The sequence below is a fragment of the Nomascus leucogenys genome, chromosome 18 (assembly GCF_006542625.1).
Source record: "Nomascus leucogenys isolate Asia chromosome 18, Asia_NLE_v1, whole genome shotgun sequence".
NCBI classification, from domain to species: Eukaryota; Metazoa; Chordata; class Mammalia; order Primates; family Hylobatidae; genus Nomascus; species Nomascus leucogenys.
In genome coordinates, this window is record NC_044398.1 from 7018953 (window position 1) to 7091041 (window position 72089).

The window sequence follows — 72089 nt, forward strand, 5'->3', positions numbered from 1 at the left end:
CATGCCATTTATGGTACAAGTGTTTAGTATTGTTCCTGCTGAGGACAGCAATAATGTAGTGAAATATATAACAGGTTTTAGTCAGAAATTTGGGACTTAATCCTGCCTCCATTATTAACCAGTTGGATGATCTTGGAAAATGCATTTGACCTCTTTATATCTCAGCAGAAAGTTAGAATAAATCAGTAGTTGAAACATTTTCACTACTAAGCTCTCCTGTTAATAACTTTTAACCATAAATCTTGTGCTTCAAAATATTATATTTAGAAAAATTCACTTACTGAGCAGTAAATTTTGTTTTGTTAAAAATTCTGACAAATATCTAAGGGGGTTAGGAATGGTGGCAAACAAAAAAGGGGAGCTGTGGGAGGCAGAAGGCAGGGTACATGAATGGGCTGGAAGGAGATGTCAGGGAATTAATGTCCTGTTTTTACAGAACAAAGACCTATATGACTGAGCACGTTAGGGAAACAAACTCCAGCAAGAGTAGGATTTTCTCTAGGTATTTTGAAATATTAAAAATAGCTTACAACACCCATTACTACCTTTGTAATTATACAAAGATCTGGAGCTGAACACTGTAGCACAAGATGATTCCTGAAGTGCCTAGGAAAAGTGTGCTTCAAAGTGAATTTCTATTAAAAGAGTTTTGAGTCACCGACTTCTGAAATCAAATTAGGGAAATTTGCGGGGGCAGGTAAAGGAGAGTTATCTCTTGTAAATATAAGTTACATGTTAAAAAAAAGTCATACAACTCAAAGGAAAATATTTCTGTCCTGCAAATACACATTCAAAATATTAATTGTATAAATATGTCCTATCATTGGTTTAAATTCATTTACATTATGCATTCCCAGTGAGTACACTATTACGGTCAATCGGGCAAAAACTATTTCTTGGGGGATGCTCAAAAAATCTTAATATTGTAATGGTATATGGGCTGCCAAAGCTCAACCCTACCTGGTAAAATCTCATTTCTTAATTCTATTTAATTCCTCTCATTGGGTTTTGGATTTGAGAGAGGTATCACATGAGCAGCATGGACACTGAATTCACCAAAGGTACACAAGATACATGCCAGATCAGTGCTACAAAACTATACACATGGACAGCTGTGAATCAAGGACTTTCTCTTGCTTGATGGCTCAATCTCAGACTCCTGTTTCAAGAAGTGGCCTGCTCATGGCTATGGGTTGCTGTTGGCCTGTGGATGTTGTTTATATTTGTTCCTCATGCTTTTGTGTGTGAGTTGGGCTTTGAGAATTAAACAAGAATAGTTTACATTTTATTACTTATGCTGAAAAAAATCGTGTGATCCATTATTAGTTATGTTGAGTGCTAAAAAAAACAGTATCTGAATAAAATCTAGCAATTACATTAAATTATATTCTCATATCAAGCATAAGCCTAAAGTTAACTTATTAAGAATAGTTTTTAAGAAATCAATTTAATATTTTTATTTTGGCTGGAAAAATAATACTTTGGAGTGATTTTTCAAAAATTTGATTACATTTCTATCATTCTTATGTATTTATATAAATTTCTAGGATTTGACCCCTCTTTTGAATTTAGTTCAAAATTTAGAATTTTTTGTATTTAACAGCTATCATTTTAAAAATTATTCTCTTAGTTTATCCAATTTTTTTCCAGTTAAAAGTGAGAGTGACTGTCATAACTTTCTACATTCTAACTGGAGCAGTATGCTACTTATTTTAATTTTGCCATATTGATAGAGGAGAAAAATTAACAGGATACGGGGATTCCATATATTTGAGAAAGAAGAAGGGGTATATCAGTATCTGAGGTGAAGATTAATTCTCCAGGCTAAAGACACTGACACACTAGGCACTTTATTCTGAAGGGGGTCTCTATATAGGGGAAAGCAGCAAATGGATTTCTTACAAATGGGCCCAAACACTGGGGATGATGCTGATTCTCAAATTGTGGGGCTTAACCTCTTTAAACTCTTCTTATGTAAAGTCAGTTGATCCATGTCTTTGAACTAAAATTTCTCATAGTTTCCTTTCAGAGTCAAAAGCAGATGTGAAACCTCATTCAAGACTTTTCTCTTTGGTCCAGAAAGAGATGTTAGCTAAAATGCTAGATGAGATCAAACATCTAGGAAGAAGCTGTAGTTTCTAATGTCCATGTATAGTCACCCTTTGTGGGGCACAGGTTGTAGAGGCCTGAAGCTAGGCAGAGTTTGTATCTTTCTGAAGTTGCATATTCTGATAAGTAATGGTTTTCCATAGCTAATCATCCCAAAGAGGAAAACCTGTCATCAAGGCTGCTGAATGAGCCAGTCAAGGAACTTTGTGCTAGAGAATGAGTTTTTGGCTGGGCACAGTGGCTCATGCCTCTAATTCCAACATTTTGGGAGACCCAAGCAGAAGGATCACTTGAGCCCGGAAGTTCAAGAACAGCCTGGGCAACATAGCAAGACCCTGTCTGTATCTTAAAAAAATGTTACTGAAAAGAGAATGAATCTTTCTACTTCATTGCACTATATTAGGTATTTGGTGAGCAGATAACTTAGCTATATCCAGACCTCATGGAAAGGACTAATTTCCTGGAGGTGTGTTAGACTTTGAGCTGAACACTGTAACTGGAAGATGTGGATGGGTTTCTCCTTTGGACAGAAGGTGAGTATGTTCTATGTGTCAAAAAAACAGTGTGAATATTTGGGTGGCCAAAGTGGAGGGCACTGTGACTGAAGCTGCTAATGTATTATTTTTCGATTGCTGTCATAACAAATTGCCATAAACTTAGTGACTTAAACCAGTGGTCCCCAACTGTTTAGGCATCAGGGATTGGTTTTGTGGGAGACAATTTCTTCACGGACTCAAGGGTGGGATGGGAGATGAAACTGCTCCACCTCAGATCATCAGGCATTAGATTCTCATAAGGAGCATGCAACCTAGATCTCTCACATATGCAGTTCACAATAGGGCTTATGCTCCTATGAGAATCTAATGTCATCACTCATCTGACAGGAGGTGGAGCTCAGGCAGTAATGCTCACCTGCCACTCAGCTCCTGCTGTACAGCCCAGTTCCTAACAGATAACAGATGAATGAACAGATAACAGGCCATGGATCCGTGCCCTGAGGATTGGGGACTCCTGGCTTAAACAACACAAATTTATTATCTTTCAGTTTTATAGACTAGAAGTTTGATATGGACCTCACTGGGCTAAGATTAGGTGTTAGCTGAGCTGAGTTACTTTCTGGAGATCCTAGGAGAAAATCTATATCGTTGCATTTTCCAGTTTCTAAAGCACAACTACATTCCTTGGCTAATGTTTCCCTTTCTTCATCTTCAAAGTCAGCAATGGTGGGTTGAGTCCTTTCCACATGGAATCTCTGACCCTCATCTTAGCTCCCTTCTTACCATAGCTTGGAAAAATTATCTGCTTTTAAGAATCTATGTGATTAGATTGGGCCTACCGGGATAATCCTGGATAATCTGCCGTCTAAAGGTCCTTGCCTTAATCACATATGCAAAATCCTTTTTCCTATGAAAGGTAATACATTTACAGAAACATTCTAGTATTAGGATGTAGACATCTTTGGGGGTAAATTATTCTACCTACCACAGCTAATTGCACTTCAATACTAATGTTCTTCTTCGTCACAAGTATTTACTAAAAACTGGGAATATCACTATAAATATCCATGTCATTTACTAAAAACTGGGAATATCACTATAAATATCCATGTCATTTACTAAAAACTGGGAATATCACTATAAATATCCATGTCATTTACTAAAAACTGGGAATATCACTATAAATATCCATGTCATTTACTAAAAACTGGGAATATCACTATAAATATCCATGTCATTTACTAAAAACTGGGAATATCACTATAAATATCCATGTCATTTACTAAAAACTGGGAATATCACTATAAATATCCATGTCATTTACTAAAAACCAGGAATATCATTGCCCAGAAGAAAGACCATGTTTCTCCACTTCCTTTGATGTGACTAAATTCTATGATGGGATGTAAATGGAAGTGATATGTGCAGCTTCTGGAAGTTGCCTTAAAGAGGGAAGGCATTTATCATTTATCCTTCCTGCTGGCCAAAATGAACACATGAGGAATGAAGGTGGATTAGACATCTTCAGCCAAGATATAGAAGGTGCGTAATGAAGGTGAAAGAGTAATGAGACAGAAAAGTGTGTCTCAGTTAGTTGTGGAACTACTGTATCAACCCTGTGTTTTTAATGTGAGGGAAAATATTAACTCTGTTTTCCTACCCACTGTTACTTGGCAGTTTTCATACTCACAGCCAAAGCTAATCCTATCAAATACAGCATGCAATAAAGTTGCCAATCCAGTGTACAGAAAATGAGATAAATGGATGAGGAATGAGAAAATGGGATTTGAGATTTCTCCAGACTTTGGCCAGTTAAAGAAGGAGAAGCTATGGGTATGGCCATCCTCCCTACCCTCCCACCCCCACAAGCTCAAGAAGAAGGTGTAACTGCAGGACACAAGAGATCTATAGTGCTCAAATACATCAGCCTTCTCCATTATGGGAGTCTCTCATCAAAGTTCTCTGCAAACTTTGGAAGAGTCAAATTTAATTTTAAACCTTATCAGTTTTCACTAGGAAAAGAAAAAGGATCCCCAAATCTCTGTGGCTTCAAAACAGCAAAGGCTTATTTCTCATTCACTCTACATGTCCATCTTTGGTCAGCTGGGACCTCTGCTCATTTTAATAATTCAAAAGCCCAGGTGGAGAGAAGCCCATCTTTGCATGTGCTTCCTTGCTCATGGCAGCAAAAAAGGGGGGCAGTATGGTGAATTGTGCACTGGCTCTTAATGATGGTGCTCAGCATAGCAACACTATTCACAATAGCCAAGAGGTAGAAGCAATCCAAGTGTCCACCGATGGATGAACAGATAAATAAAATATGGTATATTCATACAATGGAATATTACCCAGCCTCAAAAAACGGAGGAAATTCTGTCACATACTACCACATGAATGGACTTTAAGGACATTATGCTAAGTGAAAGAAGCCAGTCAATAAAAAGACAAATACTGTATGATTTAACTTATGTGAGAGACATAGAGTAGTAAAATGCATAGACACAGAAAGTAGAATGGTGGTTACCAGGGGCTGGAGGAGGTGGAAAAGGGAAGTTGTTTGGTGGGTATAGAGTTTTAAGTTTTGCAAGATGAAAAGGTTTTGGAGATTGGCTTCACAACAGTGGGAATTTACTTAACACTACTGAACTATACTAAAAATGGCTAAGATGGTCAATTTTATGTTATGTGTTTTTTTGCTGCAATAAAAAAAATGATACTCAGAAAAGACACACATCACTTCTGTTCACATTTAATTAGCCAAAGCAAGTTACATAGTTATGCCTACCTTTAAAAGATGGGGAGGGGAAGTGCAATCCTGTCATGAGGGAGTAAAGCAGAAATATTTGGTGAATAGTACTAATGATAATTGCAGTCTTCACTTCAGGGTATGAAATATTTCCTTCATCTTTCTTCCCATATACAAAATGCATTGATTCACTTTCCTCTGAGGGAAGAAAACTCAAAAGTCTCAGTGATGGCATCAACTTCAAAACCCAGGATCCCTGGATGATGCATGGTAGTCTTTACGTCAGGGGATAATGTGAAGGAGCCCGTAAAATAGGTCTGTGTAGATCTCCTTTTGATCTAGAGACCTGGCCCTCCCACCTCCCACTCACACGTTATCCAGTGGTAGAACAGAGTCAAGCTACCTTCAATAAATACTCACATTAAAAAGCAGAAGAATGGGAAACATATGGCAGTCACTGGCCTGTCATTAGCAGTCATTGGCCTTTCAATATTAGACTGGGCAGATGTTTTAAACCTCCTACCCAGAGGATTGGAAATGTTCCTTGAATAGGCTGGATTTCCTGAAAGGAGCTCCCCTTTCCACTGATCTCTGTGATTCTTGGATTCTCCCTTTGGGAAAGTCCTCTTTCAGCCTTCTCTGAATAGGCACCCCGCTTCCTGCCTATAAATGGTGGAGAGTCCAAGAGCCATGTTAAGTCTCAAATTGCAACAATCACATTTAATCCAGGTTAGAGCCTTTGTTTAGCAGTAAAACTGTCTTACAAAATTAACCTTGGTTGTCTTCTGACTTACTCCCATGTTTCTTTCTAGATATATTTCTTTGCCATATTTCTGTGTCTTCTTGCCCCAGCAGTTCTGTTTTCCCTCCCTCTCCCTTTTCTCCCTCTGTCCCCTCTCCCCTAATTATAGGTTCCTTGAGCCTAGCAGTGACAGCTACGCCTTTTCCCATGAGCCAATTTAAGTCATTCTGGGCCATTTGGTCTAATTGAAGGAATTACTGGGCACCATACCCTAATTCATGATCAGTGATCTGATCCTTGCCACAAAGCTGAGTTTTAATGTGCTTTCGTTGCTCAAGGGATCAATTTTACCTTTCATTTTTTTTTTATAATTATACTTTAGGTTTTAGGGTACATGTGCACAATGTGCAGGTTTGTTACATATGTATCCATGTGCCATGTTGGTTTGCTGCACCCATTAACTCGTCATTTAGAATTAGGTATATCTCCTAATGCTGTCCCTCCCCCCTTCCCCCACCCCACAACAGTCCCTGGAGTGTGATGTTCCCCTTCCTGTGTCCATGAGTTCTCATTGTTCAATTCCCACCTATGAGTGAAAACATGCGGTGTTTGGTTTTTTGTCCTTGCGATAGTTTACTGAGAATGATGTTTTCCAGCTTCATCCATGTCCCTACAAAGGACATGAACTCATCATTTTTAATGGCTGCATAGTATTCCATGGTGTATATGTGCCACATTTTCTTAATCCAGTCTATTGTTGTTGGACATTTGGGTTGGTTCCAACTCTTTGCTATTGTGAGTAGTGCCGCAATGAACATACGTGTGCATGTGTCTTTATAGCAGCATGATTTATAATCCTTTGGGTATATACCCAGTAATGGGATGGCTAGGTCAAATGGTATTTCTAGTTCTAGATCCCTGAGGAATCGCCACACCGACTTCCACAATGGTTGAACTAGTTTACCATCCCACCAACAGTGTAAACGTGTTCCTATTTTTCCACATCCTCTCCAGCACCTGTTGTTTCCTGACTTTTTAATGATGGCCATTCTAACTGGTGTGAGATGGTATCTCACTGTGGTTTTGATTTGCATTTCTCTGATGGCCAGTGACGATGAGCATTTTTTCATGTTTTTTTTGGCTGCATAAATGTCTTCTTTTGAGAAGTGTCCGTTCCTGTCCTTTGCCCACTTTTTGATGGGGTTGTTTGTTTTTTTCTTGTAAATTTGTTTGAGTTCATTGTAGATTCTGGATATTAGCCCTTTGTCAGATGAGTAGGTTGCAAAAATTTTCTCCCATTCTGTAGGTTGCCTGTTCACTGTGATGGTAGTTTCTTTTGCTGTGCAGAAGCTCTTTAGTTTAATTAGATCCCATTTGTCAATTTTGGCTTTTGTTGCCATTGCTTTTGGTGTTTTAGACATGAAGTCCTTACCCACGCCTATGTCCTGAATGGTATTGCCTAGGTTTTCTTGTAGGGTCCTTTCATTTTTTAGACTGAGAAGCAGTTGTCTTTTCCAACCTTATAAGTTCTTGACTTTGTCGACTCTCTAAATCTCTTTCATGTATCCTTACAAACTGACCAAGTCTTCTCTGAACATATCTTTTTCTTATAATGTCTTATTAAATACAACTAATAATAGGCAATAAACAGTAATGATAATCTGTTTTCAACCTCTTCCCCAAAGTTAGATATGCCTTTTGCCTTCAAATTACTATAGGCAATAGTCTTACCAAACTTTTCCCCACTAGAAAAATAATTTCCATTCCTCCAGGCTTCAGTAATAGTTTGCTTGATTCCCTCTGACCAGCTCTTAAGCCAATGCCACTTATTTTAGGGTTTGTTTCATTATTAAAGCAGCACCTTTCTCTTAGGATCTAAGTTCTATATCATTTCAGGATAAGATAGATAATCCTGTGGAAACAAATTTCCCTCAAATCTCAGCAGCTTAAATAAAAGGTTCATTTTTAGCTTTGACAGCTCTATGTCCATTGGAAGGGGGGATCTTCAAAGGGTTCCGTTCACTGTGATCACTGAAAGAAACACATGGGCAATCTCTTTATCAATATCTGTTTCCATAATCAGCTCCAGTGAGAGTGTGTCTCTTTTTTTGTTTTTGTTGTTGTTGTTCTTTGTTTTTTGTTTTGTTTTGTTTTTTGAGACAGGGTCAGGCTCTGTCACCCAAGCTGGAGTGCAATGGCACAATCTCATCTCGCTGCAACCTCCACAACCTCTCTGGCTCAAGCAATTCTCCCACCTCAGCCTCCTGAGTAGCTGGGACTATAGGCACATGCCACTATGCCAGGCTAATATTTGTGGGGTTTTTATTTTTGGTAGAGATAGGGTTTCACCATGTTGCCCAGGTTGGTGTTGAATTCCTGGGATCAAGCAATCCACCCGCCTTGGCCTCCCAAAGTGCTGGGATTACAAGCATGAGCCATTGAGCCCAGCCAAGTATGTCTCTGAAAGCTGGAAATATTTGGCAAGCAACACTAAAGGAAGCTCCGTAGTTCTGGATTCAGTTGTAGAGAACAGAACCCACTCTACCTAATTTAAGGAGAAAAGGTTTCAAAGATTCAATAGCCTATGGGATAGCTCAGAAGACTAAAGAGATAGACTGTAGGTTGAACTTTCAGAAAAGTCTCCCAAAGTCACACTCAGAACAAGGTCGTCAAAGGAGCTGTGTCTCTTCTGCAAGCAGGAATGCACTAGTATCAGGACTCTGTAAGAATAAAAATACTTTCTCAATCATAAAGCCCCTGTCTCTGCCAGTTTCAGACCACACCTCACCTGCTACAGTCTATGCCTGCAGAGTGAATGCAGAGAGACGTGCCTCTCCGAATCCACAATGCTGGTGCCTGGGATCTTTGCTGATGTTGTTTTAGGAAAACAAGAAGCAGCAGACATAGCAGATGTAGCAAAAGTGTGGCCTCTTCCTAACCACTGTCTATACCTCATGCTAGTGCATCTAATTAGGCAAATGCAAATTACATCCAGAACCCCAGCTGTAGTGCGGACTCCAGCATCTAGAGTGTAGGGAGTCATACTAAAACTGAGATGGAGTTGAGCAACAATCCAGCATTTGCATTGGTAAAACATAGCAGTAGGCCATATTATGGAGCACCCCGTTCTATAGCAACAATAAAATACTTCTTTTAATCATGTTTATTCCTGCCTACTTCAAAGTAATTTTAAGAGGTTTATGCTAACTGTTCATAATCAGGCCCTTAGGGATTCAGGAAAAGTTAAAAATTTTCTGTGTTCTCTTTTATCATTTTAGGGGGAGTATAATATACTTGCTTCAAATGAAATATGTTAAGCATCATCCTTCAGGGATAGGCACATTCCCATAGTTTGGTGGTTTATGATCTTCAATTTTCACACCAATTCCATGAAGCAGTGTATCAGTTAGGGATAGTATTCAGCTGCACATCACAGACATCCACCTAAAGTGCCTTGATCAAACACCGTGTTTATTTTCCAAACTTTAAAGGTAGACTAAAGCTGGACAATCTGGGGCCACTGCAGAGATCTCATGTCCTGCCTTTCTGCTCTTTCATCCTGAACTGTGGCCCTTCTCTCTTTGGACATAGATGGCTGTTCTACTTCCAGACATTGTTAGCAACTTCCAGGATGGAAGGACAGGAAGAACAAAGGCACAGGGCAGCTAGCTACCCGGCTAGGTTTGCCCTGTTATTTGGTGTTGCTTACACAATCACCTTGTGACTTCTGCATATATTTCATTAGCCCCAGAGGTGTCCCATAGCAACCTCTAACTGCCAGGGAGCCGGAGGAACTAAAGATTGCTTTGTTATGTTTTGTTTTGTTTTGACCAGGCCTATTGCCGAAATCAGAATTCTGTTAGTAGGAAGAAAGCTAGTGTGAATATTGGGCAGGTAACTAGTGGTATCTGCCTCGAATAGACGTTCTTTTTTTCATTTTACAATAAGGAAACCAGGGTTCAAAGAGGTTAGGTAATGTGATGGTAGCTCAATAGCTTGAGATTTGAATTCATGCCTATGACTGCAAATTCCAAACTTTTTGATAAACATTTATTTTTAAAATGGTTAAAACTTAACTTTTTTGACATGTTAAGAGGTAAATTGCATTATTTAGGAGGAAAAAAAAAAGAAAAAAAAAACCCCATTTGCTTAAGATTCCAGACAGCAGAAGCGGGAGTGGGAATGAGAAGGTAGAAAAGGACAAGAGATTTTTTTGTGGGAGTGGCACAATTCTGTGTTTTAAAAACAACAAAAACCCTATGCAGATAAGCAGCCTTGAAGATTATGGCACATTTGCAGGCTAGTTTTCCACTGCCGGGCAAAAATGTATTGCCTTGTGGCTAGAATTCATTCTGACCTGGTGGCTAGAATTCATTCTGACCTGGCCAAACTCATTTTATTAGCTAACTCTTTCTTAGTGCTTGAGAATTACAAGAGTTATTAACCAAGCTAACCTGAAAATCATCTCCAGTTGCTTTATGGTATTTTTCAGAATGATTTATTCGACTCTCATTTCCCCAAACCAGCATTTTCTTGCTTTCATTGAGAAAAGGAAAATGGTGTGATATCTCTGAAAGGCAGGACCATTGGGAATAGCGACAGGGATGGTGTTACTGGATGTTCCTTACAAGCTCCCAGGGATTCTGAGATTTGAAGGAAATGCAGAAGACACCAAAAAGAGGTAGTCAAAATCACTAGCTTAAAGAAAAGGGTGTGGTCCCATTTGAGAGTGTACTGGCACTGACAGTACTGGCACTCTCAGTCGGAGAGCTCTACAACAACCACTAATTGGTCTTTGGCACCTTGCAGCTTGTGGCTTTTTACCTAAGGGGATGGGACGGAGTCCTTATTTTGCTGTGTCCTCACCATGAACTTTGGAGATTTCCTTCCCTTAACTTTCTCACCTCCTTGAGCCTGGATGGCTCTTGGCACCAGCCATGCTAACAATCTGACAAAAAGGAATGGCTAAACCAATGTAGCCCAATCCCTGGTTCTAGCTACGGAGCATATCTAATTCATTCCCAAATAGTCATTTGGGTGCTACAAAGAGCAAATTAATCACACTCCTGTGAGTTTAAGCAGCAGGAGCAAGAAGGAGAGGTAAATATCACAGAGATTGAACCTCAAAAGTACCAGGGGTGGGAAAACTGTGTAAAACATACCTGGAGTAAAGAATCTGCACAAATATTAAATTTGATTGAAGGTTGGGAAAACAAAGAGTGGGTTCCTTGGAAGGTCACAGAATGTCCTGGTTCCTCTTGCTGTTAATGCAGTTGTGAACTATGCTTATGCAATCACTGACATTTAGCCTTGAAAGGGTGTGGCTTATGGGGCTTTGGCCAAGGTAAGTTCCCTTTGAGGATTTGGGATCAGGGATTTTCATCTCCCAGGGGCCCAAGGAGCTGCCTAGAGGGCTGCCTGGGAAGAAGAAGACACTTTTCTAGGTATCTGGATGTGTGCAGTTTTTAATCACTCTTCAGGTTCCTTGCAACTAGAGAAGAGAAAGAATGTGAAATAAACAGGTTGTGCCCAGCAAAACTGAGATGGAGCAAAAGCACGAGGTGAGGACTGTGGGGCGAGTTTCACCCACAGAATTAGGCTCCTGCTCTGGAAGTACGTTGAGAACTCCACAGGCTTTTATAGATATCTGTCATCAGGATCCAAGTACCGGCAGTCAGCAAATATTTGTTGAGAGCAAGGGCCTGGTCTATTAAATACTCTAGTCCCCAAATTATAGTGTAGGCAACACGTGAAAAGCTTGTTTGAAAATGCAGATTTACAAACCTAGCCATTCAATACCTTGGGGTTGGGGCCTGGAGATCTGCAATATTATCAGGCAGCTCATTTGATTTGGGACCGTTGGTTCTTGGACTCTTACTGTTGCTTTGTAAAAACTAACCTTGGTCTCTTCAAAAGTTAGCACCCAATCAAAGCAGAGACCTGGCTGGAAAATACAAACAAAATATTCTTTTGCCACCTCTTATTTGTTGTTTTTGATGTTGTTTTGTTACACACCTGAATTCTTCACTGTGTATTTTTTTGGCCTATTTATGGAAGATTAGTAACTTAATCTGGAATTACAAACTATCAGAAGCAACACACTATCATTTTCACTTTTCCCCTTTCTTCCTTTCTCCCTCTGTCTGTCTGTCTCTCTCTCTGTCTGTGTGTGTGTGTGTGTGTGTGTGTGTGTGTCTGTCTGTCTGTCTGTCAATGTCTCTGTCTCTTTCTTTGCCTTAATGATGGTCATGACTATCATTTGTTTTGCCCTGCTGTCTGTCTGTCTGTCAATGTCTCTGTCTCTTTCTTTGCCTTAATGATGGTCATGACTATCATTTGTTTTGCCCTGCTGTCTGTCTGTCTGTCAATGTCTCTGTCTCTTTCTTTGCCTTAATGATGGTCATGACTATCATTTGTTTTGCCCTGCTGTCTGAAAAATGCAAAGTAGGTGTACAGTTGCAACTATCAGAAGCAACAATATGTACATTCTGGATCTGACTTCTCCAGTAATTTGTCATTACTTACAGCAAAAACCTAAGGGACGCTGCCTGTGTCTGCCTGAAGGAGGAAAAGAGGGACAGTTCAAGAGGGAGGTGATCTGCAAGTCATTCTTTCCTTTGAAAACTTCCTCTCAAGCCTGGTGTGGTGGCTTGCACCTATATAACTACTCAGGAGGCTGAGGCAGGAGGATCTCTTTAGCCCAGCAGTCTGAGGTGCAGTGAGCTATGATTGTGCCACTGCATGCCAGCCTGGTCAACAGAATGAGATCTTACCTCTAAAAAAAAATTTTAATATTAAGCATTTTTTTGGAACGTCAAATATCCACAACATTCATTAGCAGTGGCATTCAATTTTTTTGACCAAGTCCATACTAAAAATATATTTCATGTCACAATCCAACATACACACATACATATGTGGGTTGTGTATGTGTTTATATGAGCACATATGGAAAATAGAGACAATTATCTTATGAAACATTACTTACCTTTACCATGTATGCTCCGCTGTTTTCTATGCTTGGCCCTTTCTTTGCTTTTCTTATCCTTCCCTTCTCCCTTCTCTCTCTCTCTCTCTCTCTGTGTGTGTGTGTGTGTGCATGTGTGTGTCTGTCAATGTCTCTGTCTCTTTCTTTGCCTTAATGATAGTCATGACACTATAAATGGTTTTGCCCTGCTGTTTGAAAAATGTGAAGTAGGTGTACAGTTCCAACAGTTTTGAGTAGGAAAAAAGAGGAGAGGAGCTGGAATTGGAAAACAAGTTTGTTCACTATTTTTTCTTTCTTTCTTTCTCAGTCAGTAACTCTGTTAATTTATCCAGGTCTACCTTAGCTAAGATAGTATATACATCCTACTTTTACTGTCTTAGAGGCTGATATTCCAAAGTAGTAGAAATGCTCAGTGCAATATATTGATAAACAAATGAGTCTGTACTTGTTACCAGCTTGACCTCTTCACTGTCTTGTATGTGACACGCTCATTTCTGCCCAGATGTCTTTATCTCTTTACCTAGAATTCTAGCTACCTGCTAAATCATTCTCTTTGCCTACTCCTCTTACCTCCAGGGCCACCAGTAGAGGTTTGCGCCGACTTTCCCAGATCTTGAAGGCTACTAAAGGTACAAGGGAGAACTCTTCATTTCCCAGAGTACTGCTCAGTCAGGTGCAATCTACATCAAAGGAAAGATAAGCAATGCTGTTGTTTTTCAACCAAAGCTGTTGTTTTCATAACTTGTAAATGAACTAAAGATTCCAAGAACTCAAGGTCCTCACAATCAGCTTTCTTCATCCAACAAGCAAGCTTCAATTTCATTGTAGCATTTTTATTGTGTGCAGTAAAAACATTCACAATTTTGCTTGCTGTTGATGATCTGTTTGGTTTTGAAAAAAAATTAACAAAGAAGCCAACTTTGTGAGTTATTTTTCATCACAGAGGAGAAATATTCACCTTAGCACTACCTTTGTTGTGGCACCTTTCCATATCCATGAAGAAAAATAGCCATCCAGTCCAGATTGCAAGTGCTACTCAGTATCCTTCTCACACATATCTTACTAAAAATGTTTTCACTGACTTTTTCTTTATTTAACTATCAAGTATTTGGCAAATTAATCTCTTGCAAGACATCTTCATTATAAATATTATTTTAATGATAAAATTATTAACCTGTAAATTTTTATCTAGCTCTAAGCAATTGGTTTTTATCTTAATTCGTTTCAGTATACTATTGTCATTCACTGAATGCCCAAGAACAGGGAATCTATCAAAAATGATCAAGATCATGTCAAAAGGACACAAGCACTAATTTGAAAGGGCATGCATTGGCTAAAGATGTGGTAATAGGAGCATTAAAAAGGTAATAATAATGATAGCAATACATTGATGCACACCAAATACATAAAAATCCATGAGTTCATAAAGATGTTCCAAAAAAGAAAGTAATCAACCACCTCTGGAGTTTGCTAGATCAATTAATGTATTCTGAAAATTACTAAAGAAAAAGTGAAATATTAAACTTCATTGTTTGATGATATTTTTAATACATATTTGCAGCCTTTGTGTTACCAAAGTGGATTTGGCCATATTTGTAATGTAAGGCTTCAACACATTTTCCTGTGATGTGAGCTTTGCCTGCTAAGATGATTCTGAAACTAACTTTGCCCAATTTTGCTTTTCCTATAATTTCATATGAATGAAATCATTCATTGTGGTCTTTTGTATTTGACTTCTTTCATACAACACTTTGTTTTTGATATTCATCCATGTAGGAAAATTTTTTATTGTTTTTTATTGCTGAATAGTATTCCACTGCATGTGCTCATCACAATTTGCTTACCCATTCACTAGCACTTTTCCTGCATCTGCTGAAAGGATTGTTTTCCCCCCTTTATTCTATTAATTCTGCCAATTACATTGATTGATTCTCAGATATTAAAAAAGCAGCTTTGCATTCCCAAGATAAGCCCCACAGGTCATGATGTATTGTCCCTTTAAATGTTGTTGAGTTTCATTTACTAAAATTTTGTTCACGACTTTTGTGTCTATGTTTATGAGTGATATTGGTCTGTAACTCTCTTTTCTTTTGAAGTCTTTCACTGGTTTTGGTATCAGAGTAAATCTGGTCTCATAAAATGAATTCAGAAATATTTTTGCAATGCTCATTTTATGCCTTGCAGAACTTTGAGAAACATTATGCATAAAGTGTAACATGACAGGTGTCATTCAAATATATGTCTCAAATATAAAATAATCAGTTTTTGCCTTGTTCTTTCTTTTCCTAATTTCCATAACAAATATGTCCTATTCATCTTCACATCTAGTTTGAAGTTGGCTGAATTAGTGAGTGATTTATAATCACAGATTTTAGAAAATTAGAGCTAAGCGATTTTAGGGACTGTTGTCACTATATATCTAGAGGGGGAAACTGAGGCCTTTAGAGGTTGCCACGCTCTTCCAGTACAGAGTACCTTCCCACGCTTTACAGGTTCCCATCATGTAACATTCATTAAAAGCCTTTATGGGTAGGAAATGTATAAAGTACCTGCTGTGTATATATTTACATTATAAAGTTTACGTATTCATTCTTACTCTTTTTCCTTCCCATGAAGGCACACACTGTTCTTATTCTTACAATCTCAAAGAGAGAGCAGCGAAACAATGAAACTTCAGGATTATGTGGCCTGGAGGCTACCAGTTGAACTGGGCATGCTCAGTCGCCAGGCAGATTTTTCGGTGAAGTGGAAACTACAACAGCGCGTACCGCGCGCGGAGGTGGGCGTGCCCTCGTGAAATTTAGAACGTTGCCTCAGCCAATGGGGCCTCGCGGCCGGCTGGCGGGGCTCCTCATTGGAGCAGCAGGGAGGCGAGCAGAGGGCCCCCGGAGGGAGCCGCGGAGGTGCGGGTCGAAGAGGCCGGGCTACGTCGTGCCCTGCGCGTGAGCAGCTGCAGCGGCAGAGGCAGCATCCAGCGGCGGCGCCAGCAGTTCCAGCCCGTTGCTTTACTTTTTGCTTCACCGACATAGTCATTATGCCGAAGAGAAAGGTAAGTCTTACCAAAAAAAGATTTCAAAAGCCTTCAAATTGTGCTTACAGTAAATCCTGGCATTGCAATGGCTCATGCAGAACGCGCGCGGTAGTAACCCGGGGTTTGGGAATCTTTGCTCCTCCACGCTTGTTTTTAGATGCCTGTTGCAGACGTTCCTCTCTCCCTCTCCCCTCCACCCACTCCGTCCTCATCGATCTCTTAATGTTACTTTCTCTCCAGTGACGCGGTTCCCCCTCTTTTTGAACTCATTCTCGCTGGAATGTTTTCCACCCCCAACAACAAGAAGCAAAAGCGGCTTTCCATTCCGAAAGGGAGTTTCCTCTTTGCAAACTGCCAGGTTGCGAATTAGTGTGAAGGGAAAACAGCGAGAGGAGAAAAACAAGTACAAGCGTAAGGATAGGGAAGAAAATAAATCAGGCAAATGTTGGGATTATTCCCATGCGGCTGTACCCGCGGGCTGGGTGCGCTGCGGTGGCTCCGAGGCTTAGGGAGAGAGAAAGCCATGTTTAAAATAGCGCTCACCCTCCTGCTCGCCTCCGCTGCAGACCCGTATGTACCAACTCCAGTGTCAATCAGGGCTGGAGCCGGCGAGGCGGGGCCTGGCGGCCTGGACCTACCCGCAGTTCGGGGCGGGAGCGGCGGAGTTGGCAGCGTGGAAGACGGGACGGCGCCGGGGCGTCCAATATGGCTCGTCCAAGGTCAGGGGGCCACCAGGTCCTCCCCAGCGACTGGAACTCACACTCGGTTGGGGAAGGCGGGGTCCGCGCGCTATCCGCCCCTCTGCGCGTATAGCGAACTGGAGTCATTTTTGTCTTGTCTTCCGCCCCTTGCGGACTGTCCCCTTCTGCGCAGGCCCGGGACACCAACTACCACATTCGGGGACACAAATCTCCCTCGGGGTGGGGCTTCGACTTGTCCCGGGGAGGGGAGGGAAAGCTTTCCTCCTCCCTGAGAAACCAGTGTGTGATGGCTGGTTCCTAAGCAAGTGCTTTGCACCCTCCCACCGCCAGCCTCAGTGTTTCCAACAGTGTCAACGAGTGTGGGTATTAAATTTGAAGCAAACTTACACCTAATATCTTGCTTTATCAAAGACCATGGACTAATTTGTGTGTGAGAGTGACTGCATTATTTTAAAATATTGAAGTTTTAAAAATTCAAAAGCTTTCCCCTTCTTACATGTTATTACTAAGAATTGGGTGGAAACTTGTCTCCTCCCCACTTTTTAAAAATAATAATAATTGAAAGTGTTTAAAAGTCTTAGAGTTTGTTGTGCACATACTGTGTCCCTCACGCTGTGCAGAATTTGACTTGCATTATCTCATTTAATCCTGAAAACAGCTTGAGCGGTGTTACCCCCATTCAGCTGGGACTTAAAGACATAAATTGCCCTGCATCTCACCAACCAATAACTACTAGTAAAGATTTAATCAGATGCTATAGATGCCAAAGTCTTATTCTCACCCATTTCGTACTCATTTACGAAAGGGTGGGTCAAGAGGAATTAAGGAAATCCAAAGGTACTCCCAGTTTAAGAAGACAGATGGCGTATTAAGAGCACTAATACTTGAGATTTATTATTTAAACTTAATTTTATGAAGATATTTTCTAGCCGTGTTTTACTAGAATTAGGATATTAAGTGATGTCACTTTTCAGCATTTTGACTGAGGGTTAATGATGGGTTGGAAATTCTAGTAGAGACAAAGGAACTAATTATCAAGATACGGGTTACAGAGTAAGTGAGCTGGAGGCCATCTTTTTTTCCTGGGAATTATAACAATTGTTTACATAAACAGTAGGTTAGGTGTGCACACTTTATGCACAAGGAACCCTTCCTTGTTTATTCAAGGGCCAGAGTTGCTGAAGCCATTATTCTCACTTCCCTGTCTACCTCTCTCAAGGAGACAGAGGGAAGGGAAAAAAAAAACCAAAAAACCCCAAAAAAACAATAAAATAACAACTACGGTTTTATTTCCCTGGAAGGCAGGGAACCGCCCATGCATAAGCTAGCCAATGGTCCCGAGACTAGGGGCAAAACTGTGTACAGGCACCTGTGTGTCATTCCTGAGGACATCAGAATGTTCTCCGGTGATGGAAAACCACTCCTTGATTAGTAGGAAGGCTTTCATTTATACCTGAAGCCTAACGACCTCAGTTGGTACCTGGGCAGGAACAACCTCAGATTAAACACGGCTATCATGGCCATCCCATCTATCAGTCAAATCTTAGAGCAGCTTCATGGAATCCTGAAGTTCACTGGAACTTATGTGAGGAACCACTGTCATTAGGTAAAGCCTGCTTAGATACAAAAAAGAACTGGAGACAATCCATGCATATCTCTTCAAGATCTTCAAAGCTGGGGTAACTGCCAAAGCATTTACATACTACACAATATTTTTCTTGACTAAAGAACTGTCTGCTGTACAATATAATAAGCTTTTAAAATGTCCCATAGTACTTTTTTGCCTTCTTAGCCCCCTGTATCAACCTTTCCTAGAAATCAAGAAATGTTATTTAATGAACATCTGAGTAAGTTGTTCTGCAGAGCAAGAAGTGGTACAGATAAAGTCAATGAAAACATCTGGAATCCTAGCCCTGTTGTAATGCTGTAGGGACATACAGTTTTTGCCCTCTTGGAACTTGTGTTTAATTCAATGAGGTAATAAGACTAGCAGCATAAAACAGTTGAATAACACTAAAACTGTGTATATGTTCCAGAATGTGTAGTTATAGATCCCATAAGCAGTAGGACAGATAAGGAAAGTTAACTTTAGGCTGGTCTTAAAAGTATGGGTAGGACTCAAATATACAAAGAAGAAGTCAGAGTCATTTTTTGTTACCAGGTATTCAAATGTGTCTCCTGATTGTATCTTAACATGACCAGGCCTCAGTTTTGCAACTTCAGGGCTGTAATATCATCTGAATTAATATTAAAATGTTCTGATGACATTTCTTGGTTTTATGTGTATCTTTGTGTGTGATAGTCATCGCTACATTAAGCCAAGTGGTTTTTTATAAATGCCATAGTATTTTATGAAGTAATACAGCACTTAGTGAAGAGTTCTTCAGTGCATATTATCTCTAAGTTGGTGAGATGTAAATAAAAGTAAGTTTCCTGTATTTATTAGATAATGGATGGTGGGTGAGTGGAATTACAGGAGAAATTATAACATTCATGGACTCAGTGGTGAGACAATGAGTGATTGAGTTCTGGACTGTTCTGGCCAGACATCCACAAATGCCCGCAGTGGTCATGTTGTTATGTGATGATTTGATGTTCTACAAAGAGACATGAGCCAGCGAGGCCTAGAATCACAGTCCTGGCATGATTAGCAACAGGAAACACGTTTTTACATCTTTCTTTTTATTAATATTTTCCCGTTCCTTATCACTAGAACTATTTTAAATGTCTAGTGTATCACATCAGAAATTCTCTAATGAGGCAATTTTCCATGAATGTGGCATGTAAGCAGTCATGTCTCTTGACACTTAAAATAAAGGTTTAAGGAAGGAAAGCCCATCTGCCTCTAGCTTTGAAATTCAAAATTAGGTTTTTATCTGTTTCCTTAAAAGGGAAGGCCCAGTAGCAGTAGCACTGGGCTTGTTAGCACAGGGGATGCTTAACTAACCATGATCAAGATTTGTGATAGTTAATTTTGAAAAGAGTATTACTTGTCATAACACCAAAAACAGAAACTGTAAATGAAAACACAGATAAATTTGGCTACATGAAAATGAATATTTCAATATGGAAAAAAAACTGTTAACAAAATTTTTAAATTTATGAAAAACTGGGAAAAAAATCTTTGTACCACATATCACTGAAAAAGGTTTGCTATTTTAAAAAGATAGCATCTCACATTTGCTTATGGAAAAGATGTATATCTTTATAGGAAAGTAACGAAGACTCAAGTAGACAAAAATGTTTAGTTTTACTAGAAATCAAAGAAATGTACAATATTAAGAATAATGAGGTGTAATTTTTAAAATAACCAATCTGGTTTAAAAAAAGATTAAAAGTACTTAACTGGCTAGTGCTGAGGGATATAGACACTCGGCACTCTCAGTTATGAGAGTATAATTTCCTTTAAAACATTTATTGAGTATAATCTACTTACTATAAAGTCCATTCATCCATTCAAAGTATACAATTCAGTGATTTTTAGTAAAGTATAGAGTTGTGCAACCATTATCATAATCCAGTTTTGTAACATTTCCATCATTCCACAAAGGTCCCTCATGGAGTTTATAGCCAATCCCCACTCCCAGCCTAGCCCTAGGCACTAATCTACTTTTGCTGTGTCTAGATTTGCCTTTTCTGGAAATTTTATTTAAAAGAAATGATACAATATGTAGTCTTTTGTGACTGATTTTTTCACTCAGCATGATGTTTTTGAGATCAGTTTGTGTTGTAGCATGTATCAGTACATCATTCTTTTTTATTGTCCAGTAGTATTCCATTGTGTGGATATACTCGTTTTTGTTTATCCTTTCACAAGTTGATGGACATTTGGATTGTTCCAGGTTTGGATTATTATCAGTCATGCTGCTGTGAATATTTGTAAATAAGTTATTGCATGGACATATATTTTCATTTCTCTTGGGAAGATTTCTAAGAGTAGAACTGGCGGGTGGTATGAAAGTCTATGTTTATCATTTTTCTTTCTTTTGGAGACGGAGTCTGGCTCAGTCGCCCAGGCTTGAGGGCAGTGGCGCGATCTCAGCTCACTGCAAGCTCCGCCTCCCGGGTTCATGCCATTCTCCTGCCTCAGCCTCCCGAGTAGCTGGGACTACAGGTGCCCGCCACTACTCCCGGCTAATTTTTTTGTATTTTTAGTAGACACGGGGTTTCACCGTGTTAGCCAGGATGGTCTCAGTCACCTGACTTCGTGATCTGCCCGTCTCGGCCTCCCAAAGTGCTGGGATTACAGGTGTGAGCCACCGCGCCTGGCCGTCTATGTTTAACATTTTAAGGAACCTCCAAACTGTTTTCCAAAGTGCATGAGTTCTAGTTTCAACATACTTGTTCATACTTGGTATTGTTGATTTTTTGCTTATAGAGATTCTAATGAATTTTAATTTATATTTCTGTAATAACTACTGACAATAAGCATCTTTTCACGTGTTTACTAGCATAATGTGTATCATATGTGAAATGTCTATTCAGATATTTTGCCCGTTTTTAATTGGGTTGTCTTATTATTGAAAGAGTTCTTTATAAGTCTCAGATACAAGTCCCTTATCAGATATATGATTCGTAGATATATTCTCCCAGTTTGTGACTTAAAAATATTTTTTTTTTCTTAATGGTGTCTTTTGAAGAACGAAAGTTTTTAATTTTGATGAAATCCATTTAGTGTTATATCAAATAAATCTTTGCCTAATTCAAGGTTACGGATATTTCTCATAGAGGTTTTATACTTTTAATTCTTATATTTAGGTGTGTTATCCATTTTGAGTTAATTTTGTGTGTGGTATGAGGTAAGGGTTTAAATTCATTTTTTTGCTTGTAGAAATCCAATTATCTCAGCACTATTTGTTGAAAAGACCATCCTTTCTCCACTGAATTGCCTACGCACCTTTGTTGAAGCTCCTTCATAAATGTAAAACTTTATTTCTGGACACTCAATTATGTTCTATGGTCTGTATGTCTGTTCTTATACCAGTGCTACACTATCTTGACTAGGTGCAGTGGCTCACACCTGTAATCCCCACAGTTTGAGAGGCTGAGGCGGGAGGATCACTTGAGGTCAGGAGTTTGAGACCAGCTTGGGCAACATAGTGAGACGTCATCTCTTCAAAAAATTTAAAAACGACACTATCTTGGTGTCTTGATTATTACGGTTTTGTAGTAAGATTTTAAATCTGGTAATGTCAGTCCTTCACTTTTTGTTATTTTTTCCCAAAATTGTTTCTGGCTATTCGGTCTTTTATGTTTTCATGTAAATTTTGGAATCCCTTATACATTTCTACAAAAAAAAAAAAAGCCTGCCATTATTTTGATAGAGACTGAATTGAATCTATAAATCAGTTAGGAAAGAATTGCTCTCTTAGCAATATTGAGTTTCCCAGTCTGAATATGAAAGGGCCTGACATCCATAAATGCTTGCTGAGTTTGATTGAGTTAAATATTGATATGGAATCTATATTTGAGTAAAGGCTCCAAAATGGTAGGGCTGTACATTTAATTATTCATTTGCTCCATGTTAAACATTCATTGGGCATCATCTTTATGCAAGATACCATCACCTTGGGAAATTAAATGAAAAATTACTGTTTTTTTCAACCCGAATGAGTAAATGCCCTTGTTTTTAAGGATTTTTCTGTCTGATGGGATAGGTAGAACACATAAACAAGTATTTATAATTCATGCCAGAAAGTGATAATGAGCCACAAGAGAAGCTATGAGCAGTGAGCATTCAAAGGTTTGGCCAGGCTGAATGTCCAAAGAAGAAACACTGCCTAAGAGTGTTGTTCGGTTAAAAGGGTTGGAGGTTATAGCTTTTAACCACCCTGTTGTGTTTCAGAAGTTGTCTGGTGCCATGTTTCTAAATCAGCACAAGTTATTTGATTGATTACCTATTTCTGAATTAATTTTGTTTTGTAATCCTAATTTTACTTTACCTTGAAGTCATTCATGGCTCTGATCTTCCTTTCATCCCCAATAGCACCTAGCACAGGTAGTGTAAATATTTGTAGAATAAATGGATGAATAAATTGTTTTCAAAGGAAGGGAGTAATAAGTTTAATCATTTCATACTAAGTAGGTTTAATTATTTCATACAGTGGGAAAAACTCCAGTATGGTTCTGGCATTCGCTGTTTATTAGCTATATGATCTAAGGTAGGTTCCTTAACCTCTCCCTAAGCTGCTAAGTTCCTAATTCTCTAAGACTCAGTTTCCTCTTCTGTAAAATGGGAATAATGATATGCTCTATTTCATTGCATTATTATGAGAATTAATTGAGATGGTGAATGCAAAGAACTTAGCCCAGTGCCTGATATGTGTAAAACAGTCGATGGATGTTTGTTGTGATTATGAGATTTTTAATTATTAAGAGAATCACAGTGAAATAACAGGCTTCTAACAAGCACTAGGCCTCCACTTTGTGGGATGACAAATGGTGCACACAGTAAGTAGTAGGGAGCAAGCAGATCCCACCCTGATGTCAAATTCACTGCAATGATAGAAATACATGTTTAATCACCAAATAACAAATGGAGTGTTTTTGAAAGAACATAAGCTTTAATCTTGTGCATTTTTACATGGTTGGTTTTTCTTATGGAAAAAAACGTGTTTAAAATATCTTCATATAACGTTAAAATTCCCCTGGAAGATCAGGTACCAAGTGATCCTCATTTCCTATATCTTTCTGCCAAAACATTGCTTTTGTTTACACCAGAGTTAAATATATTCCACTTTCCTGCAGGGTACAATTTGGAAATGGTGACTGAAATAAACACCATTTAAGCTGTCTGCTTTCACAGTACCTAGAGTGTTGAAATATGATGTTAGTCTCCTGAGTAATTTAAAAATCACTGTCGAAGTTAACAAACCAAATCAAAATGTTGAATTCTTTTTCATTGGTTACTTACTTATTGTACATTTCACTGTCTTCTTAGAAGAATTCAGTCAAATCACATAGGGGTTCTTGGTCAAGCTATTTATTGAATCCAATATTCTTCTACCTTGCGGGCATATCCAGAAACAGGGCTATTGAGATATGCCCAAGGCAAATACGTATTCAGTCACACGTAAAGTAAATGATATGCGCATTCAGAAGTAGGAAGATAGAAAAATGGTTTTAAACTTCGAAATTGGCTCCAAAATTTAATATTTTAAGAGAAATGTATGTTAGTAATTAACGCAAATATACTTACTACTATTAAAATTGAATTAATGTCAAAATCGAGCTATTTCCTGAATGCCTGGGTGTACTAGACCTGAGATACGTGTTTTATATTCATAATGCACCTTAGTTTAAATAAAAATGTGAAATTATTATAAATAAATGCGAGAGGAGTATTAGACTATAATTTCATTTTTCACTTTATTCTCACAACAGTTTAATGAAGCAATTTCATCTCACAGCTAAGAAAGAGGTCTCTTTCTATGAGTCAGACTGTTTTTAGCACTTTGCATTAATAATGTTAATTCTTCCAACCATCCAGTAAGGTGTGTCCTCTTCCCGTTCTCATTTTACATATGAGAAAATTGAAGCACCAAGAGGTTAACAGACTTCCCCACAGCACCTGTGATAAGGAATGGCTGAGTTGGGATTTCACTCCTGAAGTCTGGCTCCAGAGCCTGTGATCTTAACCAGTGAGCCCTGCACCCTTTCTCAAACAACAGAGGAAAATATTGGGATTTAGTGAGATTAACAAATTTCCTCTGGGTCACACAGCTAGAAAGTGATAGAACCAGCATTCTAATCAAGCCCTCTTTTACTCAGGAATTTTGCTATTAACTATTACACCATAATACTTTCTGTGTATGTTTATTTCTAATAACCACATGTATTTTTATTTTAACTACAGTGCGTAATGAATGAAACATGGAGGAATCAAGAGTTACGTAAACATGAGTGTTCATTTGTTTAAAATATCTTTATTACAATATAGGCTGGTGCCATGGTTTCTAAATGCCAGTTGTAGAAAGTTACCCAACAAGTCATTATTATTTGTGATCCTGCCCTAAGGCTGGCCTCAGGGTCCAGTTCTGTTCTTGGTAAGAGAGGAGCATTACCATGAAGTCTTAGAGGTATTTCAATAACTAGGGGACTGTAGGGTCGTAGACAAGATACACATATGCAGTTTCCTCACCTAAATATTGATTGTTTTGAGTATTAAAAGTCCAACTCTTTATAATTTTCTCAGATTCCACTGTGAACTGCTGGATTTGCTATTTCCATGATATATTGTCTTCATCAATTTGCTATATATAGAATAATGGGAATACTCCCTTGTGAACAGGAACATGTAAATATGCTTGCATATTATACAATATATTGAGGAATTTTAATGTAAATAGTAAGCCGTCATTACCTAGGGACTGGGTTTAAAAAATAAGTAGATGCTTTTGTTTTTGGAACACGTCAAGAATAAAAGCTTAATAGCTAGGAAAATCCACTGGACCTAGGACTGGATGGATTTTTATTTAGGTGTGCTGGATTACCAGTTGACTGATGTTTTATTTCAGGTGTTATTTTTTAAATGTACAAGTGATATTTTAAAATTATATTTTGATTATTTTGACCCCATACAATGAAATACAAAATCTACCCTGAGAGGTATTGGTTTTCTTATTTCTTTTACTTTTTGCTCGCTCTTTGTCTCTTTCTTAGGTGTAAACTGTGAGATGTTTTTATGATATTGGACAGAATTAGTTAAGTCCTACATTGTAGAAATTCATGGTATTAAGAAAAGTAAGGCATGACGTATATGGGAGATAAACGTACCAAGGACGAAGTTATCAAAATGTGAAGCTTTAAAGGCTCCTTAAGTTCCGTATGTATTTTATTTAATACATTTTTTAACAAACTACATTCTGACTACTTCTCATTGCTTTACTTTACCCCTTAAATACAATTTTTAATCTTACCTGTCCTTAAGCAACCATATGTAGATCACATTACAGCCAGCTGATTAGTTTTGCAAAAATACAAGGAACATCATAACTGTGTTTACCATTTGCCAGAAGTTAATGTATGTCCGAGCAAACAGGAAAATAATAAAGTAACCATCTGGTAACATCTCTTTTAAGAGTCCTGGTATAACAATACAGAGACTTTGGTCTAGTGTGAATTCTGCCACTGTTTACCTCGGGAAGGTCACTTGACCTCTTGGAAGCTCTACTCTTCATCTGTACAATGGAAATATTAAGACTGTGCCCCTGTTTATCTCAGAAATATTGAAAGCATCAAATGCAACAACCGTATGGAAGCACACTGAACATGTAAAGTTCTACAAAAATTATAGATGATTTGGTGTATGTTTTTGGTTTCAATACTGAGATAAAAACAACCAGATCTGTGCGTATGACTTTTTAAAAACCCAGAATAGTACTAAAATTTTACTCAACTCAACATAAACTATTTTTAATAGGTTATTGTTCATTGTTATTTCAAGAGGCTCATGAATGATGGAGAATAGGAAACACTCCTTTACTTATCATTTGTTCTTTGGCTAGGGCTACAGGTTAAATCATTTCCCAAGCTGGAAGTCTTTTGCTCTTCTAGAATCCCAGATCTGCACCCAGTTTTGAAATTAAGAACACTAACACAAACCACTTGGAATGGTGTAGTGGGTAAGAGTATGAACTCTGAGCCAGCCTAGAAGAGCTGAATTCCAGCTCTTCTGTTAATACTTACCAGCAAGATTACCAGCTGACTAATCTTGGGCAAGTTATTCAACCTCTCTGGCCACAATTCCTAGTTTATAAAATGGATATATAATCATGTTTTACCAACCTCTTAAGATTGCGGTGAAGATTAAATCATTTCAAAAATTGCCTTGCACATAATTGCAATACCCATCTTTATTATTCTGCTGCGCCCCTTTTCCCTTGCTTTCCTGATACCCCAGTGCTTGGCATTCCCATGATGTACACATGGCACTTCTATAGTGTGATAAATAAGTACACAAGTAGCTAAGTTAGTCAGGTGAGTGAGATCTTAAGGTCCATCTTAACTAGTTTTACTGGTGAATAAACTCAAGTCTAGAGAAGTCAAGTGTGAGCCAGACTGGAATTCAGGCTTCTGATTGAGCCGCGTGCTTTCTCCATGGCCATGTTTGTACAAAACCACAGCACATTAAAAAAAAGGTAACTCTAGTGAAAGGGACAGCTCAGACCAAAGAGGTTAAAAATATTTAAACTTCTTTCTTTTTTTTTTCTTTTTTTTAGACAAGACAGGCTAGAGTGCAGTGCAGCCTCCACCTCCCAGGCTCAAGCGATTCCCACACTTCAGCCTCCCAAGTATCTGGGATTACAGGCATGTGCCAGTGTGCCACCATGCCCAGCTAATTGTTTTTTGTGGGTGTTTGTTTGTTTGTTGAGATAGAGTCTCGCTGTGTCACCCAGGCTGGAGTACAGTGGCGCGATCTCGGCTCACTGCAACCTCTGCCTCCCGGATTCAAGCGATTCTCCTGCCTCAGTCTCCTGAGTAGCTAGGACTACAGGCATATGCCACCAGGCCCAGCTAATTTTTTGTATTTTTAGTAGAGATGGGGTTTCACCGTGTTAGCCAGAATGATCTCCATCTCCCGACCTCGTGATCTGCCTGTCTAGGCCTCCCAAAGTGCTAAGATTACAGGCCTGAGCCACCGTACCTAGCCTTGTGTGTATTTTTAGTAGAGACGGATTTTGCCATGTTGACCAGGCTGGTCTCGAACTCCTGGCCTCGAGTGATCTGCCTGCCTCAGCCTCCCAAAGTGCTGTGATTACAGATGTGAGCCACTGTGCCTGGCCTGTATTTCCTTAATATTAAATATAAACCCTCATTATTGAATTGTGTGTATTTACACTAATAAAGTTTCACTGAATATACTGGCACACGACTTTCTTTATTTTTAATTATCTTTTATATCTGATTGCAAGAGAAATATTTTCCCTACAAAGTCCTCAGAAAAGAGAGAGTTGCTGTTTATTTCAGTTCATTCAAAGTCTTCTAAAGAAGCGTTCTTAATTACTACTTTTATCTTGAACAATAAAATACCATTTACAAAAGACATAGTAGCCTGCAGTGACCTTAATCAATGTAATTTGAGTTTATAGAAGTCACCTGTTGGAATTGATAAGCCAAGCAGGGGAGGATATGGAAAATAAATTTAACATAAGTTTGATTATTAATCCCATGAAGGGACCTCTCAATTCCAAGTATTGGATATTTAAAGATTACTTTAAACGCAATGTAGTAATAGAGGATCCCAGACATACACCTACAGGATCAATGAAAAACTACCAAGCCATTGTTAAACATGGCTTGGTGGCTTTGAGTAAAACTTCCAGTGTCTGTTTAATGTGTCATAGAAGTATTTGAATTTAAGGAGACTACCTTTTAACTCAAGAAACCTTATAAGAATTTCGCTTTTTTTGCTGCATCTACTGCGAGAATGAAGACCATTCTCAGCAATCAGACTGTCGACATTCCAGAAAATGTCAACATTAATCTGAAGGGACGCAGAGTTATCGTGAAGGGCCCCAGAGGAACCCTGTGGAGGGACTTCAATCACATCAATGTAGAACTCAGTCTTCTTGGAAAGAAAAAAAAGAGGCTCTGGGTTGACAAATGGTGGGGTAACAGAAAGGAACTAGCTACCGTTCGGACCATTTGTAGTCATGTACAGAACATGATCAAGGGTGTTACACTGGGCTTCCATTACAAGATGAGGTCTGTGTGTGCTCACTTCCCCATCAATGTTGTTATCCAGGAGAATGGGTCTCTTGTTGAAATCCGAAATTTCTTGGGTGAAAAATACATCCGCAGGGTTCGGATGAGACCAGGTGTTGCTTGTTCAGTATCTCAAGCCCAGAAAGATGAATTAATCCTTGAAGGAAATGACACTGAGCTTGTTTCAAATTCAGCGGCTTTGATTCAGCAAGCCACAACAGTTAAAAACAAGGATATCAGGAAATTTTTGGATGGTATCTATGTCTCTGAAAAAGGAACTGTTCAGCAGGCTGATGAATAAGATCTAAGAGTTACCCGGCTACAGAAAGAAGATGCCAGATGACACTTAAGACCTACTTGTGATATTTAAATGATGCAATAAAAGACCTATTGATTTGGGAAAAAAAAAAAAGAATTTCATGGACAGTGCCCTCATTTGTGGAGAGAATTAACCTTGTGTTAAGTAGTTATGTGTTCGTTTTAGCTGAAGAGCGACAGAGTTAGGTATAGGCACATTTCAGACCTTTCTCGTGGTGTGTTATTTGAATTTTTTGGTCCCAGAGTGGTTTCCTTGTTAACCAATTTAATACTGGACTGCTTTTTTCTCCAGCCTTGAGTTTGTAACAAAAAAAAAAAAAAAAAAAAACCCAATAAAAGTAATAATTTTAAAACATTGGCCAGCAAATTAGAAAAAGATCATCTCAACGTAATGCACTCCCTAGGTTAAAAGAAATGATTGTTGGTCTCTTTGCACTGTTATATATAGCATTAGCTTTTCCTCGTTACCATGGATAACCTAGGAGTTGAGATTGGATTTATTCTGGGGCTGCTGGCAAGTGGTTATTTGAGTTTCATAATTACTCTAGGCCTTCAGCTAATTCGCTGAAGTCGTAAAACAATAGCCTTTGTCACTTTAACTCTTAGAAGTAAAACTAAGTAAGTAACTAAGAGCCTACATGTACCAATGAATTGGTCCTACATGTACCAATGAAGGTTTTTTGGAACTTTAACATAAGAAAGGTCCAACACTGTGCTGAAAATCCTGAGCCCTCCTCTTTCTTGTCTTGCATGGGCTGAAGATCACTCCTAGTGCACTAGCGTTAAACTTCTCTGCCTCCTGCCTCTCCCTCAGTGTCCTTCTCCACACTAACAAAGCCACAGACTGCTGCCATCTAAAGCCGTTCCTAAGCAGCTGTTGAAAGGGTGTAAGGATTTTCTTACACTCTTCTGATACCTTCCTGAGTTTGGAGGGAGAAAATTGGGCTCATCACCCCACAGTGCCTGTTTATGTTGTGGTAACCATTGTTTACATGAAAGAAGGTCAGCAAACCTTGTTGATTCTTCATGGATGGCCTATAGAATAAAAATTGCAGGTTTGTTCCCTTGGTTTCTGACAGGGACTGCTGGAAAGACTTAAGGAAAATACAGTTCTGATCCCTTCAGTACATTTGAGTGTCCTGCACGTGCAGGACCCAGGCATCTTTGTGTAAAGAAAGAATGGGGATGGCACAATTGGTCAGCTGTTGAAGGAATCCACACTCCCTCTGCCCATCTCGACCCCCACACTCCTTCAAGAGTTCTGAGTCCAGTGCCTTCATTATCAGTACAAATGAAGCAGTTATATTACATGTCTTGTACAGAAGAGGAGGCAATATAAACCAGATTGATACGATATTGAAGAAATAGAAAAAATGCTGTGAGTAAACCTAGTTATGTAATTTGTATTAGGGAATAGATATGGTACTGTTTTTAATAGAGTAGGTTTGCTTTTAGTCTTTTTCTTCCCCCCAGTATAGATAATATTTTTATTTGGAAAAAAAACATAAATACAGAGAAATCCAGGAAATAATATAATATACTATTTACCCACCACTGAGAATTCACAAATTGGAATCTTTTAAAAATCATTGTTCATTTCAGGCCTTTTTAGAAAATAAAATAAATTATTAAAGTTCAGTTTCCTTTGAAACATCCCCTTGGTTCCTTTTTCCTTGTTACCCCCCCCCACCCAAAGATAACCATTATCATGAATTTGTTGTGTATTCTTCCAGTTCTTGTTTTTATACCTTTATGACACATCCATCCATCCATCCATCCATCCATCCATCCATAATGTTGATTTGTGCATGTTCTAAAATTTGTATAAGTGGTGGGGCGTGGTGGCTCACACCTGTAATCTCAACACTTTGGGAGGTCAAAGTGGGTGGATCACCTGAGGTCAGGAGTTCAAGACCAGCCTGACCGACATGATGAAACCCCATTTCTACTAAAAATACAAAAATTAGCCAGGTGTGGTGGCACGCACCTGTAATCCCAGCTACTCCGGAGGCTGAGGCAGGAGAATTGCTTGAACCCAGGAGGTGGAGGTTGCAGTGAGCCGAGATCGCACCATTGCACTCCAGCCTGGGTGACAGAGTGAGACTTCATCTCAAAAAAACCAAAAAGAAATTTGTAGAAGTGTAGTCCTGTATATGTATTACTCTGTTTCTTCCCTCTGTCACTTGACATTATAATGGAAGGGTATACTATGTCTAGGTATATTGTGATTGCTGATATATTTGGACTTTTTATGTTTTTTATTCTTTGTTTTCCTTTGTTCTTTACTTTCCTGCTTTTTATTAGTAAATATGTTTTTTCCACCCCTCCTGATTTGGAAGTTTATAGATCCTATTTCTGTTCTTACATTTTTTAATGGTAACTTTAAATTTTATTTTAACAAAGTCTAAAATTACTCTCTGTCTGTATCATCCTCCAGAACAAAACCAGGACCATAGTATCCTTTAACTTCTTATCTACCGACCCCACTTCTATTTTTCATGACTGTTATTGTCTAAAGCTGTGCTATATGGTAGCCATTAGCTGCATGAGTTTATTAAACACTTAAGAATGAGGAGCTGAATTTGTTATTTAATTTTAATCAACTTAAGTTTAAAAACTGGTATTAGAATCAGTGATTGGTAAATTATAGATGTTTGGAACAACCTGGGTGAAACTACTATAAATTTTATGAATTCTAAATACAGATTAGATGTTCCTGATAAAAATTTAGCATTTGAATAAAGAGGTGCTCTAAGTATAAAACGAACACCAGATTTTAAAGATTTAATACAAAAAAGTCTGTGAAATATCTCATTAATCTTTTTTTGCATTAATTACAGGGTGAAATAATAAAGTTTTAGATCTATTCAGTTAAATAAAATATTAAAATTAATTTTACCTGTTTTTATGCTTTTTTAATGTGGCAATTATGTTGTATTTCTGTAGGAAAGAACTGCTCTAGAATTTCTGTTGTAACTTAAAAACACAATAGGTAATGTTATTTACAATTAGTAGTTAGATTTATTAGTATATTTTTTACGTTTTTTTCTTACATAGTTTTCCTTCCTTCTAGATTCGTTTTTCTTATTACTAAATTTGATCCTTTAGTAAGAGATTCTTGTTGAAAGAAATGCTTTGTTGGAAGTGAACTCTCTTTATGTTTGTATTCTGAAATGGCTTTATTTTGCCATCACTCTTGAATGATAGCTAGGTATAGAATTCTAGGTTGACAGTTTTCCTCAACTCCTTGAATAGTACTCTATATTTTCATACATTTGTATTTGTTGTTGGAGAAATGATTCTTTATAGGTAATCTGTCTTAACTCTGATAACTTTACGGATTTTTCTCATTTTCCTTGATGCTTTATAGTTTTATTACAATATGTCCTGTCTTATTATTTTGTTTGTTTTGTTTTGTTTTGTTTTCAGTTTGTTCCTTGGTGTGAGTGTTCAATCTGGAGAGTCAAGACTTTACTTTGGGAAAATAGTCATTATGTCTTTGCCTTCCTACTGATACCTCTTTCTCTGCTTCTGAAATGCCTATTAGATAGTTGTGGAGCTTCTCAATTAACCACATCACCTAACCTCTCTTTTGTTCATCCTTTTGTTGTTCCTTGTTGCATTCTTAATTCCTCAGCAGTCTATGGCAGTTCCTACTGTGTCTGGTCTAGAGTTTATCCATGTTTTGAGTTTTTTATTTCAATGAGCCTGCTTTTATTAGCTTCAAAATTTCTATTTTGTATGAATCAAAAACATTTTAATATAAAACATACATACATATATAGTATCTAAATAAATATTATTTACATAATAATAAACCACCATTTAGCTTAAGAAATATAACTCTTACCGATGACTATGTCTTTCCCAGTCAAATTACCCTCCCTTTCCCCAGCAAAAGGTAACCTCTGTCATGATTTTGCAGTTATCATTTGTTATGCTTTTCTTTATAGACTTTTCTTGTATTTGTATTTTCAAACTTTATTTAAAATCATGCCATGACTTCCCTTTTTTGCCCAGCATTACGTTTGTGAGATTCATCTCTGTTGATGTGCATACCCATAGTTCATTTGTGTTCACTGCTACATATTATTTTATTATGTACCACAGTGTATATGTCCTTCTGATGACATATATTTAGGCTGTTTCTACTTTTTAATTAATTTTAGCTAAGTATATATTTTTTCAACATCCTTTTATTTTCATGCTTTCTATATCCTTGAGTTTTTGATGTCTCTTTTAAGTATCATATTGTTGTATAAGTGTTAGTTACTTATATTGTTTATTATTTTTAAGTCTTAAAATCTGATTGAGCAAGCATTCCTTCCCTCCCCACTCCCCATTGTTTTCCTTCTTGGGGTGTGCCAGAAAGGATAAGAAATAAAGCCTAGGGCTGGTACAGGGTGAGAGAGCATATAGGAGTATCCTCGGCCGGGGGCGGTGGCTCAAGCCTGTAACTCCAGCACTTTGGGAGGCCAAGGCGGGTGGATCACGAGGTCAGGAGATCGAGACCATCCTGGCTAACATGGTGAAACCCCGTTTCTACTAAAAATACAAAAAATTAGCCGGGCGTGTTGGCGGGCGCCTGTAGTCCCAGCTACTCGGGAGGCTGAGGCAGGAGAATGGCGTGAACCCGGGAGGCGGAGTTTGCAGTGAGCCAAGATCGTGCCACTGCACCCCAGCCTGGGGCACAGAGCAAGACTCCGTCTCAAAAAAAAAAAAAAAAAAGGAGTATCCTCACATAAGCAGCTTCCTTAAAAGGCACGAGAAACTAACAACAAAAAGTTAAAACATCTCTTGCAGAGATGGATACGTGCATGAGACCTTTTTATTTGACCATGATTTGGGCCCTCTTGACCATTCTTGGTTCAAACTGGATTAGTGTAAGCCTGTTGTGTCCTGGAGAGTGGGGCAAGAGCCCCGTTTGCCTTGGCAGTCCCTGCATCCCATCTAACTCTCCTCATCTTTCACATCCACCTGCCAGAAGGTTGAAGTACATCTGAGATCCCCTATATCCCCCCCCCCAACCTTTTGTTTCCCTCCTTTCTATGTTTTTATTCCTCACAATCCCTTGGCGCAAAAAGCTTTGGGTTTCTGTTTTAATCCCTTAAAACCATGCTCTCTTCCTTCCTGTCTCCGGCCTGTGGCTTAGTGTTAATTGATGGAGAGGGTTATGTGATAAGACAGCTTATAATGGTAGGTCTTTCCAAAATAGTCTACCTGTTACTCTGTGCAACAAAAACAGATAACCAGTTTGCAGGGAATCTGGATGTAAGGAAATGTGCTCAACTTTAAGGCTCTGTTGAATATAGTTTCATACTGTATAATTCAGAAGACTAAAGATCTTTTTTATTGCATAACCTCTGTATAACAATTTACAGTTTATGAAATGCTTTCTCCAGTATCTCACTTGATCATAAGCAGTACCCTTTGAGTTAGCTGTCATTATCATCTATCATTCCTGGATGAAGAAGACTGAGCCACTGTGATCAAGTCACTGTCCCAGATCATACAGCTTCTAGGTATAGAGCCAAGATTCAAACCAGGTGTCTTGAGCTCACGTCCTGCATTCATACCATTGTATCACACTGATCCCCGGTAAAGATTGATTGTTCCTGACTGCAGATGTATTAAATGCTTGCTAATAGAAAGCCATTGTGGGAGATTGCTAGAGAAACAAGCTCTGCTAGCTCTTTACATCCAGAGCCTTATGTTCATTCGTCTGAAGGCATTCACATTTTCAGTGTACCTGCTTTTTTCATGCAGTGCCTTTCCAAGTTTCTGTTTTTTGAATAATTTGCATCCCATACAAACATTATTAGTTCGGTATTTAGAGATTGAACTCCATCATATTGCCTGTCACTAATCCACTGCATAGAAAAATATGAAAATAATGTCATTAACATCAGTTTTTCTTATAATAGCCATGTACTGCTGCTTTAACTGCCTATCAATTATAGGTAGAGAGTACCCTAGACTGAAATCTACTGAGTGGCCTGACAGGTCTGAATGAAAGCCCAGCACTCCTAGACAACCAAGGGTCTGTTGTGTGGCCAGAAGGGTTGAGTTTGTAGCCATGGAAGTGAGCAAAGACCAGTGGTCCACCTAGGAATTATCTTCATATGCTCAGACTAAGATTTTGCCATCTCTACCACAACTGACTGATTAACACAAGATCTATAAACGAAATATTCCTGTGCAAGAGAGTGGGGTACAAAAAAGAGAAAACTGTTTCTTCATAATTGAGAAGGTTCCATGGAGGCGGGGAGATGGTTAATTTGGAAACAAGAGAGAGAAATCCATGACATGGGAGGTTCTGGAAACAGGGCATATGATAGGCTATGGATAAAGGGCAGCTCTAGGGAATAGAGAAAGGTCACTGGGTCCTTTGCCTTGAAGAAAAGCTTTTATCTTTCCTAAAGACTTTTATGTATACTTAGGACCTTTGTTTTGCATACATCTTTATGACCTAAGTTTTTGAATTTAGCATTATTTTATGTGGACTTTTCATGTATTCACATCGCCTAACTTTTTAATTCCATTCACTGTTACATAAATATATAAATAAGTAATAGTTTACTTAATCATTTCTCTATTATTTACTGATACATGAGTTGCTTCCACTTATTCCATATTAGAAATAGTACAAATAAAACCATATTTTTACAAAGAGTTTCTTTTTTTGAGTCCAGGTTCCAAAATTGAAATTACTAGGTCATCATATTAGTCCTCTGTGTCTTTTTCATATTGCCAAGTTATTCTTTGAAATGATTATATTAATTTACAGTGTCACTAGCCTCAAACAGTGGGTTTTATGATCTCTTGAATTTTGTTCTCATTTTATCAGATGAGGCATTACCACATAGCTGTTTTATTTTGCTGAGCCAAACATCGTGTCAAATGTCAGTTTGCTATTTGTATTTTTTTCTAACAGGAGCTCTATTCAGATCAGCAGCCTATTTGTGCCACAGAGACTGAGTATTCACTTTCTAACTTTATGTAGTTTTAAAATGTTAAATAGTCTAGTTTTCTAAGTAGTTTGTTTTAATATTATTTAATAACTCTTAGCCAATAAAAAATATTGGGACATGTGCAGTGTCCAATAAATCCAAAGTATATTTTACTTTAAAATATAAAGAAAATATGAGATAACGTTTTTCCCATAGTATACACATCCTATAAAGGAGTCAGGTTTGAGCTGTCACAAGAGGAGGCGGGTGCTGCCCCAGGGGATGGATCAAAACCTGGAAATAAATCAGCTGGGGGTGGCACATAGCCTGGCTGTCATGCCAAGGCTGGGAGTTTAGTAGAGATGCTGGAGTTGATAATGGAAAAATAGTAATCTGTGATAAATTTGTCAGTTCATATCAAGAAATGGGCTAGAAATCAAGGCTAGGCAAGGATGGGATGAAAATGTGCTTTTGTGGTTGGCCTGGGCTTTGCCAGCATCCTGCCCTTATCTTAGAGGAACGGAGTGACTGGAACAAGCAAATGGAACAAGAGGGTGGCTCCCAGGCATTCCTGCCACTGACCTCTGGCCCCTGTTCTTTAACTGGAATCATCAAAGATAAATGAAAGTCGCTTAGGGTGAATGCACATTGAGGACAGGGAATCACATCGTTCTTTCACCATTTCTGCTTTAAAAGTCGAGCAGTTATGCAGCTATCTACCGTGTGTGTGCATGCATGCACGTGGGTGTGTAGAAGACATACCCTATTGTAATTTACTTTTTCTCTGCAAAAAAAATCTGTTGGCTTATCTTGTCCTGGGAATGAGAGAACTTTTTAAAAACATTTTCCTAATGTGTGTTTTTCAATTTAAATACAATTCACTGAAATATTTTCTTTCTAGTCTCCAGAGAATACAGAGGGCAAAGATGGATCCAAAGTAACTAAACAGGAGGTAAGTATATCTTTGGCATCCTATATTTAATTATTTACATTGAAATGTTTAATATTGTTAGGATTGTCTGCATCTGAATGAAATGCGGACAATCGTATGAACAAAGTTTAATAGGAATGAACAAGGTTGTTAAGACTACATAAAACGGCGATGAGTGTCTATATGTAGTCTCGCTTGGCCTAGGTGTGTTTCAGTTGGGTATATTGATGAGGCATTTTCCACTTACTGTGTTGTTTATGTTTCTACCTGTCAGCCCTGCTTTCCGTTAAAGCAGAAACTGAGAATTCCTTCTGGGCAAAGAGTAAGATAATAGGTAAATTCATCAAGGAGAACAAAGTCTGCCTTTCACAGCAAGAAAATGAAAGACTGTTGATCTCATAAATTCTATGCTCCAATGAATGGATTATAAATCACTTTTTAGGTTCTGAATATTTTGCCTGAGAAAGATCATCTCTAAAATCAAAAACTATAGGCCGGGCGCAGTGGCTCACGCCTGTAATGCCAGCATTTTGGGAGGCCGAGGCAGGCGGATCACAAGGTCAGGAGATAGAGACTATCCTGGCTAACACGGTGAAACCCCGTCCCTACTAAAAATATAAAAAGTTAGCCAGGCGTGGTGGTGGGCGCCTGTAGTCCCAGCTACTCGGGAGGCTGAGGCAGGAGAACGGCGTGAACCTGGGAGGTGAAGGTTGCAGTGAGCCGAGATCACACCACTGCACTCCAGCCTGGGTGACAGAGAGAGAGAGACTCTAAAAAAAAAAAAAAAGAACTATAGAGGGATACACAATATGTCAAAATATTAAAGCTTTTTTTTAAAATCAGGAACGCTCTTAGGATATTGGGATAATTAATTAGGCAATGATTCAAAGATGTTTTGTATTCAAATTCAGAAACCTCCAAAAGTCTAGAAACTTGGAAGAGGTTCTTGGATTTGACCATCCACAGTTATTATTATGAACCTCTAAAAAAAGATGGGCTGAACAGTAGGAAATGAGATATAACTTTGATGACAACCATTCCCTTTGCACAGGGCTTTAGAATAGGTGGAAAACTGCAGCTGTTACCCTTGAACTTATCAACTAAAAGGGGTCATGAGTGAGACAAAAACAATATCTAGTTACAGGTTCTTTGATTGGGTGATTCATAATGTGGTTAATAATTCAGAGGAGTTTATCGTGATACCAAAACCCCTGCACAAGATTTGTACAAGGAAATTCATTCTGCCAAGTAGAAAATCTTAAACAGAACCTATAAAGAAATAACTTAAAAACAAAACAAAACAGTCTGTCCCCATCATCCACGTACCTAGTATTCACTGTTTGACAGAGTTTGGAATAATCATGAAGTTTGTCATCCAAAGCAGAGTCACCACACACATGCGAGAACCAACCAGAAAATGATAAATGCTTGAATTTTCTTGGGAAATGGCAAAATGTGATTTTTAGAACAGTTGGCTAAGTATAACTAACCTTAATGTTTTTAAGATTTGGACACCAAAACAAAAGCATTGGGTTTTTCCTTAGGGACTGGCATTTAAATTGATTTGTCAGTCAAAAAACCTAGAAATACCATGGCACCCAGTAATCTTTTGATTGTCTTCCCAATTCCACTACACCAAAAGCAAATCAAGCTTGTGAGAATATATATATAAAAGATATGTGTGTGGTTTTGCTTGTACAGCTGTCTTATACATTTTATTTTATTTTATTTTATGTTATTTTATGTTATGTTATGTTATTTTATTTTATTTTATTTTTTGAGATAGCATCTCACTCTGTCATCCAGGCTGGAGTGGGTGAGGTGGCAAGATCATAGCTCACTGCAGTCTCGATCTCCCTGGCTCAAGTGATTCTCCCATCTCAGCCTCCAAGTAGCTGGGACTATAGGTGCATGCTACCACACCTGGTTAATTTTTTTCTTATGTTTTTATTTTTAATTGTTTTTATATTTTATTTTATATTATTTCTATATATTTTATGTATTTTTTGTTGTTAATAAAAATGGTTTCTAGACAAGCCTCCACCTGTCATTTAAGCCAAGGCCAGATTAAAACTCATGATAATGTCTTCAGGACATCAACACAGTTATTTAAAAAGTGAAAAGGTCAGTTAGTTTGCTGATGGTTTCGGGTAAAAACTGCCAGTGTATTGATTGATTGAGTTTTTTTCTTTCCCACTGGATTGTCGTTGGGAATGACAGTTATGTCATTGAGTATGCATCATCTTAACTTTAGTGAATAGATAACAGTTACTAAGGGGAATTCTCTTGAAAATCCTCTTCCACTGCCATATTAGAAGGCATTGTGCAGAAGATAGTACTTCGGGGGACTTGCACGGTAAATAACCAAAACAATACATTATAGTCATTACAATCAACAGTTACAAACCCTTTTACATCCATTATATTGTCTGGTCCATATAGTAACTCTAAAATGAGAAGAAGGCAGATTATTCCTCAACAAAAATGTATAAGCACCTATAGTGCGCCAAGCACTGTTCTGAGCTCTCCAGATCCCACAGTGAACAAAAGAAGCAAAAATCCCTGCTTTCATGGAGCTTCCTTTTAGTGGGAGAGAGAGTAAAATAAAATGATTGAATATTAGCTATGAAGAAAAACAAAGTAAGGAAGGAGAATAGTGAATGTCAGAGAAGTGCTATTTTTGAGGACAGATTGGCAGATGTTATCCCTATTTTAACTAGAGCAAAGTTCTCAGAGAAACATGATTTTCCCTGGGTGTTAGAACTTGTAAATAACAGAACCAGGAAAGATATCTGCATCTCCTGCTCCAAAATCCGCTATCCCTATGGCCCTTTTATGGCAGTCCTAAAAATCTGGTAATCCAGTATCCATTTTTCTGTCTTTTCTATTCCCAGCCAAGGCTCTGAGGTACAAACTTTTCTACTTCCCAGTTTTGAAAAGAAGGTAATTTCTTTTTAGGCTTTTTTTTTTAGAATTAAAAGCAACTTGACTTTTGGGTTTTGCTTGGAGGTACATGGTCAGGCTCAGGAGCAAAAACATCTCATAAAAATAAAAATACTCCCACATTTCAAAGGAATAGTCCATGTGTTTCAAGCCGTATCCAGCAAAGTGCAGTGATTCTATTGAATCTAGCTATCCCTGTGTACTTTGTCACTGGGAGATTAGACTTCCATGTTGCTTTTGCAACCAGGATATTAAAGTAGAGATTTCATGTCTTTCAGAATAGGCTTCACCAGAATTTTCTCCAACCTAAAGGATGATCATGACTATGGGATGATGCCTACGGGATAATTCCATTGTGACCAGCACCTATATACCATAGTGACAAACCCTCACATTTGTCGTATCTGTTTGTCATATTTATCAATGATGACTTTTCATTCTAAAAGCCCTCCTTCCCTCCCTGAAAGCTAGTAAAATAATTGGATATTGGCAATTAAGGAAAACAAAGCAGGGAAGGGAAATAGTGAATGTCAGAGAAGTGCTAAGGAGCAGTCTTTGGACCACTTTTCCTGAGGATTCACAATTTAAAAAAAAAAAAAAAGAGAGAAATTCTTAATAGCTTTTTTTCCCCTAGTAGTCCCACCCAACAATCTGAGTCTCAGATGAGCACTTCACATGTTAGTGTTTTAAAAAGGAAAAAATAACAGTCTAATCTATTTCATATCCAATAAATATAGTCCAATAGTTGTGAAAGCTGATGGAACTTTCCAGGAAGGTGTCCATACTTGTATGCATAATCAGTACTGCTGACTGTTGAGTGAAAGGTTCATCTCAGCCTCCACTGTTTGCAGTGAAAACGAAAATCTCTTATGATGGCTACTGGGAAAGAAAGTGTAAGAAGTCTTTTTTAATGGCATAGAAAGAAGAGCTGGGAAATTGTAGGTAGCAAGTCATAAAATGATTTTATAATAGAAGATAGGATTTTTAGGGACTGGCTGCTTTAGACAGCTTAGGCTTTTCTTTTCTTTTCTTTTCTTTTTTTTTTTGCTTTAATTTCCTAGGCTTTTTATTTTGGAACTCCTGTACTGGACCTGAATTTTTAAAAGGTATTAAGTCCTTTGGATCAGAACAGCTGTTAGTGCCTACAGAGCAGTGCTTAGATTGGAATGTCTGGAAATCCCAAAGAGCCGTCTGGCGTCACTTAGTCTATTCGGCATGTTCAGGTATTCACGTGGAGAGGAACAGCAGTGTCGCAGCTGGGGAACTTTTCACATGACTTTGCCTCACTTCATGGAGATTTTATTCAAGACAACTAGATGGCAGATAGGGAGGCAGTTTTGAGTAATGGCTAACATGTTTGGCCCCTTTTCAGGCCCCAAGCTAAAGAGTAACTGAGTAGTGGCTCTAGGACTTCTTCCCCTCCCTACAAGTTCACAGTTGCTGTATGTTTCTGGTGCTTACCCCTTCTGTTCATCTCAACACTTATTGAGGGCCCCTGCTACATATTGGAGCCATAGAAATATAAGAGAAGGTGGTCCTGTGCAAGAGGGTATGGAGACATGTGTCAGATGAGGTGAATGTGAGGCAAGACCAACATGGTGCACATGAGTTGACATCAATTGGAGAGGGAGTCAGATAAGGTTCTTTCACCTCTCTTTAGCGTGGAGACTGCCACTTTCATCTTGGAAGGTATTGTTCTGCCTGCTGTAGTTTGTGAGACATGGGTAGTCCTTGAGGCCACACTGAAGCTTCAAAGCTGAGCTCTGTTGGGCTCCTCTATGCTCAGAAAGTACATTAAAAAAACACAAGATACCCTCTTATTGCCCGTTTTACTTGAAAATGTTGCCTTCAGTATACTCAATACAGTTAACCATGCTGGAAAAAGTATTGCAGGATTTGGATCCTGGTTCCCAGGGACTTGTGGGTGCACTGTCAGGAATGCACCCTTGATAACCATAGCAGGCACTGTGGTTCCTGTGGAGAATCTGACACACACTCCTCCTGTACTAATTCACAGGGCTATGTGCTGAGTTGTACACGCTTTTACTGTGTGCAGTGAGTGTATCCCACCCAATCACTTAACCTGCACAGCCTTTCATTCTCAGCACATTCTCCTAGCTGGCCCTAAGTCCAGCTCTGATCTTTCTTCAAGACTCCAGGGTTAAAAGTATTCATGGAGGCTCTGGCCCTTCATTTCCTTCTGTAGTTTAAAGAAAGATGAGTTTAGCTTCTCTGGCTATTTTCAGCAAGAAAGTTCTTAGATGCGGAGATGGCAAGAAATATTTCTTCCAGTTTGGCCTGACTGGCTGACCTAGACTGACCTTAGCCTCACTTCAAGAATTCCATGATTCCTCATAATTATGGCATGGGTTCCTACTGACCATTTTTGCTGTCCCCCTTAGGAAAAATTATTTGAAACATTTAGCCTATTGTAATGAGGCAAAGTCTGCATAAGGCAGTGAGAATTAGGGAAAGGCTTGGATTCATTTATTCAGCAAATACTGAGTTTGTACTATATGTTGGCCAGTACCCTACTGTACTGGAGATGGAGCAGTGAATAAAACAGACAAAAAGTATGGAGTATTTATTTCTGGAGCACTTGTTTTAAAAAAGCAGTTATGCTTTTAGAATGTGAAATCCCTTGGGGAGCCACCATAGGTTGGATGGTAAGTAGAGTATCAATTTTGTATGTTATTGCTGAAATGCCTAGGACAGTTCTGTTAATTTAGATTTTCTTTTCAGGGTCATTTGCTGTTAACTTGTAATATCCTTGAAGAAAAAAAGATTTCCCCAAAATATCAATCTCTACACAGTTTCTCTGTAAATTTTCTAAACTTTGAAATTAAAAGAAAAAATTAATGCACTTTAATTCTAGTTAAATCCTTTGAACATATACTACTAGATAAATGTGTTTGTTTTGTTATAGGTAAAAGGAAGCCTTTCTTGTTAACTGCCAAGATTTGTAGTCATTTTCATTTCTAACATAGCAGCAAGATGGGGAACTCCTGCTATTTTGGTTTCTACACAATTGCATAAGTCTCTTCTTGTATTAACTTAAAAGCTTTAGTTCCATTTTTAAGGAGCTGGAGTCAGACTGAAGACTGGCTCTTAAATAGCACCTCAATGTTCTTGCTGTTGATTTTGTCATAAAAGTAGAGGTTTTAATTCGGGATAAAGCCTAAGTTGATCTTCATTTCCCTTACTTACTCACCACACCCTTAGTTGGGAGAAGCCGTTTATTTGAACAGTATACCTACCCCTTTTTAGAAACACTTCCTCTTGAGTGTCATCGTGCCCAGGGGACTTGGGATATGTTTCACTGTGCTTACCTGGAGAAGGTGATGGGAATCATACATTATAGTCATTCAACAAAGTAAGGTATATTAAGAATAGATTTTTAAAAATCAACTTCGTTTTATATAATCACCAAAAAATATGTATATTTTTCCATTCCCTTTGTAGCCCACAAGACGGTCTGCCAGATTGTCAGCGGTAAGTACCTTAGAGCCACTTCAGTGTTAGTTCTTATGAGTACATGTTCCCTTTGTCCAAAGTGAAGCAGCAAAAGGAAGATTAACATGGTTTCCCATGAGCTTATTTTCTTTTTGAAAATTACTTAGGGTCCTCATGTCTAGCAAATTTGACCAGTGTTGCCAAGCAATTCACTTGATCAAATGTGTCAGAAAAACAGTGGCCAGCCCCATTATGAAGAATATAAAGCAGGATGTTGTTTGACATTGCTAGATCTCTGAAACAAAAGTAGTATATTAGGCAAAGTTACAGTCTTCAGATTCTACCTATGATGTGCTGAAGTGGACAGAATTCTGATTCTCTGTCTACAACTCATACTTTAGAATGTATGTATGAGAATGTTCTGAAAGTTGTCTGAGTCCATATACTGTAGCCTCATTTCAGACCTAAAGAATCTTTGTAACAGTAATAATTCTACTTTGCTATTTGGAGTCTCCTTCTGTGGGCCAGGAGACTCTTGCGGGGTTAGGATACAAGCTGAGATGGGCAGATGTGGCTGAGCCTCCGAGGTGGACATCCTTCAGCTCTTCCTCACCAGCCTGTGCTCCTTACTGGCTCTTATGCTCTTCTCTTTTGCTGCTCTCCTAAGAGATTAGCTGGACTCTAGTGGAGGATTTTGGTTAAAATTCCTGCAGCCCAGACTTCCCACTGAGAAGGTAGAGGGAAAGGCATTGGTATTTTGGCTGACACTATGTTAGTATATCCCCATACTAGCTATTACAGAAGCTTCATGCTACTTTGGTCTTCAGGAAAGCATGGATTTCATTCTCAACCCAAATCTGTGCCTGGTACAATATAGGGAATCAAAGCAAAAATGGGTATTAGGACCACTCACAAGTTCAGAAATACAGCTATTTGGATTGGGCGAGCCAGTGTTTCACATGAGTTTCATAAGGAAGTATATTAGTCTGTTTTCACACTGCTGATAAAGACATACTCAAGACTGGGCATTTTACAAAAGAAAGAGGTTTAATTGGACTTACAGTTCCATGTGGCTGGGGAAGCCTCACAATCATGGTGGAAGATGAGGAGCAAGTCACATCTTATGTGGATAACAGCAGGCAGAGAGAGCGCTTGTGCAGGGAAACTCCCATTTTTAAAACCATCAGATCTCATGAGACTCATTCACTTTCACAAGAACAGCACAGGAAAGAACTGCCCCATAGTTCAATCACCTCCCACCAGGTTCCTCCCATGACACATGGGAATTGTGGGAGTTATAATTCAAGATGACATTTGGGTGGGGACAGAGCCAAACCATATCATTCTGCCCCCAGCCTTGCCCAAATCTCATGTCTTCACATTTCAAAACGAATCATGCCTTCCCAACAGTTCCCCAAAGTCTTAACTCATTTCAGCATTAACTCAAAAGTCCAAAGTCTCATCTGAGACAAGGCAAGTCCCTTCCACCTGTGAGCCTGTAAAATCAAAAGCAAGTTAGTTACTTCTTGGGTGAAATGGGGATACAGGTATTGGGTAAATACATCCATTCCAAATGGGAGAAATTGGCCAAAACACAGGGGCTACAGGCCTCACGCAAGTCCGAAATCCAGCAGGGCAGTCAAATCTTAAAGCTCCAAAATGATCTTTGACTCCTTTTCTTGCATCCAGGTCACACTGATGCAGGACGTGGGTTTCCATGGTCTTGGGTAACTCTGCCCCTGTGGCTTTTCAGGATACAGCTTCCCTCCTGGCTGCTTTCACAGGCCGGCATTGAGTGGCTGCGGCTTTTCCAGGCACACGGTGCAAACTGCCAGTGAATCTACCATTCTGGGGTCTGGAGGGCAGTGGCCCTCTTCTCACAGGTCCACTAGGCAGTTCCCCAGTAGGGACTCTGTGTGAGAGCTTCAACCCCACATTGCCCTTCTGCATTGCCCTAGCAGAGGTTATCCATGAGGACCCTGCCCCTGCAACAATGTCTGCCTGGGCATCCAGGTGTTTCCATACATCTTCTGAAATCTACGCAGAGGTTCCCAAACCTCAATTCTTAACTTCTGCACACTTGCAGGCTCAACACCACATGGAAGTTGCCAAAGCTTGGGGCTTCCACACACTGAAGCAATAGCCCCTGTACTTTAGCCCCTTTTAGTCACAGCTGGAGTGGCTGGGAGACAGGGCACCAAGTCCCTAGACTGCACACAGCAGAGGGACCCTGGGCCAGGCCCATGAAGCCATTTTTTCCTCCTAAACCTCTGGGCCTGTAACAGGAGAGGCTGCTGCAAAGGTCTCTCACGTGCCCTGGAGACATTTTTCCCATTGTCTTGTGCATAACATTTGGCTTCTCATTACTTAGGCAAATTTCTGTAGCCAGCTTGAATTTCTCCTCAGCTCAGAAAATGGGATTTTCTTTTCTATCGCATTGCCAGGCTGCAAATTTTCCAAACTTTTCTGCTCTGTTTCCCTTTTAAAACTGAATGCCTTTAACAGCACCCGAGTCACCTCTTGAATGCTTTTCTGCTCTGAAATTTTTTCTACCAGATAACCTAAATCATCTCTCTCAAGTTCAAAGTTCCACAGATCTCTAGAGCAGGGGCAAAATGTTGCCACTCTCTTTGGTAAAACATAACAAGAGTCACCTTTGCTCCAGTTCTCAACAAGTTCCTCATCTCCATCTGAGACCACCTCTGCCTGGATTTCATTCTCAATATCATTATAAGCATTTTGGTTAAAGCCATTCAACAAGGCTTTAGGAAGGGTCAAAGCCATTCAGCAAGTCTCTAGGAAGTTCCAAACTTTCCCACATTTTCTTGTCTTCTTCTGAGCCCTCCAAACTGTTCCAACCTCTGTCTGTTACCCAGTTCTAAAGTCACTTCCACATTTTCAGTTATCTTTCAGCAGCACCCCACTCTTCTTGTACCAATTTACTGTATTAGTCCATTTTCACATTGCTGATAAAGACATACCCAAGACTGGACAATTTACAGAAGAAAAAGGTTTAATTGGACTTACAGTTCTGTGTGGCTGGGGAAGGCTCACAATCATGGAGAAAGGCAAAAGGAGCAAATTATGTCTTACGTGGATGGTGGTAGGCAAAGAGAGAGAGAGCTTGTGCAGGGAAACTCCTGTTATTAAAGCCATCAGATCTCGTGAGACTCATTCACTAATCATGAGAACAGCGCAGGAAAGACCTACCCCCATAATTCAATCACCTCCCACTGGGTTCCTCGCACGACGCATGGGAATTGTAGGAGTTACAATTTAAGATGAGATTTGAGTGGGGACACAGCTAAACCATATCAGGAAGAGGTATCAGTCACTAGGAGGACTTAAGAACTGGGGTTGCTGTTGTGAATCTCCAGGCAGTTAGGGGACTAGACCTTGTAAGTCAAATGAAAACCAAAATTTAAAACAAAGCTTTTCCTGAGCACCAGAAACCAGCAATATAAGCACCTTCCACTGAGATCATTCCCTGTGCTACCGAAACAGAGCCTCCTCAGAGGCCAGCAGGATTACAGACTACAAAACCTCATTTCCTGGTCCTATCAAAACACTTGAATGCTGGGTCAGAGGGAAAGGTCTGTCCTACAGAAAATAATATAAAAGGAAATTGTTTACTGTAAATGAAGAAAACATGTATATTCATACAGTATATCAAAGCTTAGGATAACAAAATGTTTTAAATTCTGAAAATGTAAGAGCCATGAAAGCTGCTGTATTTGGCCTGCAGATTTAGGTTGATAAGAAGATTAATAAAAACATTTCTTAACTTTTCAAGCTCGATTTTCTTTTTTTATTTGAAAGGTCATTTCTAACAGCCAATCTTCTGAAATCGAACTGTCTACAATTTCACTTTATGCCCTTGATGAAAAGGGGGCAGATTCAGTGTGAACCTGAATTACCTAGAGGCACTAGGGAGGAACATGTATTTTTCTCCATAGGGGGAGACCCTGGCCAGTGTTTTCTATTTTAAAACCATTCTTCTAGTGCCAGGAGAGATGTACACTTTTTTCTAGTTCTATGAGAGAAATATTTGCCCTAAAATATCTACAGAAAACTCCTGGTGTAAAATGGTTATCTTTCCCCAGTTATCCACATGTGCCACCTCATCTCAGGCCCCTGGGAAGCCGGCCAGGGCTGAAGCATTGTGTGGCAGAGGGTCCATGGTCACACGGTGTGCAAGTGCTGTTCATGGGAACTGGAGGAGGACCACATGAGGCAGGAGAAAAATAGCTTCCTAGGGGACTCTTCGCCTAATAATATCTGTGAAAAATTTTAAACTTTGGGAGCTAACAGTAGACATTTTATCATTATAATTATGTTCTCAATAAAAACCTTTAGAAACAAATGAGCCCAGCGTATCTGGTTAGACAAGAGATTCTCACCTTGAGCTGGCATTGGGGAGAATAAAAGTAGGAAGAAGCTTGGCAACAGAACTCGAAATCTACATCAGAAGTGGAAGGATTTGGAAGTGATTTTGAAATACTTCACAGGCAGCAGTCTTCATTACCAGTTGGGCTTTGCTAGTGATTGTGCTGTGATTTCTAGACTGTTAGGAAGGCCAATGCAACTGAATTCATTGAGTCCTTTGGCCATGGGCCTGAGTCATTCCTCTTGCTGCTGTGCTGTGATAAAAGGAAGAACAGACACATTGGAGATAGAAGCTTAGACCTGTTCCCGGAGAGCTATTCTGGACCAGGGAATAAGGAGTCGGCTTTTCGATCTCACCTGCAGTTCCCTTGTGAACCCAGGGTGAAAGTAGTTATGAAATGCAGAGATCTTTATGCTGTTACCTGATGCTGAAAATAGGATGAAATACTTTTTAATGACCAAAGCCATGTCAAAATGGATAGTTGTCTTTGTTAGTCCTTTTGTGGTTTTTTTTGGTGCTGATAGTTGTCTTTTTCAGTATTCGTGTAATTTAAATTATCTTTGCAGAAACCTCCTCCACCAAAACCTGAACCCAAACCAAGAAAAACATCTGCTAAGGTAAGAAGTGCTGTTTCCCACTTTTGGCTTTTTAAGCAATGAATAAATTATAATTCCCTACCTCACAATCATTCAAGGAAAGGCCATATTTAATGATCCAAACTAAAACCGTTACCACTGTTACGGGCTTGCTTAAAGGCATAAAGCACAGTTGTCTGCGTTAATAAGAGCGTGTTTTACATTTGGTCAGTGAGGCACAGGAAGCCAGAGATGTTGCTCTGAGAAGCCTCATGTCCGAAGGGGCTTTGGCAGCAGCCTCGTGAACATGCGGTTCAGGTGGCACGCGGCGGGGATGAGTTTGGGCCCTGGCAGCACTGCCCCACCATGGGAGGAATTTGGGAAAGGGCTTCTGACTTCATCTAACTGGATTTTGCAGGCCAGTCTGAGGTCTAATAATAATAATATAATAAGGCCAGCAGGTAATACTAGCATTTATAAGGCCTTTATGGTATGGCAGATAAGGTTGATTGCTCATATGACCCTCACATCAACTCTGCTGAAGGAGATACAAATATCCTGTTTGCAGGTGAGGAAACTGAAGTACAGAATTCTTAGGGAACTTACCCAAAATGGCTTTTCTGCACTCTGCCCTTTGGTATTGTCCCATGTGAATTGTTTAAAACTTATGTGTGTAGTGGTGTGAGTAGGTGATTTCAGAAACAGAACTCACTTTGTTGTTTGGTCTTAAAATTAGGAACTTTTCTTCATCTGGGCTTCATTTCCTGGCACCTTCCCAGCTTTCTAGTCACGCGAGCCACATGTCTCCATGTGAGGGGTTTCATTGGAAAGCAGCCGCAGAGCCACCCCCTGGCTGGGTTCTTCCCCAGCTCTGCCTCCTCCTTCCCCAAGTCCTGCTGCTGCTCTCTCCATGGCAGAACCACTTCTCCCCTTACTGGAGGGGAGGTCCACTGACCAAATCCAGGAGAGGAATCATTGTGTTTTCCACAGAAGAGAAAGTACACTCGACTTTCTGTGCAACCCGTTATTACATTTTCACAGAGACTCGTATTTGTGCAGTGTAACTCAGTTGAAACCCAGCAAAATTAGGCTCCCGTGTCTCCATAAAGGCCACCATGATGGTGACGGTTGTACTTCACCTTGTGTTTGGACAGAGGCTGATTGATTTTAGCCATCATCACACCGTGTCTAACATTCTCTTTCCCTGTGCTTTGATCCTCTGTTAGAAAGAACCTGGAGCAAAGATTAGCAGAGGTGCTAAAGGGAAGAAGGAGGAAAAGCAGGAAGCTGGAAAGGAAGGTACTGCACCATCTGAAAATGGTGAAACTAAAGCTGAAGAGGTACTTTCCATAAATACCTCCCACTGATTGAATCAGTGTCTTTAAAGAAATTTCTCAATCCTTCAGCCGGTGATAGCACGTTCTTAATGTCTCTTTTTATTGCCTGTAATGTTATTGCAGATCCACATCTCTCGCTCAACTGTTAATGTCTCAACCTCCAGAGGCACCCCACCCAGCACACTGTCAGTAAAGGGGCAGATTGAAACAGTGAGAGTTAAGGGTACAGTAGAAAATTCTGCATGTTTGCAGTGACTAGAATCAGATAGTAGTGTGGCGGTTTGTTTGTTTTTTTTTTTTAATTATCATTATGAAGAGTGAGAGCTTGCAGGTAAGGCTTCTGTGGTTGTTTGAAAAGCAGAAAGCAATAAATGCAACCAAGTGTTTGTGTAATATATTCCTGCCTTGTCTTATTCACTCAGAGTTGAAATAGGTTTTGCAGTAAAGCTGGAAAAAAAAAAAGAAAACAAATGTTCAAAATTGTGTGTGTTGGTGGGTGGAATTTCCTTTGCTTATAGTACTTTCAGTAGTAACTATATGTTTTTTTTTTTCCTTTTTCACAGGCACAGAAAACTGAATCTGTAGATAACGAGGGAGAATGAATTGTCATGAAAAATTGGGGTTGATTTTATGTATCTCTTGGGACAACTTTTAAAAGCTATTTTTACCAAGTATTTTGTAAATGCTAATTTTTTAGGACTCTACTAGTTGGCATACAAAAATATATAAGGATGGACATTTTATCGTCTCATAGTCATGCCTTTTGGAAATTTACATCATCCTCAAGTAAAATAAATATCAGTTAAATATTGGAAGCTGTGTAAGATTGATTCAGCATTCCATGCACTTGCTTTAAAATTTAGTCCTGTGCGTACTGTGGTGTTTTTACTGTGCATATTTGAATTTTTCATGCAGTTTTTCTAGAGCAATAATCAGTGGTGCTTTTGTACCTAGGTTTTATGTGATTTTAATGAAACATAGATAGTTGTGGCCACCTGCTGACTATTTGTGGTTTAAAATAAAAGGTTTACTTGTCTGCAGAATACCTGACTCTTAGTATCTTTACTGCATTTTGGGAGTGTTTCATTTTATTGTTGCAGAAGATATAAAGAATTTTGATAGACCTTGCCATAGCGGTATCTCCAATAAGTCAAATAAGATTGTTTCTTAATTTTCTGACCTTTAACATTGTTACTATTTTAATAAAATCATCTATGAATGCTAATGTAGAAGAATTACATCTAATTCACTTTATACCAGAAGTGGCCAGCAATGATTACTGTATAATAAAACTTCATAAAGCACTAATTTTTTAAAATCCTTATAAATGGGATATAGTGCTGCTAAATCAAAGCTGGTAAAAAATAAATAAATAAATAAACTAAGGCTTAACTTTGAAAATCTCCCACTTTCGAAATAATAAATACTAAGTCGCATTTGTACAAAATCCTTCGCATTCAGGTGAGAACTTCACAGCTTTGCAAGTGCTTTACCCAACATGAGCATCAGTTTGAGAATGGAGTTCGCATGGGTATTATTAGAGCTCCTTTCTAGGATAAGAAATAGGGACGTGGAGTGTATTTGACTTACTGGAAGGAGAAAATCCAGGCTGGAGTTTTGAATTTTAAACAGTGTGTTTATGTCTAGGAAAGGGCATAGCAGTGGCAGCAACAGAGGAGTTATTTGATACGTGTAGTTTTTTGTGGTTGTTTGCAACCTGAGAAGTTTGGTAACTGCATAAGCACTCCAGGAAAGCTGAATTCTGGGCATTCGGCTTAAATGAAGACTCGAATCTTTTAAGATGGCAGGTGGTGCCTGTGCTGCTCAGGGACTCCTGCAAAGAAGCTGTTGTTCCTTGGGCCTTAGATGCTTTTATATTGTGCTTATGAACAAAAACAAAGTTCCTCCAGACTATACTTTGGGGCTAAGAACTTAAACTTGCCTCATTGTCCCAAGTCTGTCATTACTTGACTGCGTATATTAACCATGTTATATACAGAATAACCTTGTTCATAGTTTACTTGGCTTCTGAGTATGAAAAGTACTTTAATTCATGGAGTTTTGGACATGCTAAAAACTGCTTTACCTCAAAGAAAAATATTTAGTATCCAATGAAGTCTTCACAAAAATATTTTCAGTATACAGTTAGTACTCAGTTGAAGTATATTGCTGGCTAGTTTCCATTCCAGAAGTGAACCATAAATTCCCTAGGTTTACTTTTTAAAAAATTATGTAAGTGATACCAGTGATTTTTTTTTAAAAAAAGACCAAATACTACAATAATACATAATGCAAAAAGTCAAAATCTTTTTTCCTCCCATTCCTACATCCCAGAGATAATCACTGCACACTACTTTCTCTGTTTTTTTCTTTCTCATGTGTGTGTATGTGTGTGTGTTAGGGTTATGTATACACACACCTATATATGTATATATATAATTTTTAAAAGAGAATCAATCAGTATCCTATTTTGAATTTGTTCAATCTGTAGTTGGAGAAATAGATCATTTCTAATATTACAGTGCTGTCAATGATACTGCAGTAAACGTGCTTGTATACAAAGCTTTGCCTACCTATGTATTTCTTCTGCTCAACTAAATAACTTCCCAGAAGCAGAATGTCTGAATCAAAGGGAATATACATTTGACGTTTTGACTGCCTCCAAAAAAGATGTACCAATTTCCCCTTCCATCACCAACATCTGAATACCATCTCTTTCCACCTTTGCCAGTACTCATTTTGGTCAGTCTAATAAATGAAAATATGCCTCACTTTTAATTTTAAATATATTCTATTACTAGTAAAATTAAACTTTTTCTGTTTAATGGTCATTTGAATTTCTTCTGTGAATTCTGATTTTGTCTATTTTTCTGTTGGGGAGTCAGTGTGTTTTAAATCATTGTTGCTCATGATAACCATTGATGCTATTACTATTATTAATAGCATCAATTATTACTATTATTACTATTAGTAATAGCATCAAACACACAAAGATCAGGGGTTCTGTAGGCTATTGGTGTCTACTTAAGTACAATATATGGATATTATCGTGGCCACATTGACAAAACGAGCAGATATCATAGAGACCACAGCTGCCTGAAATAACCCAGGATCCCTAAATTTGGTCCCCCCAAACTTGAAGATTTGATGAATATACTGCCAAAGATAAAGACACACTACCTTCAACTCATGGAAGTTGTGGGACTCTCCATGCACTGCCCCACTGCTACCCCTTTGGTGAATTTATAGAAAATTAGAAAAAGGTTCTTCTTCTCTAAGACACTTGTCTGCTAATTTGCTGGAGAATCATAAAAGCCCTATGAATCTACAATCACTTTGAGTCAAATGGTACTCCCTGTAATTGAGTTGCCCTATTTGTACACTTAAAATTTACTGCACACTTAAAATTCTCTCTGGAGGCTACCCCATGGATTCTGGTGCAGCATGTGGCCCTGGAATCCCCAATTATAAGTTCTGTGAAAAGTTAATCTGAACCAAAAGTCAAGATACAATGGTCAAACAATAGGTGAACCATCTTAAGTGTATGTTTACATAATTAAGAAGTTGGAAACAGGTATGAAATGAAGGTTTCTATCCCCAAATTTTAGGGGACATAACTGTTGGTTAGAGGTACAAATGCTATCCCTTAGGTTGACCAAAAATAGTGGGCTTAGAGAAGCTGTCTCAGCTCAGCTATCACATGCTAACGTGTCTCTTTTTTGAATGTTTTTCCCTTTACCCTGAGTGCAAAACTTTTATTATTTTCTATTTATTATTTTATGCAGAATATTGATTTAAAATCTTAGGATGGTTATAATGATTAGGATAATAATAGCCAGAATGTGTTTAAGGTCCTGTAATAAGCACTTTACATAAATTTTAATTTAGGAGAAAATGTTTAATTATTTATTTAAATGTAATGTCCCTATCCCCTAGTGAAAATGAGCCCAATTTTACAACACCAAATAGAGACTTAGGCTCACTTAAAGCCGTAAAGGGAACTTTGTGATTATGCATCTGTTCCCTCATGGGAGAAGAGAAAGTCTTTGAAAGCCCAGTTTTAAAATGATAATTACATGTATATCTTCATGACTTTAAATAAGGCAATGATTTCTTAGGTATGACATCAAAAGCACAAGAAACCAAATTAAAAATAAGTAATTTAGGCTGGGCACGGTGGCTCACATCTGTAATAGTAGCACTTTGGGAGGCCGAGGGCAGATCACCTGAGGTCAGGAGTTCGAGATTAGCCTGGCCAACAGGTGAAACCCTGTCTCTACTAAAAATACAAAATTAGCCAGGTGTGGTGGCACATGACTGTAGTCCCAGCTACTAGAGAGGCTGAGGCAGGAGAATTGCTTGAGCTCAGGAGGTGGAAGTTGTAGTGAGCTGAGATCATGCCATTGCACTTCAGCCTGGGCGACAGGAGCAAAACTCAATCTCAAAGAAAAAAAAACAGAAGATTTCAATAGACATCACTCCAAAAATGGATACAAATGGCCAATAAGCACATGAAATATGAGAGGACAGTCAACATCATTAGTAGGGAATTGCAACTGAAAACCATAATGAAGAATCACTTTATACCCACTGGGATGGCTATTATAATAATTTTAAAGGAAAAATAGTACTGAGAAGATATAGAGAGATTTGAGCCTTCATTCACTGCTGGTGGGACTGTAAAATGGGAAGCCTCTTCAGAAAACAGTTTGGCTGCTCCTCAAAAGCTAAGACAGTTATCATATGATCCAGCAATTCCACTCCTAGGTACATACCCAAGAGAACTGAAAGCATTTATGTTCACACAAAAACTTGCACATGAATGTTCATAGTAGCATTATTGGTAATAACGAAAAAGTGGAAACCAATCCAGATGTTCATCAACTGATGAGTAGATAAACAAATATAGTATGTCCATAAAATGGAATCGCCATAAACAGGAATGAAATATTGATATATGTTACCACACAGATAAACCTTGGAAACAAAATGCTAAGTAAAAGAAGCCAGACATAAAAGGCCATATATGAAATGTCCAGAATAGGCAAATCCATGGAGACACAAACTAGATTATTGGTTGCCAGGGGATGGGGGGAGGAAAGAAAGGGAAGTAGCCACTAAAGGGTGGAGGGTGTCTTTTGTGATGTCCTGGAATTAAACAGTGGTAATGCTTGCACAACTTTGTAAATATACTAACAACTATTGACTTGTATTCTTTTAAAAAATGACTTTTATAAGCCTACTGAGAGCACAGGACTTAGGAGGCCTGAGCTTAAATCCCAGCACTATTTCTCAATAATTGTGTGAACCCAGACAGGTCATTTAAGTTCTAGCTCTCAGTTTTCTCTGTAAAATAAAGATAGTATCTGTTTGACAAAGCTGTTAAGATTTAATGAGATAGTCACTGTGAAATTACCTGGTGCAGTATCTAAAATACAGCAGGTTTTCCACAAATATCAATTGAACTCATTGGATGAATACAAACGGGCTATGTAGCCATCTTCTGATGAGTATATTCCACGTTTTTTGTCAGAGGCAGTGGGTATCCCTTGAACAATGCAAAGGAATTGTGCTTCTCTTAGAAGGCAGTATATTATAATGTTTAAGCCTGTGAACACTGAAGCCAAACTTGTCTTGGTTACTCACCAGCTGTATGACCACAAGCGTTTACTCAGTTATTTATATTTTAGTATTTTTATATATAAATGGGATTTTAAAATGGTACTTACTTTATAAGGTGTTTAGAAGTGTTAAATGGCACAAATCAAGTGTTCAGGGAGTGATGTGGTTTGTCTGTGTCCCCACCCAAATCTTACATTGAATTGTAGTTCCCATAATTCCCAAGTGTCGTGGGAGGGACCAGGTAGAGATCATTGAATCACGGGGGCAGTTTCCCCCATCCTGTTCTCATGATGGTGAATTAGTTCTCATGAGATCTGATGGTTTTATAAGGGGTCTTCCCCCCACCTTCACTTCTGACTTCTCTTGCCTGCCACCATATAAGATGTGCCTTTGTTCCTCCTTTGGCTTCCACCACGATGGTAAGGCCTTCCCAGCCTTGTGAAACTGTGAAACCATTAAACCTCTTTTTCTCTATAAATTGCCCAGCCTCATGTATGTCTTTATTAGCAGCATGAGAATGGACCGATACAGGGAGTATTAATATTTCTAGCCAAAACTTGGAGCACATTAGTTCCTTGAGGAGTGGTTGCATTGTCTCATTCTCCCTTGGGCCTCTAGGACATGACAAATTAAATAGAGTCAGTAAATACTTGTTGAGCTGAATTTGGTCTTTTATGGACAGGAAATGACCAAGCTCAGGGTTGGTCACTGCTATAACCATCTCCAACTGAAGCTGATTGGAAGCTATATGTTTGGTGTAGCCCAAACGTATAAACCATAGTTCTGGCAAGTATTCCTTGGAATTAATGCAAAAATTAATCTTTATCTAATTTAGTTTGGATTTAAAGCCTTTTAAAACACTAATACCACAAATTTAAGAAAATATTTCTGTTGGTTGTGGCCCTATTCTTGTGATAATAACTTGTTCACCTTGTGTATACACATTTATTTTTAATCTAGACCCAAGTTCACTTTTGTAGAAAAATTTATACCATGATCTGTAATACCTTTCTTTTTAAATCATATAATATTCAACAACTGAATACAGAATATCCCCTTAGAGATAAATACACCCGGACCTACATTAATGGGTCTCACTGGGTTCCTTGAAGCCAAGTCATAAACTCTAAAGTTGAGAAGAGCCTCTGAGGTCATCTAGTCTCTCCCCGATGTGGCTTAGATTTCTCTTTACAATAGGATCAAGCAAAGAGTTACTCAGACTGATTAAATACATCCAGTTTGAAGAAGTATCATCCAAACAGCTCTGAAAGAAAGTTCATCCTTATTGCTGAATTAAGAACTGTCTCCTTGTAGCTTCCAATTATTGATTCCAGTTAAACTATGATCAGGCACATATAAGCTAATTTGATCCTTCCCCCAACAGCTGCTCAAATATCTAAAGATGTCTATCACATCCTGTCTAAAACTGTTTCTCTTACCCTTCCAGATTATGGTCATAGGACATAAATGTCTTTTTTTTTTTCTTTTTTCTTTTTTTTGAGGTGGAGTCTCACTCTGTCGCCAGGCTGGAGTGCAGTGGCACGATCTCAGCTCACTGCAACCTCTGCCTCCTGGGTTCAAGCAATTCTCCTGCCTCAGCCTCCCGAGTAGCTGGGACTATAGGCACATGCCATCACGCCCAGCTACTTTTTGTATTTTTAGTAGAGACGGGGTTTCACCATGTTGGCCAGGATGGTCTCGATCTCTTGACTTTGTGATCCGCCAGCCTCGGCCTCCCAAAGTGCTGGGATTACAGGCATGAGCCACTGTGCCCAGCCGATGTCTTTTAAAAGTGTGATGCATTTAAATGAGTCTTATAAATTCAGATGGTTGAGAAAAAGGAGCAGGAATATTCAAAACTGCCACATTAGGTTGAACCAAAAGAAAGGTTTATCTTCTCTTCTCATTTGGACCTGCAAAAACAGCATTTTCCTACGGCTCAAGCTACACTTTCTCTAGCTGTTCCCCCCTCTGCAAATTTGATTAGTGTGTCTTCTGTGAGTTCATCCTGATCTCTAAGAAGTATATTTTATTAGGCAAAGAGTAATCCAGGAGTGCACCAAAGTCTGTCTTCCAAGTTCATCAACTTAGCAAAAATATATTGAACACCTAGGTATCAGGCATTTTGCAAGGCAGTAGTGAAGCAGTAGTGAAAAGGTTCGTTTCCCTGCTCTTATAGTTCTTAGAGTATAGTGGGTGGGGAAGCCAACATTAATTACATAGTAACACAAATAAACATACATTTACAAGAGCCATTATGGAATCCTAACCTCTTTCGTGGTACACCTTTAATGTAGTTTCTCTAATGGATTTCATTTTGGGAACTATATCTCCATGACTTTAACAGATGTTAGCCATAAACAAACCCACAAGAAATTAAATACGTTAACTTAATGAATAACATCTTAAGAGTATTATTCATCTGGTTGCCAGAGAGTGCCTGCCAAAAATGACAATTTGGGTTTGGCGTAATTAATGTTTAGTTGTACTTCCAGGAAATAATTCGTCCTGAGTATTTCTTGTGGCTCTTCCACTAATATATTTTTGTACTAGAAAACCCTAGAATGTCACACAAATTGCCTATGGAATTTGAATTTGAGGTAAAATAGTTTTGGGGAATAAATGATAAGAGGAAGGTAGCCTCAGAGTTAGGAATCATAGACCTGGGCTTGACCTTAATAATTATCTGATGTAGCTTTATTCTTGGAGCTGAGTCTCCTTTGAATTCCAAAAGAATTGCTTTTTTTCCTGAGAAATTTTTGAAATCTCCCGAAGGTAGGATCGGATCGGAATACGGTGATTTTAAAATATGCTTTTGTTCTTTAATGGAATTCAATGTAGGAAATTGATAATAAATGGTACTTTTAAAAACTGGTATATACAAAGCACCACAAGCTGCTTTTAACAAGCAACTGTTAAGCAGTTACTATGTTCTGAGCCCTGTGTTACAAGAGTAATCACAACCCCAAAAAGAGATTTAATTTTTGGCTTTGTTCTTATAAGGCAAAACAGGCCTTTGGCCATATCCACTTCTGGATTTTTTTCCCAGCAAAGTTGAATACTAATTCATCAAAACTGAGATGGAGTAAAACCCTCTGTTAATCAACAGCACTTGTCTACAGGGTGCCCCGTGATGGATAGAAACAAATGGAAACTTTATTGATCTTTTCTGTTACAATGAGTTGCATTTCCTCTTGCATTTTCACAGCACCTCTCTTGACCTGTATTTTGTACTTACTTCATTCACACTGTAGAACATTTTTCCTTGTCTCTTTTCACAAGTAGAATTTGAGCCTCTGGAAGCAAGGAGTTATTCATCCTTATTTCTTCAAAGCACCTCAACTAGTGCCTGGTACACAGTAATTATTTGGTGAATGTTTATTTGTTTGGCGGACTAAAAAGTCCAAGTTGTTCTCCCGAGTTCAAAGTACCATTGACCTTGAAGGGAGAGAAAACTAAAACACACAAAAAAAGAAAAAATATTTTCCAGAGCACAGAATTAAATGTTAAATGTATGCAGTTCAGACTAAAAATGCTTTAGGAGAGCAGAGAAAGATACCACCTTGGGCAGCTTGTTGGGAGATTTAATGGTAAAGAAAGGGTAGATGTTGCCAATGCTTTAAGGAGGTAAGAGTGGATCTGAGAGGAGTTTGAGTGGCTGTTCAGACAAGGGGATAACCTTTCCAAAGGCTAAAGGTAAGCATGGGTACTCAAATATCCCTGAAGTAGGTTCTTCTCTCCAAACCCAAGTTTTGGATATCTGAGCAAATTGATTCACTGTTCTGTAAAAGGATTTGGTTGGATTAGATTAATGGTTTGTAAAACTATTTTTTCAAAAGTGGTAGAATAATAACAATTCTTTATTGGTGGCAGTAGGGGAAGCTATAGGGACACTATGACCCACCCTCTTGACCATCACCTCAACCTCAAGGCCACTCCTGGGGCTCATCAACTGAATCCATGGGACACAATTTGAAGACTACTGAACTAGGAAACTTTAAAGGCTGAGAGGACAAAATAACTCCTCTCGACGATCAATGCACACAGTTTTTGCAGGAAGATAAGGAGACACCATGTCTGAGCAGAAGGTTGATGGAATGAGGCAGTAGGAACCGAGACTGTGAATACAGAGCCATCGGCACCATGCCTGGCACACAGTAGGCACTCAGGAAATGTTATGTAAATGTATGTGGGAACATAGGCAATGCACAAAACACCCACGAGATCATAGAAAGCTTTGAAAGTCAGCCACCAGTGTTTGGACTTGATCAGCAGGAAACATGAAGCCATCCTAGATTCTTCCATGGGGGAAATACAGGATGAGCATGTGTCTGGGGAAAAGGAGTCTGGCAACTAACTGGATCCCTCAATTAACTCATATTTTATCTTTAATTAGAATATAGTCTGGATATTACATATTAGGAAATTACTGTTAGCTTTATAAGTTATAATAGTGGTATTGTAGTTATTCATAGGAAATGTGTGCTGAAGTGTTGAGGGATAAATTGTTGTGACAGCTGCAACTGATTTTCAAATGATTTACCAAAAATATTACCCATACATAATATACCTATTATATATGCACACATATGTATACACATATTCATCTAGATAGATACATATGGCAAAATGTGTGGTGGTTATATTGGTGTTTCTTACAATGTTTTTTTCTGTATGTTTGTACATTTTTATAATAAGAGAAGTGGGAAAAAATGTTTTTCTTTCATCTTCTTATAAGAGAAAGAGGGCAATTACTCTGATAATCATAAACATTAGGAGAATGCTTACCCTGCGTAATAAAGAAATTGGCCTGACCCAAAGAGAGGTCTGGTCCTTGTCCCTGGCTTCTGGGAGGTAACCTTTAAACTCTTGGAATTTTCCAAGTGAAAGAAACGTCTTTGTTATTCATGGTGGGCTAGACAACTCCTGGTAGTTTCTGCTAACAAGGTTACCCATGGTGTTGGCCCTTGAGCCATGTGGTGTTAGCTTGACATTGGAGAGTGAGGGGAGAGACTAGAAACTGAGTTTAACCACATGTGCAAACAATCAATCATGCCTACATAATGAAGCTCCAATAAATACTCTGGACACTGAAGCCAAGGTGAGCACCCCAGGTTGGCAATATTACATGTGTATTGTTGCACATTGAGACCAGGAGAGTAGAACATCCTGTGGATAATGGAAGCTTTGTGTTTGGAGCCCTCCTAGATTTGGCCCTATGTGTCTCTTCCTTTGGCTGGTTCTAAGGTGTATCCTGTAGTAAACTGTAACAGTTATCAGTGTAATGGCTTTCAGTAGGTTGTTAGCTCTTTCAGTGAATTATCAAAACTAGGCATGGTTTTAGAGACCCACCCTAGGCTTGCAGTTAGTGTCAGAAGTGAGGACAGTCTTGGAGACTGTCCCATTAGACTTTGCAGTTTGCCTAATTTCAGACACAGACATTGACATTCTCCTTAGTGCTTTAGTGTGAATATTTAATACTCATAACATGAGTAGTAATGGGTTGTTGTAGGTGCTACTATTTTGCCTATTTTACAGATGAGGAAACTCAGGAACGGGGAATTAACTCGTTCAACATCATACCATGAGTAAATGGTAGAACTAGAATTTAAACCCTGGCAAGCTGCTCCACAGCCTGTGCATCTTGTTGATTAAAAAAAGAAAGAAAGGAAAAAAATAACTTAGAGATACAAGTGAAAAGAATTCCAGAGTAGGTAAGTCCAGGAAGCAATGAAGGTTGAGTCCTGTCCCCTTTGTTCTCTAACTACAGATCTGTAGAGCAATAATGGTCCTCCTGAATGAGACCCTGAGGCATACCAATACCTTGTTCTCTAAAAGAAAGAATCAGTGATGTTTAGTACTACATACTTTGTTTTCTAAGGCCATTAGGTGGGCTAATTAGTTTTACAAAGAAGGCTGAGAGTTCTAACAGAATGGGCTTTCTCATTAACTCTTTGCTTATCCAAGTAGCCAGACATCCACATTCTCTGACCGTTCCAGTTAATACCAAGCTTCCTGTAAAATTTCAGTGGCATGGAAAAATGCTGTAAAGGGGAGAGTAGTCCCACCTCTCCCCACTAATTGATAGTTGAAAATAATCCAAATCTAAATGGCATGTGCTTCAGAATTCCAAAATAGGGGTGGTAAGAATTGCAATACCCTAAGGAAATTATATTACAGAAGATTTATCTAATAAGTGAAGCTGCCATATACTTTTCTTTTTCAAAATCCAAAATGCTCCAGTAGGAGGGTTCTAATTTTAACAGACCACAAGTCTCAAGGCTTTGCTAGAACTATGATAGTTTTTTAAACCAACTAGCTGGATATTCATTAAATCAAATTGTCACAAAAGCTTGCACATAAATGGTACTATATAGGTGCAAGGAAAAGTGTGAATGACCATAGTTGGACATTTGCTCTTTTAATATGTGCATTGGTGTGTGAACAATAGCCTTACACAGGTTGTAAGGATGCTATTCTTCTCTTGCCACCCCCAAAAGCCTGGAGGTTCACTAGTGGGGGAAAAAATTAGGCAATGCCAAGAGCACATAAAAAGATGAGAAATTCAAGAGATTAAAACCTCTGGTGCTGTTTTATTCTCCTAAATTAGGCCTAATGGTCAAATGAATCTCTAAGAAGTTTTAGTTTATGCCCTTCTATGGAATTCCTTAAGTAGCTTATATTTCACTAGAACAAAAAACTCACAACTCTAAACATCGTGTTTTGAGATGATGCTTTGCTCTAGTCATTTTGTGATTTTTTTCAATCATTAAAAAAAGTTCCACAAGAAAATTATGCATTGTCCTAAAACCTTATGTAAGAAAAAAAAAAGGAAAGAAGAAAAACATATACCAGCAAAGGAAAATAGACAATGTGTACATGTTTCTTCATCTGTAAAATAAGAATAATAAAAGTGCCTATCTCCTAGGGTTGTTATGAGGATTACATGAATTAACATTTTTAAAGTGCTTAGAACAGTGCCTGGCTAGTGGTAAGCTACATAACTTTATTTAATGAAACTGGCGCAACTGGAATAAAGTGAACATCAGAAAACCTGCTCTGTCCTCCTTGCAAGTAATTAAGTACCATGAGGTCTTTCTGGAGGCAGAGAGAATTGAGGTACAGTGGGAGAAATGTGTTTCCAGCAAGTCTTAGCTAAGTGTGTTATCCCTTGGTTTATTTTCATTATATGAGTTTTTGATTCCTGCATACTTTGAAGTTTGCCTCAAGGGAAAAAGTTGAATTGGGACTCTTTGTGACTAGAATCTTTGGCCTGGAAGGTTGGCACCTTCAGCTATTTCTCATGCCAAGCCTTTGAGATTCTGTTCCCGTTCCAAAAGCTGACAGGAGCTTCCTTGCAAGTTCCTCTGAAAGAAATGAATGAGACTAAACTCCAACAGATTTCTGCCTTTACAGACCCTTAACCAGCCTAATTAGCTTGGTGAATTAGCAGTGTGAAGGGTAGAATGCAGAGTGCGCCCTAGCTCTGGGGTAGAGGCACATGGGGCCCCCAAGATCAGTAAGCAGGACCAGTTCTACATAACCAGCTGGGGAAGCTCCAAAGAGGCTGCAGTGAAAGACTGCAGAAAAGCTCCTGCCATCCTGCAGCTGATTCCACACACACACACACACACACACACACACACAAAACGTGGATTTTGAACTGTGAACTATGCAAAATTATATTTATAACCAGAAAAGGCTTTGCTATGCCAAACCTAGTGGGCAATATTACATCATTGACATCTTTGGACTTAAAAAGAGAAAGAAAAATTTAAGGTGGTTCTGAGTAGCTCTTTTCCATCTCTAAAGGGAGGGGGAATGTGACTGAAAATTGAAAATGGCCCTAAACAGTGACAATAGGGTTCCAGGTCAAATACAAAAAAGAACTTCCAGGCCTTCCTAAAATAACTATACTCAAGCCCTATCAGACTTACTGCTTTATGTAATAAGTATTTGTTCAAAACTCTTTTACTATCTTGAAATAAAGTTCATAGATAATATCACCTATCTACAGGCATAATTTCAAAATCAACACATACTGCTCTAGCTGTAAAATGAATATGAATTTGTAAGTAATTTATAATAAACTGTGTATTTTAATATGTAGATGTTTAGGCATGACTTCACAAGAAGACATAATGGAAGAGATAGATGCACAACCTAAGAAAAATAAAACCTATTCAGTGGATTATCAACATGCTTCTTTTATACTTGAAACTTTGAAATAAAGAAAAAATATGTTTCTACATATGCTTGGAATCACTGTGATGCAACAGCTACAGTTGCACTGGAGTCTCAAAGTCTAGAAATGGTGTTACTATTGGTGATATGATTTTCTGAAATGGTGCACACAATACGTATTAAAGGTCTGAACTAAACATGTTTAAAACTGCAAGAAAATTTCAGAAAATTCAATGTGAATATATTAAAACACAGTTAGATTCTAGGCTTGGATACTTTTAAACAAGGTGGCTTGTTTTTAACTACATGAATGTACAGTGGGATATATGACAGTCATGAGAGAGTCAGGACAATCCTACACTGTGTGGACCTGTTCACACATTGCGAGATGTCTAGCATCCCTAGTTCCTGCCCAGGAGACGCCAGTGACCCACTCCAGACCCTCCCTCACCTGCCTCACCATCCCTTGTCACTGTGACAATTAATAATGACTCGCCAGAAGACGAAAACTTTCCCTGAGGGCACAGTGCATCCCGCATTAGGAGCTATTGCTTTAGAACTTCACTAATCTCCCATCCTGAAGTCAGAGTGAGCGTCTGGGTACAAGGTCAGGCTTCAAGGGGCAGGGTCTGTGCTCTTCTTTGGGGGTATGATGGAACAGGGTATTCCAGGTCACAAATAAACTCCCTTCTTGGTGGATCTCCACTCTTTTTTATTTACTTTTACCTTTTTTAAAGCCAAATGTTTTAACAGTCAAGTGATACATAAGTACCTGCCTGCTACACACTTGCCCTCCAAAGCTCATTCCCCAAAAGCAAACACTTTAAGGTATTCCCCTAGTGTCTTGCTTCCAAAATTCTAAATAACATGCTTTTCTCTTCTCAGTTGATTTTTTAATCATAATTTTTAATAATTATATATTATATATGTTAATATATATTATAAAAATTACTTTTAACCACAAATACTATCGATTGGCCTCCCAATAGGGAATACAAACTTTCATACCATATGTATAGCATATATTGAAATTAAGCTATTTTCATATAATGTTTTAGATTTGCACATGTATAATTTCATGTGATCCTCACAGAATTGTTGACAGGTATGTTGTCATATCATTCCCATTTAAAAGATAAGGAAATCAGAACACAGATAAATGTTGTGCCCAAGACCACATGACTAGAAAATAGCAAAGATGGAACTGGAGCCCAGAATATTTGCTCCTAATATACTGGTTTGTTTGTTTCTTTTTTCAATTTTACTTCAATAGCTATGGAACCATTTTGCTTAGAGTCTCGATTCTGGTAAAAACTCCCTCAAAGTCCTGTTCCAGTGGCACCTTCTTCATGAAACTTTCACCCCTGGGCAGGTCTTTTCTTTATGTTTTCACAGCCGTTTGTCTGTGCCTCCATCATAGCCTTCATCACAATGAATAATAAGTTTCTCTTTTCACAATGCTCAGAGGTAGAGTGCGAGCCCATCAAAGCCCTGGACAGCTTCTAATTCCTTTTTCTGTCCTCAGAGTGCAGCAGGGCATCAGGTGCCTAGAAGATGCTCAGTCGTCAGGGAACGTGAAGAGGCAACTTTAAGCAGAGGCCTGTGCTGGGGGCACAGAGATGACTAAAACAGAACACATTTCCTGACTTCCAAAACCCCAGGTTGGTAAACGTGTGGATGTAAGAGTGCTACTCTCTGAAACGGGTAGAGGAGTTACATTTCAAAAAGATAGATGCACAGAGACTAAAGTCCTCAAAGTTAAAACGTTAGCCAAGATGACAGGAAGCAGAACACATAGAAGACAAGCAAGATTCATAATATAATGGAAATCCTAAGGGGGAATGCAGTTAACAAAAGAAGAGTCTGGTAAAGATATGCTCTTACAAGAACAAAGATGGAAAATAATTTTTGGCAAATGAAAGTGGTTTATAAGTAAGGCCGACCGGAGAAGTTTACATTAATCAAGATGAGGAATGGTAAATGTGTAGATTGATATTTTATCTGGAAGAATATTAAGTAGCTTTAACAATGGAGAAAATATCTTTGGCTTTTCAGGTGGCCAAGGAGAGAAAGGGAGAAGAATAATTTAAGAAGTTAAGCCTTTTTTTGTCAATATGATAAGAGAGAAGGAGTAGAATTTAGCAATAAATGGGTCATGGATATGAAGTCGAAGGGAGTTTATGAAGATGTCAAAATCAAGCGCTATTGACAAATTGTGCAGAAAAAAGGAAAATAAAGGAGACAATTTTTTTTGTGAGGGCTGAGTAATTCTTTCGTTGCTCAGCTGAGTAAGAAGCAATGGCAATGAACACCTAGTAGAAATTCCAGTACATGTGTATAGTTGTGTCCATAAATGCCACCCAAAAGCATTTGAATTACCAGTCTTGCATTTCTTTTCTTTTTTCACCTAAGAAGGAAAACACTCTCATTAACTGTGCTAAATATCAGTTATAAATATATAAAAACATATATGTAATTATAACTACAGTTATAAGAAAAGAAATAACTCCAAAGAGGGGTCCTGCTCCTGAAAACAAGAACTAGGTTCCTGGTTCTTGCCAGATTTGCCAGACAGACACCCTGCAGGGGCTGTATGGCCAAGACCAGCATCTCCTCCCAGTATCTCCTTCTCAGAAACTGACTGGATTTGAAATCTGTTAAAAATTAGGGGAGAAGCAAACTGTCTTTATTCACAGACAACAGGAATTTGTATTTAGAAAATCCTGAGGAACACACACATAGAAAAAAAAAACTGTTAGAACTACTTTTGAAAAGTTTGGCAAAATTGCAGTACACAAGGTCAATATAGAAAAATCAATTGTATTCCAATATACTAGCAATGAACAATCCAAAATGTTCTAAAACTGAATTTTGGTGATAGTTGCAAATCTGGGTAAATTTTCAAAAAGTAATTGAATTATACATTTAAAATGAGTGTATTTTATGGTATGTAAATTATACCCCCATAAAGTATTTTTAAAATTGGGGGATGGCTCAGGCAAAGTGGCTCAGGCTGTGATCCTAGCATTTTGGGAGACCAAGGCAGGAAGATCACTTGAGTCCAGGTGTTCCAGATCAGGCTGGGCAACATAGTGAGACCCTATCTCTACAAAAAATAAAATAATTAGCTGGGCATGATGACACATGTCTGTAGTCCTAGCTACTTGGGAGGCTAAAGTGGGAGGAACGCTTGAGTCCAGGAGTTTGAGGCTGCGGTGAGCTATGATGCTACGTGCCACTGCACTCCAGACTGGGTGAGAGAACAAGACCCTGTCTCTAAAAATTTTTACGAATTAGGGGATGTCAAAGAAGGAAAAACCACAATTTTTTTTTTTACAAAAGGAGGATTTTACTCGTTATCTACACCTAATTTTTATGTTGTAATATCTGGTGTCAAATACTCTGATTTTGAAGGATAGAGCCCCAAATGTGGTAATTCCAGGTCATTTTCAGAGTAGCAGTCAGATATACCACTGTCATAAACCTCAGTACTGACACCAGGAGGTAGAACTTTGACAATCACATTTGATTGCCATTTATCTGACAGAGCACTGAGGAGTCTGGTTACAGAACAATAGGCCAAGGTAAAGCGAAAGGCAAGTCAGATGGCCAGTGATGGCTATGGGGGATCAGGGTCCTTATTCCCTGGGTTTGTGTGGATCATACCTTAGAAGGACAAGAGGCATTGGGTACTTAGAAGGAAACTCCCTCCTCAACTTCCAAGACCCAGTCAGTTCCTTGGACCAGGGCAGGGGTCTTGGCTTTGGTAACTCAAAACTAACAGAATACTCGGAACTCTCAACAACTCTCTGCATCTTTGCACATGCAGATGAAAATACACTCATGGGGATCTACAAATGATCATTGTAGAAAATGTCAGTGGCATAATTACCACCAATGGCCCTCTGCCTTTGGCTTTTTAAAGCCCTACATGGTTATAATTGAAGTCACATTTGTAAACATAAAACATTCCCAGTAACGACTATAAGAATATTTAATACTTCTATGGATAGTTTGTATTTCCTGTCTAGAAATAGCATAAAAACCATCTTTGGAGTAAGTTTAGATGCTGAGCTCAGAAGCAAAGTTTTCAGATATAGTCTCCCGTGCTCTGGTGATTGAAATAAACAGGTGCTCAACTGGAAAAAAAAAATTCCTTTTTTTTCATGCAACAATAGAAATTCATGAACTGATTCTATGGAATTTAGGTCTGTAGCCATTTTTATTCCAGCTTTGTTTTATTACTTTTAACCTATTATTTTTTAGAACTATTCAGTGACTTATGAAAAATACAGTAACCCATTGTCATCTGTCATATTTTAGGAGTACTCTGTTAGTGAAATATTCTGGTTCAAAGAGAGTTGACTAATTATAAAGAATAGTAATAACAGTCAGAATAACACTTAGAAGCATTTACTAGGTCTTGAAACAAACGTATCTTAATATTCTGCAAAGAAGTTTTAGTGAGAAAACTAAAGCAACTTGTTTGTAATCAGGAGTAGTTCCATAGTTTTCCTATGGGCCAAGCACTCTCTTAAGTATTTTATATACATGTATTTTATAAGCATGTTTTATATACATGTTTTTTATGTTATAATAAAAAAATCCAAGGAGAAACTATGATTATTCTTATTTTACAAATGAGATTTGGGAATAATTTTTGCCAAAAATTGCTATTAAATTTGTAGCTAGAATCTCATTAAAGTCTACCTGGTTCTAAAGTGTATTCACACCTTTCTTCTTTGTGGTATCCAGCAATCCTTCTTTGATGATAGAAGATGCTTGTTAAGTCATACAAGGATGTAAATATGAAACTGAATTATTTCCGGAAAAAGCTAGTTACACAGTCTCTCTTTTGTCAAAAATATCATCATCATCATTCATAACAAACATCTGCCATCCCCAAAAACAGCCACCCAAATTTCATTAATGATACTGAGTTGTTGAAAATTCCTCATGCCTGGCAAGTAATGGTCACTTTGGATTCAAAATATTAGCTCAATAGAATGAACCACGAAAGGAAACGATTCTGTGGCTTTGATACAAAGCATGCATTGAAAAGGTAATTTATAAGAAAGGCAGACTGAGTGGATTTCAGGATGAAATAATGAATGTTAAATTAGGCTTTTAAAATCTTGAATAAAGGAAGTTTCAAAGTGACCAAATACAATTTTGTTTAAGATTTTCTTCTTTTATATTAGCACTTTTTTTAGAATAGACAGTTATTCATCTTTAGCTGGCTCCTGTAATTAAATAAATTGATTTTTAAAAAGAGGGTTTTAATAAGATATTTCTGTTCTTGGTGCATTTTCATCTTTATCCACAATGTTCTCATAGAGTCCAAGAGCTAAAGAGTAATTTGAGGTTGCACCCTTTTAGGACCAGGTGAAATGGCAATTGTCAAAGTAATGGGGTCAGCAGAGGGCTGAACATCTTTTTCTTAATTCGCATGTGAAAGGGAATGTGGGCAAATTAACCTTGTATAACTAAATGTCCACTTTATTTGCTGCTGGGTAGCCATATTGCTAGAGCTAGATTCAACTTTTAAAATGGAACTCTTTGGACAATCCTGTAACAGCTCCTTTCACATTCTTGGTCATATGTGTACATAATAGTAAAACTCACGTGTTTAATACTACATGCCAGATTTTAGTGTTTTACATATATTATTTCATTCTCACAATAACACTATGAGATACTGATTTTGTCAGGATTCATTACAGAAAAAATGAAACCACTTTATGCAAGCTGGGATTCAATACAAGGAATTAGATGTTTACAAAGTTGTTGGAAAGGCTGAAGGAATAGGTTCTAGGCTGGGCCTCCAAAAGTAATTATCAGAGAAATACAGAACTCTCCCGCTAGGAAAGCTACTGCTACTTTCAAGGTCACTGAGAGCTAGTAAATCCAAGAATGCATCCCAGAGCAGGAATCTAGATTTGAGAAGCTGCTGCAGATCCCACCATTACCCCTGCCTTTGGCACCAAAGAAGCTGGGAAAAGGACACTGGACCCCTGCTGCAGATGTAGCCTCACATCTCCAAGATCTAGCTTTCCAGCAGAAAAATGGCCAAGTGAGGTGAGAGAATGGCTTCCTCACATCTGCCTTCCAAATTTCAAACAAGCCAATCTAAATGACAGGACTGACCTAACATCCAAATCCCTACATGCCAAGGGGTTTGAGAAATGCACATATTAGCTTTTCAACCTCCACAGAAGGGGAAAGACCACTGGAGGGAGGTGGAATATAGGATAAGCAAGGCAATCCACTTTATTCCAGGTAAGTACTATTATTATCATCCTTGTGCCTCACCCTTCAGTTTGATAGATAGGGTAACTGAGGCACAGAGGATTAAGTAAATGGCTCAGTCAGGTGTGGTGGCTCACACCTGTAATCCCAGCACTTCGGGAGGCCAAGGTGGGAGGATCACTTGAGGTCAGGAGTTCGAGACCAGCCTCGGCAACATGGTTAAACACCATCTCCACAAAAAATACAAAACTTGGCCAGGCATGGTGGTGCATACCTGTAAATCCCAGCTACTCCGGAACTGAAGCATGAGAATCCTTTGAACCCAGGAGGAGGAGGTTGCAGTGAGCTGAGATCGCACCACAGCACTCCAGCCAGAAAACACAGCAAGACACTGTCTCAAACAAACAAACAAAAAAGGAAATTGCTCAAGGTCACACTAAGACAGTCTTCAAAGAACCCATGCTCTTAACCACTGGGCTTCACTCCTGAAAGTCCAGTGTGTCCTGTGCACACATAGGTTAAATGAAAATCCCAGTAGCATTTTTTTTTTTTTGCTTAAGGTGAAATCTTTTTCAGTGATAAAAAAAATTTCAACAGTGTAAATCAGGAAAGAGCTAAAGCTCTAGTACACTACTGCACTCTTATTGACCTTTACAACACTAAATAAAATCTACTTAGGATCCAGCAAAGCTTTTGAATTTCACTTTTTCAGAATCTCAACTGTTGATTCAGGTACCATTAGATGCTATTTGAGGTGATGTTTTGATGGAGAATCAGGAATATTCAGCAATTCAACTTCAAGTGAACCCCTACTATTCACTAAATTGAAAGGCAAATCTCAGAATTTACTATTAAATGTGACAATGAGTCCCTTCCAGAGACACCAGAATCAGGCCTTCAGAGAGGAATAGAAATATTTCTCATCCCCTAGCCCAGACCTGGTGTGGCAGAGACACTGCCCAGTGTTTACCAAGCCCATTTACTTTCCTCCTGGGCCCCTTTGCAATTAGGCTCAGGCTATGTGAGTTCTGACTAATGGAAGATGGGTGGCAGTGATATACGTGACTTGCATGCCTGGCCACTCATTCTGTGACAACTAGGATATGTGCTGACAATGGTGGTGTCAAAAGATAGAAGAAACCTGAACTCTTCCTGCATGACTGCCAACCACATTGACTGTGATGTGAGGAAGCAATATATTTGTATCAAATTAAGCCACTGAGGTCTGGGACTGTTTGTTAGACGAGTTAGCTGACCTGGACCTTCTGCTACACATCTTCTTAGCAAATGCAAACCTGGGTCCAGCAGACCTAGCCCGCGGGCAGGGGCAGACCAAGTTAGATTTGTAAAAGAGCATATGAAAGAGTGTTACTCTCTGGATAGCCTTCATCTCATGGCATTTTTCCTACCTTTTCCTCATCAGCATCATCTCTTTTTTTCAAAATTAATCTAAGTGTTGCCATTTCCTTTGCTTTGCTTCTGTTTCGCAGGTCAGAGCAATGAACCTGGACACTGTTGGAAATGGAAAAAAAGAACAAGATGGAGTCAGAGAAAAGGGACCCTACCTGTAATTGCTGGATGTGTAAATGCCTTAGACACTTCCACCCTGGAAAAAGTAATCCCTTCCAAATGCTGAAACCAGGCCATCAGGATCAGCTCTCTTCTACCTGAGATGGGTGCAAGCTGGGTAAAAAGACATCAGGAAGAAAGAGGATTTATGCTTGCTCTTTGTTGGACCAGTGGGAATTACTGGGACAGAATGCAATGCAAGGCTCTCCTTTATTACAACATACGAACAGGCTAAACCAGATTTCCCTCCCTAAGAAAAAAAACTAAAGCTCTTTAAAAGCACCATTTATGAACAATAGCAAATATGTTCATTGTAGATCACTTTTAGCTGTTCATTAAACCAAATCCCCTGGGGACATTTTATGCCAATGCTTTGGAAATTAGTCCTTGTTACTTTATGTAATTGAAAACAATAAAGCTAAGTGCCTGTTACACTCTTCTGTAATTTGAAACAGGGACTTGCAACCTCAGGTCCTATCTCCAGGCCCTTCAGTGGCCTCAGAGGTAATGATGGGAAACTGTGTGTTATATTCATTATATCAGAAAACCTTGCAGAAATGGGACATTTAACTTGAAGCTGTATGAGCTCACTAAAATGCCAAGTCTCTGCTTTTTGACTGAGATGACATCAGTTTAGTACAATAATTGATTGTCTAAAAGGATAATGATTGATAATTGATTATCTCATGCTATCTGGGAACTTTAAATAATAGTCATTTAATGTCTTAGATTAATATAAATGGGGTAAATTAATCATGCTATAAGACTTTCAAAAAGAAGACCCTTTAAGAAATAGGCTTCACGTAGAAAAAAACTATTAACAGTTAAAAAATCTAGCCAAAAAGTGGAAACAGCCCAAATGTCTGCCTCCTGATGAATGGAAATATGAAATGTGGTAAATCCATTGTCTTAGTCTATTTTTCACTGCTGTAACAGAGTACCACAGACTGGGTAATTTATAAAGAAAAGAAGTATATCTGGCTCATGGTTCTGCAAGCTGAGAAATCCAAGACTACGGTCCAGCAACTGGTGAGGGCAATCCTATAGCAGA

General features: G+C 38.6%; 1 protein-coding gene and 1 pseudogene across 7 annotated transcripts; both read left to right on the forward strand.

The window, feature by feature from the left end:
• The first annotated feature begins 15207 nt into the window (after positions 1-15207).
• On the forward strand, positions 15208-50457 carry HMGN3 (high mobility group nucleosomal binding domain 3). Of its 6 annotated transcripts, none has more exons than XM_012497031.2 (7): positions 15208-16131; positions 36690-36740; positions 43125-43154; positions 48069-48119; positions 49304-49417; positions 49538-49637; positions 49978-50457. In XM_012497031.2, exons 1-7 carry the CDS (start codon positions 16117-16119, stop codon positions 49989-49991), a joined length of 375 nt encoding a protein of 124 aa, XP_012352485.1. In that variant the 5' UTR covers positions 15208-16116; the 3' UTR covers positions 49992-50457. The 6 variants fall into 6 exon arrangements, with proteins under 6 accessions (XP_012352485.1, XP_030654762.1, XP_030654761.1 ...); XM_030798902.1 differs by having other exon boundaries at positions 49538-49599; XM_030798901.1 differs by having other exon boundaries at positions 49538-50457.
• Positions 28214-28919, forward strand: LOC100594315 (annotated as a pseudogene). Its single transcript, XR_001113510.2, has one exon. The product of XR_001113510.2 is annotated as a 60S ribosomal protein L9 pseudogene (transcript).
• Positions 50458-72089: the final 21632 nt, after the last annotated feature.

What these genes read in the sequence shown, in the direction of transcription:
- HMGN3 (XM_030798901.1), top strand. An exon ending in GGTCTGCCAGATTGTCAGCG is followed by an intron (nt 43,155 to 48,068) that starts GTAAGTACCTTA and finishes TTATCTTTGCAG; the next exon opens with AAACCTCCTCCACCAAAACC. An exon ending in GTGAAACTAAAGCTGAAGAG is followed by an intron (nt 49,418 to 49,537) that starts GTACTTTCCATA and finishes ATGTTATTGCAG; the next exon opens with ATCCACATCTCTCGCTCAAC.